Below are 72,089 nucleotides of genomic sequence, written 5' to 3'. Positions count from 1 at the left end.
GAGTTTCTACTCATGGGGTGCATCAGGGGGCTTGAAATGGGACATGGTGTCAAAAAAACTGTCCAGCAAAATCTGGCTTCCAAAAACCATACGGCGCACCTTTCACTCTACGCCCCGCTGTGTGCCCGTACAGTAGTTTACAGCCACATATAGGGTGTTTCTGTAAACGGCAGAGTCAGGGCAATAAAGATACAGTCTTGTTTGACTGTTAACCCTTGCTTTGTTAGTGGAAAAAATGGGTTAAAATGGAAAATTAGGCAAAAAAATGAAATTCTCAAATTTCATCCCCATTTGCCAATAACTCTTGTGCAACACCTAAAGGGTTAACGAAGTTTGTAAAATCAGTTTTGAATACCTTGAGGGGTGTAGTTTATAGAATGGGGTCATTTTTGGGTGGTTTCAATTATGTAAGCCTCACAAAGTGACTTCAGAGCTGTAGTGGTCCCTAAAAATTGGGTTTTGGAAATTTTCAGAAAAATGCTTCTAAACTTCTAAGCCTTGTAACGTCCCCAAAAAATGAAATGTAATTCCCAAAATGATCCAAACATGAAGTAGACATATGGGGAATGTAAAGTCATCACATTTTTTAGGGGTATTACTATGTATTACAGGAGTAGAGAAACTGAAACTTTGAAATTTGCTAATTTTTCCAAATTTTGGGTAAATTTGGTATTCTTTTGTGCAAAAAAAAATATTTTTTTGACTTCATTTTACCAGTGTCATGAAGTACAATATGGGACGAAAAAACTATCTCAGAACGGCCTGGATAAGTAAAAGTGTTTTAAAGTTATTCACACATAAACTGACACTGGTCAGATTTGCAAAAAATAGCCTGGTCTTTAAGGTAAAAAATGGCTTGGTCCTGAAAGGGTTAATGTCACAGATATTTAGGATGTGCAAATGTAAAACAACACATGTAGCAGAGGTTTTCTCACTGTCAGCAGCAGCCAAGCAATTGCAGGCAATTTAGTGCAGGTTGCGCTAATAATATATATTGCAGCCAGATAAAACAATAGTCCTTAAAATGGCTTTTGGGTCTCTAACACCTTTCAAGACAAAACTCTGCCCAAAAAATTAAAAATAAACAATTCCTGTCCCTACACTATCTGTATTCTGTCCCTTCTGCTGCAGCTCCCCCTAAGACTGAGCCGAACCACGTGTCATCGGGTGTTATATAGCACCCGATGGCGCGTTCCTGCAAGAAAATCACTGTAATGCCAGTAAACAACATGGCTACGGCATTACAGTGAGTACCAGTACTTCCCGGGAAATTTATTTTCTGCGTAGCAGCCAACAAATGTATGGGGAGGAGACTTGAGCATCGTGCTCGAGCACACACAGTGTTCGGCATCGCGATGCTAGAGTCAAAATGGTGTACGGCCGAGCATACTTGCCCAACACTATTGGTATGGTATGGTATTGTTGTGATCAGTCCAAGATATTTTATCCTATTGCCAGTTCCATAGACTTTTAAGACTAGATTAAGTACTGTAGCTTAGCTGGTGAAAAGGTCATTTTAGATGCCCATACACATCAAATACACAGAAACAGAACCTAGTGATCTGGGAAGGTAGGGTAAATTGGCTGACCAACTAATGTGTCTATTGGTGTTCCTATTCTCCCCGGAAGATAGATGTGGAAAAGAAGGATCAGGCATGTTGAATTTCCTTTATTCCCACAGGAGAACACATGCACAGCGGGGGATTGCTGTCAAGACAAATAGCTGTAATCTGAATGAGTGGTAAGCTGTCAGCCACCTTTACTCTTACTTCAAGCCTGGCAATTCTCACTGTGGTTGAAATTAAGGCAGTGCCTAGCCTGGGAAGCATATTACACCATAGAAGGAATAATAGAATGTTTTTTTTTTTTTTTTTTCTACTTACGTTTCACAGTTTGCATTTGCACTCCAAAAGCATATTGATAAGTTATTTGGCTTTTTTACCATTAACAAATAACATACAAATAATATACACACACGTTCAGCACCTCACGTGCATTGCCTTTTGATTATATCCAATATATCTTAGTATATCTTGTTCTCGTTATCACACATTCCAATGCTGTGACGTCACTCACCCGAGTAGCTACACAGCCCCCTTCTTCTCCCTCTGTTCTCGATCTCAGTAAACAGAGTTCCTGCGGGAACTGACACAGTAATTCTTGCATTTACATTTAACCCATACACCTTACACTCCCTGAAGTTAGAGGACACATTCACCATGCAACAGAAACACAGTACCTCCCATAGTACGGGTCACACAGACATACAGACAGACAAGACACAATGCTTTACATGCTTACTTCCACACACTCCATTCTCCATGTAAATCACATTCTGTAATATTTATAACATACACACAATGTGTCTTTCTGAGTCTTTCCCAGACTAGCTTCCTTCCTAAATCAAGGATGACAACGTACTAGTAGGGTTAAGATTCCCATACTTCATCCCTGCAACTTTTTCAACCCTGTGTCCCATGGATTTATTCACTTACAACCAAGACAGAAGTAGGCCCCTCCTCATTCATACTCCCAAGCAGAGATCACCCCTGATAAAGATGCCCCTAATCAGGGCCGATCACATTTGCTCTACTGCTCCAAATTAGTAGTAACCTAAGGGTTTTATGTGCGTGTAAGAAAATAACTATGACACACTCATTGGAGTTAAAGCAAAATCTAATTTCTTATTCTCATAAGAAAAGAGATAACACTTAGCATCTGCCCATTGTGCATTGTTTTACTAAATGTGGTATGTCAACTATGTAAATATCTAGTTCTAGGCGCCATCTTGTAACGAAGTTCTCTAACAGCAGAAAATACATATATGACATAGCAAGGAGGGGTGTTCTTTTGGGTAGGATGGAATCTTTGTACTCTGGAGAAGATAAGGTGTTGTCTGAGAGCTAAAGTATGTTGGAGCTTTCTTAGCTGAATGAAAGAATGTAGTCCACATCTCCATCAAAGTTATGTAGTATATACACTCTGGCTCCCACGTCTGGTCTGTCAGCCGGGACTAATCCACCTGTCGTCTCCTAAAGGTAGATCACTTAAGATGCCCCAGTCCAGGTCTTGCAGATCTGCCGCCTCCTAAGGGGAGATCTCGCAAGATGCCCCAGTCCAGATCCTGCAGAAATGTACCCTAGTCCTCCCGGGCTACTCCCTCTGCCACCTCTTGCAGACAATCTTTTGCTCTGCTTAACCATTAACTGTGAAGGTGCCTTACACAAATCACACAGACAAAACACAAAACACAACCACAGAAGAGCAAACCCAAACAAGAGGCAGATGAGATGACCAGAATTTTCTCACCTTGTCTCTGAGGCTGCAGTCCTCTGTGTTGTCCACCGTGCTCTGGAAACTTCAGCTAGCAACTTTACTTCTCCTGAGCCCCACATATCGGGCGCCAACTGTTAAAGTGCCATTAATCAGGGCTGATCGCGTTTGCTCTACTGCTCCAAATTAATGCATGGAAGAAAATAACTGTGACACACACACTGGGGTTATAGCAAATTCTTGTTTATTACAGGAAGTAAAGCAGTTTATATAGACATCAGAGAGGCATTTCCCCTGAGGCTCGTGGCATTGTTACATTGGCTATGAAAATAAGAAAAGAGATAACATTTGGCATCTGCACAGCGTGCATTGTTTTACTAACTCTGGTATGTGAACTATGTAAATATCTAACTATAGGGGCCATCTTGTAATGGAGTCTTCACTAACAGCAGAAAAACATATATGACGTAGTAAGGAGGCGTGTCATCTTCGGTAGGATGAAACCTTTGTGCTTTGGAGTGTATAAGGCTTTATCTGAGAGCTGGAGTATATGGGAGCTTTCATAGCTGATTCAAAAAATAGTGGCCACTAGTATGGGTATGTGTCATGACCCTTGGTCATGGTCGTGACTCCTTGGGTGCCGCATGCTGTTGCCCGCGGTTTGGGAGTTCGTCAACCGCAGCTGGGGCACTTAGTTGTTTGCCTCAGGTGCGGTTGCCGCGGACAACAAGTGTGCGTGCGGTTGCCCTTGGCAACGGGTTTTGTGTGAATGCCCGTTTGTGTGTCTGTGTGCACTTTGTGTTGTTCGTTGTGCACGAGGTGATGTTTTATGTGCACCTGGACTCCTCCCTTCACCTGCGGTTGTCCGCGGCAACGTCTGGTGATGTTTGCATGCTGTGGAGGTGTCTCGGCCTGTTGGCTGTTCTGGAGGACACGGTTGCCACGCATGCCGTTGCCGTCGGAGACAGGTGAGTGAGGTTGTGTGCTTTCCCCTTTATGTGAGTTTCCCTTCTGTGTTGCTGGAGGGGTTAACTCCCTTCCCAGTGTGTGTGACTTCACTGGGTGTGTGCTGATCGTTGGGTGGGGCCTCTTGGCCTATAAAGCCTCAGTCCCTGGCTGGGCTCAGTAGGTTGCTCTCAGCCATGCTGGCTGGAGCAGCCTCCTGTCTCCTCCATCTGCCTGGTGGGGACCATCCTTCTGGTCATAAACTATTGAGTTAATACTATGTTTCACGGTGTTATCTAGGTGTGTGTGGGGTTATCTTGTTAGTGCAGCTTATGGTTTCCTGGTTTCCCGTGTAGTGTCTGGTGTGTGCTGTGTCCTTTATGTTGCTGTGGACATCAGCACTTGTTCATGGGTTCCAGGTTTGTGTGTCTGTGGCAGGTAAGTGCAGGACTAGTCTCACTTACCTGTCATTTCCATATGTCTGTGGATGTTCCCCCTGTGTTGCTTGGCCGTTGAGACCCCGGCTCCTCCGTGCCTAGGAGGAGTAGGGCGTCTGACTCTGTCCCCTAGTACAGGGCCGACTTGAGGGCTCGTAGGGACTGTAAAGTTCCGGCGTATGAGTCCTCCTACCATCAAGGTCGGCTCATACTGATAGGAGACAGGGTCAGCGTTAGGGACGCAATAGGAGGTGACCTGCTCCCTAACTCTGTGGTCCCGGCCAAGGGGTAACCCTATCATCTCCTGGCACCGCACGGCTGGGGGTTTCCCCCACCGCCAGCCGTGACAGTATGACCAGAACTGGCACCTCACCTGGTCTCCTTCGTAAGAGGGTGAAGCATGCATCCATTGACCGTTGGGGTGCATGCGCGTTCTCCGGAGGGAGAGCGTTACGGGGTTCACCGTTAACGGCGCAGTTGGTGGCTTTTCCCCGCCACCTTGCTAACCGTGTCCGTGTTGGTGACCCCTCGTCCCTCTCAGGGTTCCTATCTCTGGTCGTCTGCTGGCAGCATTCCTTCGGTGTTCCGGCAGGTGTGCTGGTTGGGGAGTGTCTGCTGGCAGCGACCTGGAGTAGGAACGTCCTCCTGAGTTGGACGCAGTGTCCTGTTTTCCTCCTCCAGACTGCTTTGTTGGCTGGCAACCTGGGGACTGTTGTGTACGGTCCAGGTCTGTTGGCGGCAGTTCTGGGGGGAGATACGGGCATCGGTCTGGTGTCCTGTGTTCCTCCTCCGGACTGCTTTGTTGGCTGGCGACCTGGGGACTGTTGTGTACGGTCCAGGTCTGTTGGCGGCAGTTCCGGGGGGAGATACGGGCATCTATCTGGCAGTGCCTCCAGTGTTCTCTCTTCCAGTCTGCTCTGTTGGCTGGCGACCTGGGACTGTTGTGTATGGTCCAGGTCCGTTGGCGGCAGCTCTGGAGGGAGACACTGGTGGTTATCAGGCATTGCCCCTCCCCCCCTCCCTGTTGTTTGGTCCCACCAGCCTCCCTTTTCGGTTGGGGGGGGCTTTGAGGGGAGGGAGTGTCACGACCCTTGGTCATGGTCGTGACTCCTTGGGTGCCGCATGCTGTTGCCCGCGGTTTGGGAGTTCGTCAACCGCAGCTGGGGCACTTAGTTGTTTGCCTCAGGTGCGGTTGCCGCGGACAACAAGTGTGCGTGCGGTTGCCCTTGGCAACGGGTTTTGTGTGAATGCCCGTTTGTGTGGGTATGTGTGCACTTTGTGTTGTTCGTTGTGCACGAGGTGATGTTTTATGTGCACCTGGACTCCTCCCTTCACCTGCGGTTGTCCGCGGCAACGTCTGGTGATGTTTGCATGCTGTGGAGGTGTCTCGGCCTGTTGGCTGTTCTGGAGGACACGGTTGCCACGCATGCCGTTGCCGTCGGAGACAGGTGAGTGAGGTTGTGTGCTTTCCCCTTTATGTGAGTTTCCCTTCTGTGTTGCTGGAGGGGTTAACTCCCTTCCCAGTGTGTGTGACTTCACTGGGTGTGTGCTGATCGTTGGGTGGGGCCTCTTGGCCTATAAAGCCTCAGTCCCTGGCTGGGCTCAGTAGGTTGCTCTCAGCCATGCTGGCTGGAGCAGCCTCCTGTCTCCTCCATCTGCCTGGTGGGGACCATCCTTCTGGTCATAAACTATTGAGTTAATACTATGTTTCACGGTGTTATCTAGGTGTGTGTGGGGTTATCTTGTTAGTGCAGCTTATGGTTTCCTGGTTTCCCGTGTAGTGTCTGGTGTGTGCTGTGTCCTTTATGTTGCTGTGGACATCAGCACTTGTTCATGGGTTCCAGGTTTGTGTGTCTGTGGCAGGTAAGTGCAGGACTAGTCTCACTTACCTGTCATTTCCATATGTCTGTTGATGTTCCCCCTGTGTTGCTTGGCCGTTGAGACCCCGGCTCCTCCGTGCCTAGGAGGAGTAGGGCGTCTGACTCTGTCCCCTAGTACAGGGCCGACTTGAGGGCTCGTAGGGACTGTAAGGTTCCGGCGTATGAGTCCTCCTACCATCAAGGTCGGCTCATACTGATAGGAGACAGGGTCAGCGTTAGGGACGCAATAGGAGGTGACCTGCTCCCTAACTCTGTGGTCCCGGCCAAGGGGTAACCCTATCATCTCCTGGCACCGCACGGCTGGGGGTTTCCCCCACCGCCAGCCGTGACAGTATGTGTGGCTAATAAGAAAATAAAAAAGTGATTTCAATCTGTATTTAGCGCTGCATCATATGTTCACATTACAGAATATAATTCAATAGTACAAATATTCAGTGGATATAAAAAGTCTACACACCCCAGTTAAAATACCAGGTTTCTGGGGGGCGGAGCTAGCTGCATCAGGACATGGCTGCTTGATCTGAGTGCTCCCGATCACAGCGCTTGATAAAGCTTGAATTTGTGTTCCCAGACAGCCCAATTATGGGGAAACCTACCAAGGATATACCCAGGGAGACTCAGGGAACTCCCAGACACAACAGAGGGCAGTCGGACATAGATAAATATCTAAAAAAGAAGATGTCTTCTCCGGCATGCAGATCCAAGATGGCGCAGGATGCCGCCACTGCACAGATCTATACAGACTCTGATGACGAAGGCTCCAGTGCTTTGCACCAAACACACAGTGACCGTGACTCGATGCCTATCACTAGGGCTTTTCTCAAATAGTCACTGGCTCTTGCCTTTGAGACAGTTATGAATGAATTGTCTGCAATAAAAATGGACATTAAGCAAACAGGACACCGAGTTTCAGCTCTAGAAGAAGTGGAAGTCATGATAACTAAGCACAGCGGAGCCCTGTAAACCAATATCGAAGAGATGCAAGAGCAGTTAAACACAGCTTTCTTACATCTCGAGGACCAAGAGAATAGGAGTCGGAGAAAGAATATTTACATCAGAGGGGTCCCTGAGAACATTCAGAAGGAGGTGATACTCACCACGGTCAGTCATATTTTATCCTCTATCCTGGGTCGGGAGAGAGCCTCCAAAGTGGTTATTGAGAGGGACCACAAAGCTCTAAGGCCCAAGCCTACCCCAAAGGCCCCACCACGTGATATTATATGTGGGCTGCTCAGTTACAGTCATGTGAAAAAATTAGGACACCCTTTGAAAGCATGTGGTTTTTTGTAACATTTTTAATAAAAGGTTATTTCATCTCCGTTTCAACAATACAGAGAGATTAAAGTAATCCAACTAAACAAAGAAAACTGAAGAAAAGTCTTTTCAAGATCTTCTGTAAATGTCATTCTACAAAAATGCCTATTCTAACTGAGAAAAAAGATAGGACACCCTCACATGTATTCCCTCTTAAATTGGCTCAGATCTCACACAGGTATATCACACCAGGTGCACATAATTAGTAGATCGTTACTCTGCATGTTGAATGAGGCTTGCCCTATTTAAACCTCAGACATTTAGTTTGGTGTGCTCCTGACTGTTGAAGTGAGAGTGAGCACCATGGTGAGAGCAAAAGAGCTGTCAGAGGACTTCAGAAAAAAGATTGTAGCAGCCTATGAGTCTGGGAAGGGATTTAAAAAGATCTCAAAAGATTTTGAAATCAGCCATTCCACTGTCCGGAAGATAGTCTACAAGTGGAGGGCTTTCAAAACAACTGCCAACATGCCCAAGACTGGTCGCCCCAGCAAGTTCACCCCAAGAGCAGACCGCAAGATGCTAAAAGAGGTCTCCAAAAACCCTAAAGTGTCATCTCGAGAACTACAGCAGGCTCTGGCTACTGTTGATGTAGAAGTACATGCCTCTACAATCAGAAAGAGACTGTACAAGTTTAACTTGCATGGGAGGTGTGCAAGGAGGAAACCTTTGCTTTCCAAGAGAAACATCGAGGCCAGACTGACATTTGCCAGAGATAAAGTTGACAAAGACCAGGACTTCTGGAATAATGTTCTTTGGACAGATGAGTCCAAAATTGAATTATTTGGACACAACAGCAGAGGACATGTTTGGCGTAAACCAAACACAGCATTCCAAGAAAAGAACCTCATACCAACTGTGAAGCATGGAGGTGGAAGTGTCATGGTTTGGGGCTGCTTTGCTGCAGCAGGACCTGGTCAGCTCACCATCATAGAATCCACGATGAATTCTACTGTGTATCAGAAGGTGCTTGAAGAACATGTGAGACCATCAGTTAGAAAATTAAAGCTGAAGCGGAACTGGACCATGCAACATGACAATGACCCAAAACATACTAGTAAATCAACCAAAGATTGGCTGAAAAAGAAGAAATGGAGAGTCCTGGAATGGCCAAGTCAAAGTCCAGATTTGAATCCCATTGAGATGCTGTGGGGTGACTTGAAAAGGGCTGTACGTGCAAGAAACCCCTCAAACATCTCACAGCTGAAAAAGTTCTGCATTGAGGAGTGGGGTAAAATTTCCTCAGACCGATGTCGAAGACTGGTAGATGGCTACAAGAACCGTCTCACTGCAGTTATTTCAGCCAAAGGAGGTAACACTCGCTATTAGGGGCAAGGGTGTCCTATCTTTTTCCTCAGTTAGAATAGGCATTTTTGTAGAATGACATTTACAGAAGATCTTGAAAAGACTTTTCTTCAGTTTTCTTTGTTTAGTTGGATTACTTTAATCTCTCTGTATTGTTGAAACGGAGATGAAATAACCTTTTATTAAAAATGTTACAAAAAACCACATGCTTTCAAAGGGTGTCCTAATTTTTTCACATGACTGTATATTGATACAGCTGCTATACTGATTTCCACCAGAGATAAAGGGGACATACTTCTAGACAATAGTAAAATACAGATCTTCCAGTACTTAGCGGCAAGCACACTAGCCAAGCGCAGAGAACTGAAACCGCTAACAGACCTATTCAGAGCGAAAAAGCACTCTCTGCGCTGGCTTTATCCATTCGGACTGTGCACAACTATAAACGGCAAGCAAGTCATAATTCAGCATCCGTCTAATCTTACCATGGTGTGGAACATCTTGCAAATAGAGCCTCTGGATATACCCTCTTGCCTACCTTTAGCTGGCGGTCCAAAAATACCGCCAATACCCACAATCGAGGATTGGCAAGTTGTCAGAAAATTCAAGTCGCCTCAAGCGAAAAAGCGCCAAGCTGAGTTAAAAGACACCTGAATATGAAGATACACCTTGAGTGGACTTTCTGCTGTCACCTTCGAAGAAAGGAGCCTGGTAATATCACATCTGTTTTGAGCTTGATTGTGTCCTACCACATGCCACATGAATGTTCTTTCAGGCATACCCAGATACTCATGCTGGTCTTTTGTTCTGTTTAGTTATACTACAGTATGAGCTGTTGCTAAAATTCATGATCCACTGTTTTTAAACCACATCCCTAGCTAAATTTATACAGCCTTTTTGGGCTCTTTTTAGAGCTTATTAAGGAGTTGGGACGTGTTGCTAGCACTTTATGGCAAGCGAACATCAAGTTACGTCTCGGGCTACACACCTTAATACCCAGAAATAAGAGACGCACACATTGTCTTTAACCCTACCACCACTGTGTACGCAAATGTTTGATTTTCATGTTGTGCTGTCCCGTGGCCCACAATCCTTCTCCCGCTGTAACCTTAGGCAGCTATACTCATGAGTTAAGTTGTCACCTTTAAGGGAACCAACCGGGAGGTGCTGTCTGATTCCTCGCTCTCCCCACCCAGCATGTTCACATTCAAAAAGCGCTGTGTGAATGCACATAGGCTTTGTATACCACACAGTTTCTCCTCCCTCCCCGCCTTTTTCCTCCATGCCTCTTATACACCTCTCTCACCTCTTATCTACATTTGTCTCCCCCTCTTCTATATCCTATACGCTTCATTCCTGATTAAACCATTATTTTAACATAAGCTTTTCACGAGGTGATTCTATTAAGTGCCAATGTCTGTTCATGTTACCATAAGTTTGATTCTCTGGTTGTTTATATTGTATAACAGTTCTTTATTTGGATCATATACATGGTTCTAATCGGTGGTACGAGGTATGGTTCATCCAATTCCCATTCATTCCATTATCCACAATAGGCTGTCTAAAGTTTCATTTAATGTCAATGGACTTAATGTCCCCCCAAAAAAGAAGCCACTTGCTCAAAAAAGAGAAAGCAGATTTGCTATTTCTACAAGAAACCCACTTTAGGCATAATCATGTTAAGTTATTCCCTAAACAATATAATAAATGGTTCCATAGCACGCACTCCTCAGCGTCTAGAGGAGTTTCTATAGGAGTAGGAGCCAATGTCAGCTTTCAAGTGCAAGCTCAATTCATAGACCCTGAGGGAAGATAACTATTTATGAAGGGAAACCTATTTGACAACAAAGTAACCCTCGCCAATGTATATGCCTCAAATACCAAACAAATATCTTGGAGTTGCTACAGTCTTTGCAAGACTTCAGAGAGGGAATATTACTGCTGGGGGGTGACCTAAACTTGGTGTTAGACCACCCTATGAATTCCACGTCTATTACCCCTAAATACACTGTCAAACAGATTCACAAATTTAGGAGGGCACTCTCTATCCATCAAATCTCGGATGTATGGAGGTTGATACACCCAAGTGATAGGGACTTCACCTTCTATTCAGCTGTACGCGGAACCTACCAATGCCTAGACTACTTGTTCATCTCCAATCATATTCTTGAGAGAGTCAAGTCCTCCACTATAGGCCAAATCATGGTCTCTGACCATGCTCTTGTCTCTTTGGTAATTCAGCTGAAAGGCATACCCCCCCCCCCCCCCCAAAGAATGGTCCTGGAGGCTGAATAAAACCCTGTTAGAGAATGAACAAGATAGAAGTAGACTAGAGGATAAATTAACAATCTTCTTTGAACTTAATGACACCCCCACATAGATAACACTATCATATGGGAATCCCACAAAGCTTATATAAGAGGAGAACTTATTGCCTTGGGGGCTTAGGTACTAAACAAAGAACAGTGAAAATAGAATCCATAATTGTCCAAAGTGTGCTTTTATGTATCCCCAAAACCTAACTAACGAACCTGGTAGAAATGGACATTAAACTCACATGCAGAATATATATATAAAAAAAATAAAAAAAAATCTTTACAAGCCCCCTCCCAGATCCAACTTGGTTGGAAAACTACACCCTACTCCCATTTCCCCCACCCAAGATTCTCTCCCACTTATATTCTCAAGTAGTGCTTGACCTTTCCAGGTCCTTAAGGTATGGGAAAGGGAACTACAGAAAAACTTGACGGAGGAGGAAGCTAACTTTATACTTAAACATTCACATGGTTTCTCTAGGTGTGTTTGCCTCCAGGAAAACTCTTTTAAAACCATTTCACGATGGTATAGAACCCCTAGCTTTTTACATTTCATACACTTATCTCCCTCAGATAAATGCTGGAGGTGCCTAGAAGAGACAGGTACCATATCCTACATCTGGTGGTCCTGTACTAAAGTAGCCCCCTTCTGGAAGGAGGTTGAACAAATTATTAACAAACTCTGTAAAGGTTCTGTGACGCTCAAGCCAGAACTCATTCTGTTGTGGATGCCCCAAAAAGAATTCAAACCAAACGCTAACAACCTAAATACACACCTGATCACAGCAGCAAAGTACATTATCCTGACTAAATGGCGAAATACAGAACCACCGACTATTAAAGAATGGTTGGACAAAGTCCAACAAATTTGCCTTATGGAAGAGATGGTGGGATGGGACAGAGGGAGAAGGGGTGCTTTTCTAAAAATCTGGCAACCTTGGTTGGACTTCCGCAGGGCAGCCATTCAGATTTAATGTAAGGTTTCGAAGTGAGAGGAAAGTGAATCTTCCCCCGCCCTCCTCTTATGCCTTTTGCATATTTCCATTCCCTATAATACCTAGACACAAAGTCATTGACATTGCGTTATTTGGGCATTATGTGGCATCTATATCTACATCGCCCATGTAAACCATTGAGAGGAACTCATACACCAAATCAACGCAAATGGTCTTTGCTATTTGTTAACAACACCTAGTAGTGGCATCCTAGAGGGTGTCCCAAAGAGCCTAGTAAAGACCCTTGTTTTTTATTTTTCTGTTACTTACTTGTTCTATTATTTACATGTTCTTTTACATTATTCATGTTCATGTTTACATGTTCTTTTATTATTATTTACATGTTCTGTTACTTACTTGTTCTATTATTTACATGTTCTTTTACGTACATGTTGTCTATTCTTGTCTCTCGACATACACTATTTACAACTCTTAATACCTTCTGAGGTACTCATCATTTGCTCACAACTGTCTAGATACCTAGCAACTAATACATATCATTTGTATTTCTACAAACAGATTTCACACAAATTACAAATATGTAATTGTTTCCTGCTTGAAAAAGCTCTCATTTGTATGGAAAATGTATTTTCATTGTCCATTAATCAAACAGTCTGTAAACAGTCTTATATGTGATTCAGTACATGTACCTGCTTGTGTATTCTTGTGTTGAGAAATTCTTTTAAAATGAAGAAAAAAAAATTGCAAAAAAAGTCAGGTTTCTGTCATGTAAAAAAATGAGACAAAGATAAATCATTTCAGAACTTTTTCCACCTTTAATGTGACCTATAAACTGTGTAACTCAATTGAAAAACAAACTAAAATCTTTTAGGTAGAGGAGAGAAATAATATAAAAATAAAATAATATGGTTGCATAAGTGTGCACACTTAAACTAATACTTTGTTGAAGCACCTTTTGATTTTATTATAGAAATCAGTCTTTTTGGGTATGAGTCTATCAGGATGGCACATTCTGAAAAACACTCCAAATCTGTCAGATTGCAAGGGCATCTCCTGTGCACAGCCCTCTTCAGATCACCCCACAGATTATCAATCTGATTCAGGTCTGGGCCATTTAAAAACTTTAATCTTCTTCTGGTGAAGCCATTCCTTTGTTGATTTGGATGTATGCTTTGGGTCGTTGTCATGCTGAAAGATGAAGTTCCTCTTCATGTTCAGCTTTCTAGCAGAGGCCTGAAGGTTTTGTGACAAAATTGACTGGTATTTGAAACTGTTCATAATTCCCTTTAGCTTAACTAAGGCCCCAGTTCCATCTGAAGAAAAACAGCCCCAAAGCATGATGCTGCCACCACCATGCTTCACTGTGGGCATGGTGTTCTTTTCGTGTTGTGCAGTGTTGTTTTTGCGCCAAACATATCTTTTGGAATTTTGGCCAAAACGTTCAACCTTGGTTTCGTCAGACCATAGCATCTTTTCCAACATGCTTTTGGGAGACTTCTGATTTTTTCTTCCTAAGAAAATGCTTTTGTCTTGCCACTCTACCCCATAGCCCAGACATATAAAGAATAAGGGAGATTGTTGTCACATCTACCACACAGCCAGTACTTGCCAGATATTCCTACAACTCATTTAATGTTGCTATAGGCCTCCCAGACCAGTTTTCTTTCTCCTCTTTTATCAATTTTGGAGGGACATCCAGTTCTTGGTAATGTCACTGTTGAGCCATATTTTCTCCATTTGATAACTGTCTTCATTGTGTTCCATGGTATATCTAATGCCTTGGGAATTCTTTTATACCCTTCTTCTGACTGATACCTTTTAACAATGAGATCCCTCTGATGTTTTAGAAGCTCTCTGTGGACCATGGCTTTTGCTGTGGGAAGCGACTAAGAAAATTTCAGGAAAGACCAACTGGAGCAGCTGAACCTTATTTGGGGTTAATCAGAGGCACTTTAAATGATGGCAGGTGTATGCTGTCTCCTATTTAACATGATTTTGAATGTGATTGCTTAATTCCGAACACAGCTACATCCCCAGTTATAAAATCACATTATTTTTAATTATTTTTTCTTCCCTCCACCTAAAAGATTTCAGTTTGTTTTTCAATTGAGTGGTACCATTTATAGGTCACATTAAAGGTGGAAAAAGTTGGAAAATTATTTATCTTTGTCTCATTTTTTTCACATCACAGAAACCTGACATTAACAGGAGTGTTTAGACTATTAATATCCACTGTAGATTTCTTGTGTGATAAAAAATAAATAAAAAATAAATTAAAGAATGGATTAAATCATAACTGTGCCAACTGAATTTTGTAAAAATAGACTTTATAAAGCTAATTCTAGTGAAGTATCTTGCCTGTGCTCAGGCATCCTTGTGAGAAGTCAGTGGGTACAGCCAGTGGGTATGGACTTTTCATATAAAGCTCTGGCCATTCAGCAGCAGGGCATACTTTTACCTCATCCTGTGTGTCATGAACTGTGCTGTTAGTGCTGTTACTCACCTCTCCTCCACCAGCAGGCTGCCATTTAACTCATGTGGCTTATTCAAGTCTGTTCCTATCTTGCTCTACAAATTTAGCTCTGCTGTTTGGCTGCAGTCCAGTTCTGCAATGTTTAGGTAGTTCTGGTTTTGTTGCTCTAAGATATACCAGCAAAGTAATTGTAGAACTCTTCTGTTTCTGCTGCAATGCTGTTCCCATTGTGTTAATAAAGATCTGCTATGAGCTGGGTTTATTTCTCTCTTTCGGGTTTGCAGTTGTTTGAAGCCAAAAAAAAAAGGAGCTTATAAAAAAAAAGGAAAAAAAAAAGAGGTGAGATGTTATTTCTCAGTTAAACTTTATCAACCACATGTTGGTTTGGCTTAAAAAATTTGATCAGGAAACCTGAATGTAGAATACACCTGGTTCCCTTAACCAGGTAGCTTGAGGATCTATATACATTTCACAAGTGCATTTTAAAATGGCTGTCCCGTTGCTCTATTTCTTCCTATATATTATTGGTACTACTGGCATCTATCTCGCTTGTCCTTTGGCTAGCTTGTTTAGTTCCTGAACTGCTCTCCTTGTCATGACTCTACATTACAGACCATGTCCTGCTGCTGACTATTTCTATTTCCTGTGTCTGAGCGCCAGTGGCTGTGCTTCAGTTTTTCAGTTCTTGCATCTCTGATTTAATTTTAAATGTATGCCTCTGTGATTCACATCTGTTATTATGAACTTTACTTTTGAATTCTACTACTCCACAGTCACTAACTCAGTTCTGCTAGCAATTATGATTTGGCTCTTCTAGCCCTTCCCTCTTGGTTTTTGAATTGGCTAGTTACTTCACTGATTGTTTCTGTTCCCTAATTTCCCATTTTACTTTTGTTAACAATCCACACCCTTTATCTTGTAACAATACTTTGCTAAATCCTGAACTCTTGCCTTATGTATGCCCTGTCTGTAATAAAGTAACATTTAACTGTAACACCGCAAAAGGAAATAGAAGTTTTGTTCTGGAGCTGAAGAATTCATATTACATTTCAGGGGATTATTATCTCTCCTAAGGGAAAGAGAAACTTAAATAGCTAATTTGCATTCCTTTAGTCACATTTCGGGAATTCTCTCCCTTCACCCTTTTCCCTATTGTCTGTGCGTGAGAATGAATGCTCATCCCCCTCCCACCTCTTTTGAGACGTAGATAAATATCCAAGGACCAGTAATTAAATATGCACCATAAACCCCCCAAACAAAAAATTATATATAAAGATCATACCTTCAAAATAATAAAGCACCCTTTACCCCAAAAAAGGAATGCAGGGTTCCCTTAATATAGACCTTGTATTAGCCCTTAGTACAGGCCAAGCTTACAGCTCACCCCTCCTATTTGTACGCCACTTGTTAGGCACCGCCACAATGTCCTGACAGAGTGACTGCAGGAAGAAGTAGAAGTGTAATTTTAGAAGAAATATGGTGCAGCTGGGAAATTTGCCTGGTCTTTCTGGAGTTTGAGAGTTAGCAATTGTGGTCACAGCCCAACTACACTCCCTCCTTATTTTTCTTAGTTCTACTCTACCTAAACTCTCAGTCTGACCACACTGCATGTACGCCAATTACCTGGAGTCAGAGGTGTTAGTTAAAGTTTCTGTGTCCCAGTGGGGCAGAGAGCCCTCCATCTACTAGGTGCAATTTATAAGTATCTTCTTATGTGGCAGAAATGTCTTTAGACACTAAGAACGGAATGCAAATACTAAAGTTTTGCTCCTGCCTGGAGGATTCTGAAAATATTATATATATATATTACTTACTAGACTACTAATGAGAATCTCTATTCAAGTATATTGTATCTGTATATTGAATTTAACTACAGAAACCTTGAATTGCTGCTTGTATTTTAATTAAAATACATTTTCTTGCTTTTCTATATTTTTATTTTTTAAACGCAAGAAGTCATATTTCTGATTTTCTTTCATCCCTAAACTGTGCTGCTAAAATTCTGTCCAATTAAGAAAAACAGATGCCGAAAAACTATAACATAACTTGTTAAGAATCAGGACGAAAGAAAGCCAAACTATTAGGAGCCTACAGTGTACCCTATGCTGCCACAAGCACATGAAGAGCTGTTCATTTATTTTGCTCCACTTGATGCCTCCTGTTCTTATCACAATTAGCTGATATATAAAGACTAACAAGTCTTTGCAGAAGCCCCATATGCTCTGGAAGGCAGAAGGAGGAAACTGGAATACCAATCTGAGTACACATTTTCAACTTCACATTTTCTGACATAATAATGTTTTATATTGAACTTTAAAACTACTATCCCCTTAACAACTGACAATACATTTTTAATGGCTTTAGGGCCCTTCAGGGATACTAGTCTATGGATTTTTATGGCGCTGTAGAATAAGCTCTGCACCTGTCCCGTGCAACCCAAAAACAGATAATGACAGCCAAGCTCCTGCTCTAAAATCTGGGATTAAAGGAACCTCCACTTAATCTTTTGTTAACCACAATCAACACTGCACATGCATGATAAAAGGGCACTAAGCATACTAAGTGTTTTACTCTGTACCATTTAAAAATAATGCAGAAACTGAAGGGTTAAATAGAATAAGCTATATGATCTGCATGGAGGACAGGATGCTGGGTGACATCATACTAGAGGGAGAATATGTTTACATTAGCCTTATATCCATATAGAGAATGGATTCTGCCCAGCAACAAGTGAATATGTGAATCATATCTGTTTTCAATATGTGTGGATGAATGTCTATAAAGATGCTGGATTGAACGCATTGCACCCGCACTGAATCCGGACCCATTCATTTCTATGGGGCCGTGCACATGAGCATTAGTTTTCATGCATCACTTCTGCGTTGGGTGTAAATCGCAGCGTGCTCTATACAGGGAGTGCAGGATTATTAGGCAAGTTGTATTTTTGAGGATTAATTTTATTATTGAACAACAACCATGTTCTCAATGAACCCAAAAAACTCATTAATATCAAAGCTGAATATTTTTGGAAGTAGTTTTTAGTTTGTTTTTAGTTTTAGCTATTTTAGGGGGATATCTGTGTGTGCAGGTGACTATTACTGTACATAATTATTAGGCAACTTAACAAAAAACAAATATATACCCATTTCAATTATTTATTTTTACCAGTGAAACCAATATAACATCTCAACATTCACAAATATACATTTCTGACATTCAAAAACAAAACAAAAACAAATCAGTGACCAATATAGCCACCTTTCTTTGCAAGGACACTCAAAAGCCTGCCATCCATGGATTCTGTCAGTGTTTTGATCTGTTCACCATCAACATTGCGTGCAGCAGCAACCACAGCCTCCCAGACACTGTTCAGAGAGGTGTACTGTTTTCCCTCCTTGTAAATCTCACATTTGATGATGGACCACAGGTTCTCAATGGGGTTCAGATCAGGTAAACAAGGAGGTCATGTCATTAGATTTTCTTCTTTTATACCCTTTCTTACCAGCCACGTTGTGGAGTACTTGGACGCGTGTGATTGAGCATTGTCCTGCATGAAAATCATGTTTTTCTTACCTTGCAGACTTCTTCCTGTACCACTGCTTGAAGAAGGTGTCTTCCAGAAACTGGCAGTAGGACTGGGAGTTGAGCTTGACTCCATCCTCAACCCAAAAAGGCCCCACAAGCTCATCTTTGATGATACCAGCCCAAACCAGTACTCCACCTCCACCTTGCTGGCGTCTGAGTCGGACTGGAGCTCTCTGCCCTTTACCAATCCAGCCATCTGGCCCATCAAGACTCACTCTCATTTCATCAGTCCATAAAACCTTAGAAAAATCAGTCTTGAGATATTTCTTGGCCCAGTCTTGACTTTTTAGCTTGTGTGTCTTGTTCAGTGGTGGTCATCTTTCAGCCTTTCTTACCTTGGCCATGTCTCTGAGTATTGCACACCTTGTGCTTTTGGGCACTCCAGTGATGTTGCAGCTCTGAAATATGGCCAAACTGGTGGCAAGTGGCATCTTGGCAGCTGCACGCTTGACTTTTCTCAGTTCATGGGCAGTTATTTTGCGCCTTGGTTTTTCCACACGCTTCTTGCGACCCTGTTGACTATTTTGAATGAAACACTTGATTGTTCGATGATCACGCTTCAGAAGCTTTGCAATTTTAAGAGTGCTGCATCCCTCTGCAAGATATCTCACTATTTTTGACTTTTCTGAGCCTGTCAAGTCCTTCTTTTGACCCATTTTGCCAAAGGAAAGGAAGTTGCCTAATAATTATGCACACCTGATATAGGGTGTTGATGTCATTAGACCACACCCCTTCTCATTACAGAGATGCACATCACCTAATATGCTTAATTGGTAGTAGGCTTTCGAGCCTATACAGCTTGGAGTAAGACAACATGCATAAAGAGGATGATGTGGTCAAAATACTCATTTGCCTAATAATTCTGCACGTAGTGTATTGTGCGATTTCAACGCAGGCCCCATTGAAGTGAATGGGGCTGCGTGAAAATCGCAAGCATCCGCAAGCAAGTGCGGATGCGGTGCAATTTTCACACACTGTTGCTAGGAGACGATCGGGATGGGGATGCACAGTACAATAGTGCTGGTACAATAGTGCATGGTAAAAGATCATGTGATGGATCATGTGATGACCGGACTGACTTCACCACAGGTCCTTTTCCTGCAATCAGCAAAAAAAAAGACAGAAGAGATGCGTGAGCAAGTGGATTAAGGTGAGTTAAATAAGATTTAATTTTTTAACCCCTCCAGCACTATTGTACTATGCATTCTGTATTCAGAATGCTATTATTTTCCCTTATAACCATATTATAAGGGAAAATAATACAATCTACACAACCCCGATCCCAAACCCGATCTTCTGTGAAGAAGTTCAGGTTTGGGTACCAAACATGCCGATTTTTCTCATGCGCGTGCAAAACGCATTACAATGTTTTGCACTTGCGCTGAAAAATCGTGCATTTTCTCGCCTCTTATCCGGGCCAAAAGTATGACGCCCGTGTGAAAGAGGCCTTAGGATTAAAGCAGAACTGTTTCAGAAACACGTCTGTGTGTATCTTATTGAGATAGTTCTCTAGGTACCTGTCTGTGGAGACAAAGGAAGAACCAGGGTGCATTAAGAAGCAGATTTATTTCAGCTGGGAGCTCTGTCCGGGATAGAACAATACAGCATCTCGGTAAGTACAGAACATTCCTGTCTTTAAAGACTGGGCACATTCATCCGATGCTTTCCGAAAAAAAACATACTGTTGTTTCTATTTTGAATCCACTTCAGACACACTGAAAGGAATAGGCAAGATAGATTATAAATAGACTACTGGCCACGTCTAACAGATTAATTCTTTAGGGAAGGATTTAAAAGAGGAATTATTTTTGGAAGAATTCAACTATTGTCTGCACCTTTTTTTTTTCTTGTCAGCCAATTTCTATTGCTTCTTATCTGTCGCTTTCTTTATGCTCTCTTGTATGTTATGATGTTATAAAGCATTAAGTAATTTTTATGCTGAAGGTAAGCAGCAAATGATACTGTGAAAACTGTACTAACTTTGTGTGTATCATAAATTACTGTAAGACCCCCACTTTTCTGGCGAGGGGAGACCCGCTAACCCAGAAACTAGTGAAAGCAAGTGATGGTTAGAAGAGATAATACTAACAGTCCGTTGAGAAGGAAGTTGAGCATAGACATAAGTCCTCTGACCCAGTTGACAGGAATTGTCGGAGCCTTTACGGTTCAGTACAGCCAGTCCTGGGGAGAGTTCAGATCTGCTTCTGTCTCAATTAAATTATAAGAAATGGGTGCATAGCAAGGAAAGTTCTCTCCACCCCCACCCCCCCCCTCCCCCCCTATGTAGGAGAAACATGTAAGGATTATGTAGCCTGGGTCTGTGGTACTGATTATTGTTTAGTTACTCCCTGGATGGATGATATGGCAGCATGGACAGAGGGGATGAAGAGTATAAATTTGTTTCCTCAGGAAGGGGCTAATGACACTTTCTTTATGGTAAAAGGGTTATGTTTGGGTGACACTGAAGCTTACCCATATTATGGTCCAGACCCCCAGTGGGACATGCAGTATATGAAGTTGGTATGGGGAAATTGGCTTACTTATGCACCATATTGGTATGATAGACCAAATAAAAAGGTTAAGAAACAGAAGGGAGAGAACCAGGAGGGATATAAAAAGAACAGTGAGTTAGAAAAAGAATTGACAAAGGATTCACCGCAGAAGCCCCCTCCTCTCTATTTAGGAAATATCCCACAGATATATCTATCCCTTTCAAAAGATGACTTAGATTTACTGGCTGGATATACTGCTACCAATATCCAACCACCTACAGCTCCCCAGCTCCCGCAGCCACCTCCGCAGTTGCCACAACCTATGCCTTATCAGAGTGGTCAGGATCCAGCGGCTGGTGCTGTTGGTGCTGGGGATGTCATAGCTCCCATGTGCCTTAGATCACAAAATAATTTTCCCAAACTTGAATATATACCTTATCTTGATGAGGACAATGACCCTGAGGAACAGTTCCCTTTTATGACTGTAGGGGACACCTTGTTAAAGAAACCTATTGAAGTAGATGATATTAATAAGATTGTTAAACACTGCCCTAAACCCTCCTCATCTTCATCTGGGACAGTCCATTATTTGAAAAGAGCTTGTAAAGGAAGAGGTCTGACTCAGGAGGATATGTGCCTTATAATAGATGGGATAGTCATAGACACAATGTGGGAAGAAATTAAGTGTGAAATGGAGAGGTTTTTTCAGACTAGGTCCTCGTTGCCAACTGCTGTAGCCTGTAAACAGAAATCAGGAGAGTCTGTTATAGACTTTTGGAAGAGGTTTAAAGAAGTTTGGACTCTGGAAGCAGGAATGAGTATTCAGGATAATATGCATTCTATGCGCATTAAGACTTTCCTTACCAACCTACAGCCACATCTCCAGCTTACTGTTAAACAAATGATCTCCAAATGGCCTGGTCTTAATAAAGATCAATTCCAAAAAAAGTTCATGGAGAAAGATGCGGCGGGTTGTTTTGAAATGGTAGGACCTAAAGAGGCCAATTACCAAACTCAGGATAGGAATTGTCCCTCAAATCAGCTCAATAGGGGAAGTGGCAGAAGAAGGGGTAGAGGGCCATGCTCTGGGAGAGGGGGGAATAATAGAAATCGTTCTGCAGGTTGCTTTAATTGCGGTAAGACTGACCATTGGATCAGTCAATTCCCTTACCCACTCAGGCAACCTGCCCTAAATGATACCCAAGTTCAAGGCACCCAACCATATCCACAAGCTCAGATCCAAGATCTTCCCCCACCACTGCCACAGCCCCAGAATAATACCCCTTGTTTTCCCGTAGCCTGGGGGCAGCAGACATTACAATGAGGAGGCCTGGGGGACATTATCCCAGCATTTACTCTCATCACAAACCACTATAAGGAATCACCACTAATTTTGTTAACCATACGGGGACGTCCTCTCCCTTTTCTTGTGGATTCTGGTGCTACTAGTAGTACTATATGTAAGGACTATTATAGTGGTCCAAGAGAGAATGCTGAGCCCTCTGTGGGAATTAATGGGATACTGACCAAATCTTATAAAACTTCTCCCCTCTCGATCCAGCATCCATAAAAGCACCAGTCACAGTTTTAGGGTCATTCCAAATTGTCTGGTGAATTAATTAGGAGAGATTTGTTTGTTCTGTTGAAGTTGCAGTTGAGGATTAGCATTCTCAGATATGCCCATTGTAACGGATCTCCTAGCACCCCGACCGGGTACCTCCGTCGATAGATGCTCCTAGTGCTTTCCGAGGACTGCAAGCACTCCACTTGACACCGTACGCACTGCAGACCCCACGAACTGCCAAAGCTTGGTTCAGGTCTCACCATATCCTACCCACCCTGGACCTACGACAAGGCTCCAGGCTCCAGTGGGTGAGCCTCTCCTAAAACCAGAGAGCAGGAACAGCTATTACAAGAGCTAGTACTTATGCCAGGGGAGTATAGCAAATCTTCAGCGTATAGCAATCCCCCAGTGTCGATCAGTTACCCAAACACCAGCCTCAACATGCTAAAGGATAAAAACAGGAACTCTTTAATGGGTTATTTTTCAGCCTTTGATGCAGGTCTCCTAGCAAGGGACACTCCCCCTGGGGGCCTTTTAAAAGACTGTGACAGTTTATATTTTAGCCAATCACATGCATTTACAGTATTGAAACCTTACCAGCAATTGTACACAAAATCCCCTTCCCTCTGTCTGTAACGCAATCAACAAAATACAATGAGCATTGTATGTGACGCAATTAACTAACACACTGCCATTGTTTGAGACGCAATTAACTAACACACTGGCATTGTCTGAGATGCAATCAACAAAATACAATGACCAAACGTAATGGGCTAACTTAATCACTCAGACAGAAAACACAAATTTCTCCCCAAAACACAGAAAACACCCCAAAACCCAACATATACCCATCATGTATACATTCATGGATAGCTCTGATCTGGGTGAGCAACATATCCAAAAATCACCCAGATCCGAGCAGGGGTTCTCGAATTCCATGGAAGTCACATTTGGCGGGCCGCAAGCATGGTTTTCCTGCCCAAAACAGTTCCACAGATTTAAGCTGTGCGGCCGGTCTGTCTTCTCCTTCAAAGTTAGTATGGGCCATAATCCTGGGGCAAGAGGCTGGCAACCATGCCCCTCCAAAACCCAGTGGCGAGGTTGGTTTCACCACACCCATTCATGTACCAAATGATAATAGTTTTTTATATTTGGAATGCCAACCTCAGGATCTGCTACTTGATCCAGTACCCCCTGAGGTTTGGGCAAATACTGACCAAGATGTTGGCCTTATCTATTACACACTATATAAGGCAATGCTTAAGTACGGCGCTGCACCTGTTTACATAAAACTATACCCCCTTTCACCAGAAAAAAGAAAAGGGGATTGAGTCTAGGTTGATGGAATTCCTAGAGGCAGGGGTTAGTGAGGAAATCATCTCCCCCTATAATACACCTATCAACCTAGTGAGAAAGGCAGATAATACCTTTAGGTTTGTCCAGGATCTTAGAGCGGTAAATGCACAGATCATACCCATAGCCCCTGTGGTTCCAGACGTACCATCTCTGCTATCAGCTATTCCTGCCCATGCAGAGTTTTTCTCTGTTATTGATTTAAAAAATGCATTTTTTTCTGTCCCAGTTGACAAGGAGACACGACCACTTTTTGCTTTTACATTTAAATTTTTCCAGTATACCTGGTGTAGAATGCCTCAGGGTTATGTAGACTCCCCAGTAATCTACTCCATTGTCCTCAAAGTTACACTGGGCCCTTGGACTGCCCCTCATAGTCCTTCTACAACATATGGACGATCTCCTCATATGTAGTTCTACTCAGGAGGCCTGCCAGGCAGACTGTATTAGTTTATTACTGTGGTTATGTGAAAGTGGTCACAAAGTTTCTAGGTAGAAATTATAATGGTGTATGGAAAGTGTTGAGTATTTGGGCTTTGTTCTCAGTAAAGGCGAGAGGAAAATCAGCCATGCCAGAATTACCTCCGTACTGGGTCTGCCCCGCTCCCAAACCAAGAAAGACATGTTGACCTTTCTTGGCATGATTGGTTACTGCCGCCAATGGATTGCCGATTGTTCCTACTATGATAATAGTCTGAGACAAGCCACTAATACTGAGATGCCTGACTTCATTAAATGGTCTGATGAAATGTAACAAGCTTTTAGTCATTTGAAATGTGCTATGGTTTCAAGTCCTGGTTTGGGAATACCCGACTATGGCATGATGTTTCGCTTATTTGCCAGGGACAATTGCAAAACCATGGCAGAAGTCCTGGCGCAAGATCATGAAGGCAAATTCATTTTGCCTTCAGAACTGCCTTAATTCTATGTGGCATTGATTCAACAAGGTGCTGATAGCATTCTTTGGAAATATTGGCGCATATTGATAGGATAGCATCTTGCAGTTGATGGAGATTTGAGGGATGCACATCCAGGGCACGAAGCTCCCGTTCCACCACATCCCAAAGATGCTCTATTGGGTTGAGATCTGGTGACTGGGGGGGCCATTTTAGTACAGTGAACTCATTGTCATGTTCAAGAAACCAATTTGAAATGATTCGAGCTTTGTGACATGGTGCATTATCCTGCTGGAAGTAGCCATCAGAGGATGGGTACATGGTGGTCATGAAGGGATGGACATGGTCAGAAACAATGCTCAGGTAGCCTGTGGCATTTAAACGATGGCCAATTGGCACTAAGGGGCCTAAAATGTGCCCAGAAAACATCCCCCACACCATTACACCACCACCACCAGCCTGCACAGTGGTAACAAGGCATGATGGATACATGTTCTCATTCTGTTTATGCCAAATTCAGACTCTACCATTTGAATGTCTCAACAGAAATCAAGACTCATCAGACCAGGCAACATTTTTCCAGTCTTCAACAGTCCAATTTTGGTGAGCTTGTGCAAATTGTAGCCTCTTTTTCCTATTTGTAGTGGAGATGAGTGGTACCCACCTGTTGTAGCCCACCTTTCTTTCCCATTCTGACATTCAGTTTGGAGTTCAGGAGATTGTCTTGACCAGGACCACAACCCTACATGCATTGAAGCAACTGCCATGTGATTGGTTGACTAGATAATCACATTAATGAGAAATAGAACAGGTGTTCCTAATAATTCTTTAGGTGAGTGTATGTCAGCACAAAGACTGAGTGGATATGAAGTTTTGTTGCTATCTAATCCTCAAATACTCAGCACCCACATTCGGTCCAATGGCTATACTAAATGCCCTACTTGGCTACAAGGGAGAGCAGGATGATTTTCCTCCTCCCCATGCATGTACTGAACTTATACAGTACATGAACATACCTCACCTAGGTCTGACTTACAGTCTACACCCATTGAAGGAGCACCTGATATTTTTGTGGCTGGATCCTGTTCCTGCAATAATGACAACATATCCTGCAGGATACGCTGTGGTTCAACTCCCTGATGTTATACTGGAATCGAATCCTATACCTTTTCAGTCAGCCCAGGCAGCTGAACTGATTGCCCTCTCTAGAGCTTGTTGTCTTTTTGAGGGGAGAGATGTAAATGTTTACACCAATTCCAAGTATGCATTTGGGGTTGTACATGATCATGGGTAATCTGGAAGAGGAGAGGCTTCATAGCTGCAGATGGGAGACAAATTTCACATACCACCCTAGTACATGATCTCCTGGCCGCCATCCAATTACCAAGCAAAGTTGCTATTATCCGTTGTAAGGCACATACTGGTCTCCAAACACACATAGCTAAAGGGAATGCCCTAGCTGATAAGGCAGCAAAAGAGGCTGCTATTAGGACGGCAGCAACAATTCAAATGCCCTCCCTAATTCCAGACATTATCCTTACTGGCAATCTATTGCTCAGCATCCAGGATTTCTCTACCAGTAGTGACAAAATAGAATGGCAGTTAGTAGGTGCAGTACAAGACCCTAATACGGGTATTATGTGCAAAGAGGGGAAACCATGCATTCCAGTTGCAAGCGCCCCAATTTTAATTGCACAATATCATGGTCTTGGCCATAGGGGGGCACAGGCAACCACTGACCTCATTCAGAGAGATTTTTTTATACCAGGTCTTAGATCAAAGGTACAATCGTATGTTTCACGGTGTATTATATGTCTCAGAAACAACCCAAATAATTCAAAGAAGGCCCAACACCAGCATCTGAATTACCCAACTTTGCCATTTACTCACTTACAAATTGACTTCACCCATATACAAAAGACAGGAAGAAAGCAGGAGTATGCCCTTGTAATTGTGGATATGTTCTCTAGATGGCCAGAGGTCTTTCCTACCACCAATGAAACCACACAAATTGTGGTAAAAATTTTGTTATAAGAGATCATCCCCAGATGGGGGTGTCCTGTTCAAATTGACTCAGATAATGGCCTAGCTTTTGCATCCAGGGTATGTAAGGAGCTTTTCAAAGCCCTTATGATTGACTGGAAGTTTCATCTTCCTTATCACCCGCAGAGTTCAGGTGTAGTAGAAAGAATGAATAGAACAATTAAAGAAAAAATAAGTAAAATTACTGGAGGCACATTCACTAATTGGAAAAAGTTCTTGCCTATAGCCCTAGCAGAAATTAGGATGCAGCCTAATAAGAATACTGGTTACTCACCATTTGAGGTCCTAATGGGAGACCCTTCCCCGTCCCTTGGGGTCCAAAGGCCCCTGTGATATAAAAAGGGGATCTAGAAGTAGTACAGGCAGAATATGTGAGGAAACTTGTAGAAACTTTAGATCAAATTGACGAGATGTTGCTCGTGCCTCTCATTTCTCTCCACAGGAACCTACTCATCCTTTCCAACCAGGAGATGGGGTGATAGTCCAGTGCCTGGCAAAAGGACGAAAACAGACTGAGTTCCCGTTTGGACCACCCACCCGAGTGGTAGCAGTCAACAGAACAGAGATTCTCACAGAAGAGGCTCCAATCTTGATTCAATCTAGCAGAGTGAAAAAGGTCCCTGAGGTATCTTCTCCAGTGACAGACAAAGACAAAGAGGGTGAAGCAGGTGTGAATTCCATGAACAAAGAGGGGAGCTCAGAAGAAGTTTCCCTGAAAAGTGCCTTGCCATAGGCTGAAGATGATGACCCCAGAATATTCTGGGAGATTTGTTTGTCTGCTGTTAATTATTAATCTTCGTGTTTTCTTGCAAGTCTGGCTTATTACTACATGTATTTATCACCCAGAGGAGATGAGTTTCTTTTGTGGTGCACCGAATAATCAGTCAGTAAATAAATGAGCTCGTGAGCAAGATCCCTTTGCTCCTGTCCCCTTTTATTCTGAACAGAATAGTATAGTCAGGATGGCAAATGCCCTAAATGTTAGTTCATTGTGCCTTAAAGACTTACAGAGCCCACGGGATCTTATACAAACATGTGTCTTTGTTGTGCCTACACCCGATGAATTCCCTCCTTGAAGTCTGGTCGATGGCTAACAATACACAATCTTTTATTCCCTTGTATGACTTCTGTGGGGAGTGTCATAAATTAGCAAATAGCAGGGATAATATTAGAATAAATACTATTAATGTGACTGCAGCAGAGACCTTTTCCCAGGATATGACTTTATATTGTGATGGTAGAGAAATAAAAAGTGGACTACCTGAGAAAAGTGTATATGATTATATTGATGACACCTGTAAAAAGAATAGTAGACTTGCTAGCCCCCTGCATAATTCAATGAGTTGTAATAAGACCATTGTGACTCCCAGTTTTTTCTATAATATAATGCTCCCTAAGGGATGTTTTTTTTTTTCTTGTGGTAACAGCACTTTTAATTGCATTCTTGCTAATGTTATTGGAGGTCCCTGTGTGTTATCCAGGTTGACTTTGGCCCTTCCCAGTCAACCCCCTATCAGGAAAGCTTACAGGTCGGTTACCAAGACTTTATCAGAAGACTGTGACTCTACTTTACCCCTTCTCAGCCGTACAGAATATACAAGATTGGGCGCCTCTATATTAGGAGTGCCTGGACTGGCTATTTATAATACTCGTACTATAAATTCTATTGCATGTGACTTAGCTAAATCTTTGAATCATACTTATCAGATATGCTTTTAGATATACAAGTCGTAAGAGGAGCAGTGCTAGAAACTAGATTCTCTGTGGATTATTTGTTACTTAAACATAATAAAGGATGTCAAGATTTTAAAGGAATGTGTTGCTTTAATTTATCTGACCATTCCAGATCAATCCAGTCCCATATTCAAGCGTTACATGAAATTGCTGTTGATTCATCCTCTTGGTAGGACTGGTTATTGAGCTGGCTACCGGATTTCAGTTGGTTGAAAACATGAATTTCTCAGTATTATAATTATAATTGCTTCCTTGATTGTTATATGTTGTTGTATCCAATGTATCCCTTACCTCATACAGATGTTTTGTGTAATGTGTCCAAAACCCACAGACTCTGGACAATCATATGCTACTTACCTCTCTATGAGAGAAAGAAGATAAGTCATATTCATTACTTAAGAGGGGTTTGAAGGGTTAAATAGAATAAGCTATATGATCTGTATGCAGGACAGGATGCTGGGTGACATCATACTAGAGGGAGAATATGTTTACATTAGCCTAATGTCCATAAAGGGAATGGATTATGCCCAGCAACAAGTGAATATGTGAATCAAATCTGTTTTCAATATGTGTGGATGAATGTTTAGAATGTAAAGATGCTGGATTCTTAGAATTAAAGCAGAAATGTTTCTGAAACACGTCTGTGTGTATCTTATTGAGATAGTTCTCCAGATACCTGTGGAGACAAAGGAAGAACCAGGGTGCATTAAGAAGCAGATTTCTTTCAGTAACCTTATTCTGTGTGTGTAAAAACACTTAGGAAATATCAAATACAGTTTTATTTTTCATATTTGATTATATTTTCAATTATTTTAATAGATTTTTTTATTGAAAAAATGTGTTTCTTCTTTATTTCTTCTTAATTTCCTGTCCTTTAAAAAAAATTATTTAACTTTTTTTTTTTGCCCACTAAGGTACTTTTCCTTTAGTTTGATTTATTCAAATATAAGGTATTAGAATACTTATGTTTATGGGTTATAGAGAGTGCTCTGTCAGATCCATTGTATGATTAAATCACCTGATGTCTTGTAATGGGGTTTGTCAAGTTCTGCCAAGTTCTCTGTCATTTTGATAGAAAAAGAAGTTCTGCGCGCATTGCTATTTTTCCATCCAACAGAATCTGGCATGGTGGCTCCAAATAGATCCCAAAACACAGATGTGAACAAAGCCTGAAAAATGAGTTATGCACTTTGAGAATTTTTGTCATGTGACTTTGGTTAAGTGAACCCGAACTGTAAAGTTTAAGTTTGTACCAAACTTTAGGATTTTTGGACCCCGAACCCGAACTTTTCAGTAAAAGTTTGAGTTTGAGTTCAGTAATCGGCGATTTAATGGCACTTTTTGAAAGGCTGAAGATCAGACAATCAACAAGCGTTTAACTCTTGTGCCCTTTGAAGCCATCACAGCCATGCCTACTAATGGCATGGCTGTGATTGGCCAGTGCAGCATGTGACCCAGCCTCTATATAAGCTGGAGTTACGTAGCTCTGCACGCCATTCTGCTTTTACTAGTGTAGGGATAGGATGCTGCTGCTGCGAGGGAGAGAATAGGAAAGAATCTTCATATCTATTATCAGAACTTGTTAACTCTGCGATCTACAGTAATTTTGTTTTGTAGGTGCAGTGCAAGATTTTTTTATCCTGCCCTGAGCCCAGTGATACAGAAATATAACTTTTATCCGTATGTTAGTTAGGTGGGTGTTGGCGGCCATTTTGTGCAAGTGGACAGGGACAATAATTTAACCCTATTATTTTAGTTCAGTGGGCAACATATACCCATTTTTTAAGTGCACCTGCACTGCATATGTGCCAGGGGAATGCAAAATAATATAGGGAATCGTTCTGTGAGTTCAGGGACCTAGGGGGTGACATACGGTATTCACATTTTTTTTCTGTAAAGTACAATCAAAGTAAATCCATCTGTTAGATTCTGTGGGGACAATTTTATTTTATTTTTTGCTAAAAAGTACATTTGCGCCCTGCACTGCATTTGTGACAGTTCAATACAAGCCTTAAATACCGCTGTTATTTTCTGGTTTACAAAAAAAATGCCCATTTTGTGCAAGACACTGCATTTGCGGCCTTTGCTGCATTTCTGACTGTCCAATACAAGCTTTAAATACTGCAGTTATAGTCTGGGTTTAAAAGAACACCAGTTTTGTGCAAGATCCTACATTTGGGGCCTTTGCTGCATTTGTGACAGTCAAATAAAAGCTTTAAATACTGCAGTTATATTCTGGTTTTTAAAAAAAAATCCATTTTGTGCAAGACCCTATTTTGGGGGCCTTTGCTGTATTTGTGACAGTCAAATACAAGCTTTAATTACTGCAGTTATATTTTGGGTTAAGAAAAACACACTTTTTGCGCAAGACCCTACATTTGGGGCCATTGCTGCACTTGTGGCAGTCAAATACAAACTTTAAATACTGCAGTTATATTGTGGGATTGAAAAAACACCCATTTTGTGCAAGACCCTACATTTGTGACCTTTGCTGCATTTGTGACAGTCAAATACAAACTTTAAATTCTGCAGTTATATTCTGGGTTTAAAAAAAACACCCATTTTGTGCAAGGGACTACATTTGGGGCCTTTGCTGCATTTGTGACAGTCAAATACAAGCTTTAAATACTACAGTTGTATTCTGTTTTTTTTTTTTTTTAAAACAACCATGTTTTGCAAGACACTACATTTGGGGCCTTTGCTGCATTTCTGACAGTCCAATACAAGTGCTAGATACTGCTGTTATATTCTGGGTTAATAAAAAAAAACCACACATTTTGTGCAAGACACTACATTTGCAGACTTTGCAGCATTTCTGACAGCCCAATTAGTGGACAAGGAAATACATTTCACTAATTTGTCTGTTACATTGTTGGGTGAATTTTCCAAATTTTGGGCTGTGATATACATTTGCTCTACATAGTGGACAGGGAAATGCATTTGACTAATTTGTCTGTTACATTGTCATGTGAAATTCACAAATTTTAGGCTGTGATATACGCCTGCACTACTCAGTTAACAGAGAAATACATATCAGTAATTTATCTGTTACATTGTCGGGTAAAATTCACAAATTTCTGGTTGTGATATACCCCTGCTGTAACTAGTGGACAGGAAAATACATTTCACAAATTTGTCTTTTACATTGTCTGGTGAAATTAACCAATGTTTGGCTATGATTTACCCCTGCTCTACATAGTGGACAGGGAAATACATTTCACTAATTTGTCTGTTACATTGTTGGGTAAAATTTAGAGTTGAGCGAACACCTGGATGTTCGGGTTCGAGAAGTTCGGCCGAACATCCCGGAAATGTTCGGGTTCGGGATCCGAACCCGATCCGAACTTCGTCCCGAACCCGAACCCCATTGAAGTCAATGGGGACCCGAACTTTTCGGCACTAAAAAGGCTGTAAAACAGCCCAGGAAAGAGCTAGAGGGCTGCAAAAGGCAGCAACATGTAGGTAAATCCCCTGCAAACAAATGTGGATAGGGAAATGAATTAAAATAAAAATTAAATAAATAAAAATTAACCAAAATCAATTGGAGAGAGGTTCCATAGCAGAGAATCTGGCTTCCCGTCACCCACCACTGGAACAGTCCATTCTCAGATATTTAGGCCCCGGCACCCAGGCAGAGGAGAGAGGTCCCGTAACAGAGAATCTGTCTTCATGTCAGCAGAGAATTAGTCTGCATGTCATAGCAGAGAATGAGGCTTCACGTCAGCCACCACTGCAACAGTCCATTGGCATATATTTAGGCCCAGCACACACACAGGCAGAGGAGAGAGGTCCCGTAACAGAGAATCTGGCTTCATGTCAGCAGAGAATCAGTCTGCATGTCATAGCAGAGAATCAGGCTTCACGTCAGCCACCACTGCAACAGTCCATTGTCATAAATTTAGGCCCAGCACCCAGGCAGAGGAGAGAGGTCCCGTAACAGAGAATCTGGCTTCATGTCAGCAGAGAATCAGTCTTCATATCATAGCAGAGAATCAGGCTTCACGTCACCCACCACTGTAAGAGTCAATTTTCATAAATTTAGGCCCAGAACCCAGGCAGAGGAGAAAGGTCCCGTAACAGACAATCTGGCTTCATGTCAGCAGAGAATCAGTCTTCATATCATAGCAGAGAATCAGGCTTCACGTCACCCACCACTGTAAGAGTCAATTTTCATAAATTTAGGCCCAGAACCCAGGCAGAGGAGAAAGGTCCCGTAACAGACAATCTGGCTTCATGTCAGCAGAGAATCAGTCTTCATATCATAGCAGAGAATCAGGCTTCACGTCACCCACCACTGTAAGAGTCAATTTTCATAAATTTAGGCCCAGAACCCAGGCAGAGGAGAAAGGTCCCGTAACAGACAATCTGGCTTCATGTCAGCAGAGAATCAGTCTTCATATCATAGCAGAGAATCAGGCTTCACGTCACCCACCACTGTAAGAGTCAATTTTCATAAATTTAGGCCCAGAACCCAGGCAGAGGAGAAAGGTCCCGTAACAGACAATCTGGCTTCATGTCAGCAGAGAATCAGTCTTCATATCATAGCAGAGAATCAGGCTTCACGTCACCCACCACTGTAAGAGTCAATTTTCATAAATTTAGGCCCAGAACCCAGGCAGAGGAGAAAGGTCCCGTAACAGACAATCTGGCTTCATGTCAGCAGAGAATCAGTCTTCATATCATAGCAGAGAATCAGGCTTCACGTCACCCACCACTGTAAGAGTCAATTTTCATAAATTTAGGCCCAGAACCCAGGTAGAGGAGAAAGGTCCCGTAACAGACAATCTGGCTTCATGACAGCAGAGAATCAGTCTGCATGTCATAGCAGAGAATCAGGCTTCACGTCAGCCACCACTGCAACAGTCCATTGTCATAAATTTAGGCCCAGCACCCAGGCAGAGGAGAGAGGTCCCGTAACAGAGGATCTGGCTTCATGTCAGCAGAGAATCAGTCTGCATGTCATAGCAGAGAATGAGGCTTCACGTCAGCCACCACTGCAACAGTCCATTGGCATATATTTAGGCCCAGCACACACACAGGCAGAGGAGAGAGGTCCCGTAACAGACAATCTGGCTTCATGTCAGCAGAGAATTAGTCTGCATGTCATAGCAGAGAATGAGGCTTCACGTCACCCACCACTGCAACAGTCCATTGGCATATATTCAGGCCCAGCACCCAGGCAGAGGAGAGAGGTCCCGTAACAGAGGATCTGGCTTCATGTCAGCAGAGAATCAGTCTGCATGTCATAGCAGAGAATGAGGCTTCACGTCAGCCACCACTGCAACAGTCCATTGTCATAAATTTAGGCCCAGCACCCAGGCAGAGGAGAGAGGTCCCGTAAAAGAGGATCTGGCTTCATGTCAGCAGAGAATCAGTCTGCATGTCATAGCAGAGAATCAGGCTTCACGTCAGCCACCACTGCAACAGTCCATTGTCATAAATTTAGGCCCAGCACCCAGGCAGAGGAGAGAGGTCCCGTAAAAGAGGATCTGGCTTCATGTCAGCAGAGAATCAGTCTGCATGTCATAGCAGAGAATCAGGCTTCACGTCAGCCACCACTGCAACAGTCCATTGTCATAAATTTAGGCCCAGCACCCAGGCAGAGGAGAGAGGTCCCGTAACAGAGGATCTGGCTTCATGTCAGCAGAGAATCAGTCTGCATGTCATAGCAGAGAATCAGGCTTCACGTCAGCCACCACTGCAACAGTCCATTGTCATAAATTTAGGCCCAGCACCCAGGCAGAGGAGAGAGGTCCCGTAACAGACAATCTGGCTTCATGTCAGCAGAGAATTAGTCTGCATGTCATAGCAGAGAATCAGGCTTCATGTCAGCCACCACTGCAACAGTCCATTGGCATATATTTAGGCCTAGCACACAGGCAGAGGAGAGGTTCATTCAACTTTGGGTAGCATCGCAATATAATGGTAAAATGAAAATAAAAATAGGATTGAATGAGGAAGTGCCCTGGAGTCCAATAATATATGGTTATGGGGAGGTAGTTAATGTCTAATCTGGACAAGGGACGGACAGGTCCTGTGGGATCCATGCCTGGTTCATTTTTATGAACGTCAGCTTGTCCACATTGGCTGTAGACAGGCGGCTGCGTTTGTCTGTAATGACGCCCCCTGCCGTGCTGAATACACGTTCAGACAAAACGCTGGCTGCCGGGCAGGCCAGCACCTCCAAGGCATAAAAGGCTAGCTCTGGCCACGTGGACAATTTAGAGACCCAGAAGTTGAATGGGGCCGAACCATCAGTCAGTACGTGGAGGGGTGTGCACACGTACTGTTCCACCATGTTAGTGAAATGTTGCCTCCTGCTAACACGTTGCGTATCAGGTGGTGGTGCAGTTAGCTGTGGCGTGTTGACAAAAGTTTTCCACATCTCTGCCATGCTAACCCTGCCCTCAGAGGAGCTGGCCGTGACACAGCTGCCTTGGCGACCTCTTGCTCCTCCTCTGCCTTGGCCTTGGGCTTCCACTTGTTCCCCTGTGACATTTGGGAATGCTCTCAGTAGCGCGTCTACCAACGTGCGCTTATACTCGCGCATCTTCCTATCACGCTCCAGTGCAGGAAGTAAGGTGGGCACATTGTCTTTGTAGCGTGGATCCAGCAGGGTGGCAACCCAGTAGTCCGCACAGGTTAAAATGTGGGCAACTCTGCTGTCGTTGCGCAGGCACTGCAGCATGTAGTCGCTCATGTGTGCCAGGCTGCCCAGGGGTAAGGACAAGCTGTCCTCTGTGGGAGGCGTATCGTCATCGTCCTGCCTTTCCCCCCAGCCACGCACCAGTGATGGACCCGAGCTGCGTTGGGTGCCACCCCGCTGTGACCATGCTTCATCCTCATCCTCCTCCACCTCCTCCTCATCCTCGTCCTCCTCGTCCTCCAGTAGTGGGCCCTGGCTGGCCACATTTGTACCTGGCCTCTGCTGTTGCAAAAAACCTCCCTCTGAGTCACTTCGAAGAGACTGGCCTGAAAGTGCTAAAAATGACCCCTCTTCCTCATCCTCCTCCTCCTCCTCCTGGGCCACCTCCTGTTCCATCATCGCCCTAAGTGTTTTCTCAAGGAGACATAGAAGTGGTATTGTAACGCTGATAACGGTGTCATCGCCACTGGCCATGTTGGTGGAGTACTCGAAACAGCGCAACAGGGCACACAGGTCTCGCATGGAGGCCCAGTCATTGGTGGTGAAGTGGTGCTGTTCTGTAGTGCGACTGACCCGTGCGTGCTGCAGCTGAAACTCCACTATGGCCTGCTGCTGCTCGCACAGTCTGTCCAGCATGTGCAAGGTGGAGTTCCACCTGGTGGGCACGTCGCATATGAGGCGGTGAGCGGGAAGGCCGAAGTTACGCTGTAGCGCAGACAGGCGAGCAGCGGCAGGATGTGAACGCCGGAAGCGCGAACAGACGGCCCGCACTTTATGCAGCAGCTCTGACATGTCGGGGTAGTTGTGAATGAACTTCTGCACCACCAAATTCAGCACATGCGCCAAGCAAGGGATGTGCGTCAAATTGGCCTAGTCCCAGAGCTGCAACGAGATTTCGCCCATTATCACACACCACCAGGCCGGGCTTGAGGCTCACCGGCAGCAACCACTCGTCGGTCTGTTGTTCAATACCCCGCCACAACTCCTGTGCGGTGTGGGGCCTGTCCCCCAAACATATGAGTTTCAGAATGGCCTGCTGACGTTTACCCCGGGCTGTGCTGAAGTTGGTGGTGAAGGTGTGTGGCTGACTGGATGAGCAGGTGGAAGAAGAGGAGGAGGAAGCCGAGAAGGAGGAGGTGGCAACAGGAGGCAAAGAATGTTGCCCTGCGATCCTTGGCGGCGGCAGGACGTGCGCCAAACAGCTCTCCGCCTGGGGCCCAGCTGCCACTACATTTACCCAGTGTGCAGTTAGGGAGATATAGCGTCCCTGGCCGTGCTTACTGGTCCACGTATCTGTGGTTAGGTGGACCTTGCTACAGATGGCGTTGCGCAGTGCACACTTGATTTTATCGGATACTTGGTTGTGCAGGGAAGGCACGGCTCTCTTGGAGAAGTAGTGCCGGCTGGGAACAACATACTGTGGGACAGCAAGCGACATGAGCTGTTTGAAGCTGTCTGTGTCCACCAGCCTAAATGACAGCATTTCATAGGCCAGTAGTTTAGAAATGCTGGCATTCAGGGCCAGGGATCGAGGGTGGCTAGGTGGGAATTTACGCTTTCTATCAAATGTTTGTGAGATGGAGAGCTGAACGCTGGCGTGTGACATGGTTGAGACGCTTGGTGACGGAGGTGGTGGTGGTGGTGTTGGTGGTACATCCCCTGTTTGCTGGGCGGCAGGTGCCAACGTTCCTCCAGAGGCGGAGGAAGAGGCCGAGGCGGCAGCAGCAGAATAGGCCGAGGCGGCAGCAGCAGAAGAGGTAGCAGGGGGAGCCTGAGTGACTTCCTTGGTTTTAAGGTGTTTACTCCACTGCAGTTCATGCTTTGCATGCAGGTGCCTGGTCATGCAGGTTGTGCTCAGGTTCAGAACGTTAATGCCTCGCTTCAGGCTCTGATGGCACAGCGTGCAAACCACTCGGGTCTTGTCGTCAGCACATTGTTTGAAGAAGTGCCATGCCAGGGAACTCCTTGAAGCTGCCTTTGGGGTGCTCGGTCCCAGATGGCGGCGGTCAGTAGCAGGCGGAGTCTCTTGGCGGCGGGTGTTCTGCTTTTGCCCACTGCTCCCTCTTTTGCTACGCTGTTGGCTCGGTCTCACCACTGCCTCTTCCTCCGAACTGTGAAAGTCAGTGGCACGACCTTCATTCCATGTGGGGTCTAGGACCTCATCGTCCCCTGCATCGTCTTCCACCCAGTCTTGATCCCTGACCTCCTGTTCAGTCTGCACACTGCAGAAAGACGCAGCAGTTGGCACCTGTGTTTCGTCATCATCAGAGACATACTGAGGTGGTATTCCCATGTCCTCATCATCAGGAAACATAAGTGGTTGTGCGTCAGTGCATTCTATGTCTTTCACCGCTGGGGAAGGGCTAGGTGGATGCCCTTGGGAAACCCTGCCAGCGGAGTCTTCAAACAGCATAAGAGACTGCTGCATAACTTGAGGCTGAGACAGTTTCCCTGGTATGCATGGGGGTGATGTGACAGACTGATGGGGTTGGTTTTCAGGCGCCATCTGTGCGCTTTCTGCAGAAGACTGGGTGGGAGATAATGTGAACGTGCTGGATCCACTGTCGGCCACCCAATTGACTAATGCCTGTACCTGCTCAGGCCTTACCATCCTTAGAACGGCATTGGGCCCCACCATATATCGCTGTAAATTCTGGCGGCTACTGGGACCTGAGGTAGTTGGTACACTAGGACGTGTGGATGTGGCAGAACGGCCACGTCCTCTCCCAGCACCAGAGGGTCCACTAACACCACCACGACCATGTCCACGTCCGCGTCCCTTACTAGATGTTTTTCTCATTGTTATGGTTCACCACAACAACAAATATATTATTTGGCCCAATGTATTGTATTCAAATTCAGCGGGATATAAATTTGAGGCCTAGTATTTAGGCGCTGGGTGACCGGTATGGATTTAGTGACAGAATTAGACTTGGAAATGCACAGAAGCGTGTGTGTGAAGTTATTCTGAATGACCCAATGTGCACCTTCAATATTATATACCCTTTTTGGGAATAGATTTCAAATAGCTCTGATATAGCAGGAACCACTAAATTATGAAATTGCTAAATTGGGAATTGTACTTCAACCCAGAACAAAAAATGTGCTTTGACGGGCACTAAATAACTTTCCCAGCTACAACAGGACAGCGGTAACGAGAGATTTAGAGGGATTTAAATTTGAGGCCTAGTATTTAGGCGCTGGGTGACAGGTATGGGTTTAGTGACAGAATTAGACTTGGAAATACACAGTAGCGGGTGTGTGTGAAGTTATTCTGAATGACCCAATGTGCACCTTCAATATTATATACCCTTTTTGGGATAGATTTCAAATAGCTCTGATATAGCAGGAACCACTAAATTATGAAATTGCTAAATTGGGAATTGTACTTCAACCCAGAACAAAAAATGTGCTTTGACGGACACTAAATATCTTGCCCAGCAACAACAGTACAGCGGTAACGAGAGATTTAGCGGGATATAAATTTGAGGCCTAGTATTTAGGCGCTGGGTCACCGGTATGGATTTAGTGACAGAATTAGACTTGGAAATGCACAGAAGCGTGTGTGTGAAGTTATTCTGAATGACCCTATGTGCACCTTCAATATTATATACCCTTTTAGGGATAGATTTCAAATAGCTCTGATATAGCAGAAACCACTAAATTATGAAATTGCTAAATTGGGAATTGTACTTCAACCCAGAACAAAAAATGTGCTTTGACGGACACTAAATATCTTGCCCAGCAACAACAGTACAGCGGTGGGTAACGAGAGATTTAGAGGGATTTAAATTTGAGGCCTAGTATTTAGGCGCTGGGTCACCGGTATGGATTTAGTGACAGAATTAGACTTGGAAATGCACAGAAGCGTGTGTGTGAAGTTATTCTGAATGACCCAATGTGCACCTTCAATATTATATACCCTTTTAGGGATAGATTTCAAATAGCTCTGATATAGCAGAAACCACTAAATTATGAAATTGCTAAATTGGGAATTGTACTTCAACCCAGAACAAAAAATGTGCTTTGACGGACACTAAATATCTTGCCCAGCAACAACAGTACAGCGGTAACGAGAGATTTAGAGGGATTTAAATTTGAGGCCTAGTATTTAGGCGCTGGGTGACAGGTATGGGTTTAGTGACAGAATTAGACTTGGAAATACACAGTAGCGGGTGTGTGTGAAGTTATTCTGAATGACCCTATGTGCACCTTCAATATTATATACCCTATTAGGGATAGATTTCAAATAGCTCTGATATAGCAGAAACCACTAAATTATGAAATTGCTAAATTGGGAATTGTACTTCAACCCAGAACAAAAAATGTGCTTTGACGGACACTAAATATCTTGCCCAGCAACAACAGTACAGCGGTGGGTAACGAGAGATTTAGAGGGATTTAAATTTGAGGCCTAGTATTTAGGCGCTGGGTCACCGGTATGGATTTAGTGACAGAATTAGACTTGGAAATGCACAGAAGCGTGTGTGTGAAGTTATTCTGAATGACCCAATGTGCACCTTCAATATTATATACCCTTTTAGGGATAGATTTCAAATAGCTCTGATATAGCAGAAACCACTAAATTATGAAATTGCTAAATTGGGAATTGTACTTCAACCCAGAACAAAAAATGTGCTTTGACGGACACTAAATATCTTGCCCAGCAACAACAGTACAGCGGTAACGAGAGATTTAGAGGGATTTAAATTTGAGGCCTAGTATTTAGGCGCTGGGTGACAGGTATGGGTTTAGTGACAGAATTAGACTTGGAAATACACAGTAGCGGGTGTGTGTGAAGTTATTCTGAATGACCCAATGTGCACCTTCAATATTATATACCCTTTTTGGGATAGATTTCAAATAGCTCTGATATAGCAGGAACCACTAAATTATGAAATTGCTAAATTGGGAATTGTATTTCAACCCAGAACAAGAAATGTGCTTGAACGGACACTAAATAACTCGCCCAGCTACAGCACTAGGGACAGATTTAGCTGGATATAAATTTGAGGCCTAGTATTTAGGCGCTGGGTGACCGGTATGGATTTAGTGACAGAATTAGACTGGGATATGGCCAAAAAATAAACAGACTATTGCTGGTTAAATGCACTTGGTGTGACAGCTTCACCCTGATGTAGGCTTTAGCCAAAAAACAACCACACCATTGAGGGTTAAATGCACTTGGTGACAGGCGCAGCTTGCCCCTGATTTTGTATATGGCCAAAAAATGAACAGACTATTGCTGGTTAAATGCACTTGGTGTGACAGCTTCACCCTGATGTAGGCTTTAGCCAAAAAACAACCACACCATTGAGGGTTAAATGCACTTGGTGACAGGCGCAGCTTGCCCCTGATTTTGTATATGGCCAAAAAATGAACAGACTATTGCTGGTTAAATGCACTTGGTGTCACAGCTTCACCCTGATGTAGGCTTTAGCCAAAAAACAACCACACCATTGAGGGTTAAATGCACTTGGTGACAGGCGCAGCTTGCCCCTGATTTTGTATATGGCCAAAAAATGAACAGACTATTGCTGGTTAAATGCACTTGGTGTGACAGCTTCACCCTGATGTAGGCTTTAGCCAAAAAACAACCACACCATTGAGGGTTAAATGCACTTGGTCGCAGCTTGTGCTGGCGCACCACAAGACACAAAATGGCCGCCGATCACCCCAGAAAAATGAGACTGACAAACGGTCTGTGCAGCCTAAAAACAGTGAGCAATTGAGGATCAGCAGCTCAATGATCCACAGCTGCAGATCGATCAGTTAATCAAGTCCTTTGGAGGAGTTAATCTGCCTAATCTCGCCCTACTGTCGCAGCCGCAACCTCTCCCTACGCTAATCAGAGCAGAGTGACGGGCGGCGCTATGTGACTCCAGCTTAAATAGAGGCTGGGTCACATGGTGCTCTGGCCAATCACAGCCATGCCAATAGTAGGCATGGCTGTGATGGCCTCTTGGGGCAAGTAGTATGACGCTTGTTGATTGGCTGCTTTGCAGCCTTTCAAAAAGCGCCAAGAAAGCGTCACAAAAGCGCCAAGAAAGCGACGAACACCGAACCCGAACCCGGACTTTTACGAAAATGTCCGGGTTCGGGTCCGTGTCACGGACACCCCAAAATTCGGTACGAACCCGAACTATACAGTTCGAGTTCGCTCATCCCTAGTAAAATTCCAAAATTCTTATCTGTGATATACCCCTGCTCTACTTAGTTAACAGTGAAATACATTTCACTAATTCATCATTGCATTTTCAGTTAAATTTGCCAATTTCTAGCTTTGATATAGCCCTGCTCTACATAGTCGACAGGGAAATAAATTTCACTAATTTGTCTGTTACATTGTCGGGTGAAATTCAAACATTTTTGGCTGTGATATACCCCTGCTCTACATAGTGGAAAGTGAAATACATTTCACTAATTTGTCTGTTACATTGTCGGGTGAAATTCCCAAATTGTTAGCTGTGATATACACATGCTCTACACAGTGGACAAGGAAATACATTTCACTAATCTGTCTGTTACATTCTTGAATGAATTTCAATTTTTTTTGGCTGTGATATACACCTGTTCTACATAGTGGACAGGGAAATACATTTCACTAATCTGTCTGTTACATTCTTGAATGAATTTCTAAATTTTTGGGCTGTGATATACACCTGCTCTACATAGTGGACAGGGAAATACATTTCACAAATTTGTCTGTTATATTGTCAGGTGAAATTCACAAATTTTTGGCTGTGATATACACCTGCTCTACATATTGCATAGGGAAATAAATTTCACTAATTTGTCTGTTAAATTGTCAGGTGAAATTCACCAGTTTTTGGCTGTGATATACCCCTGCTCTATATAGCCGACAGGGAAATACATTTAACTAATTTGTCTGTTACATTGTCAGGTGAAATTTCCAAATTTTTGGGCTGTGATATACACCCGGTTTACATAGTGGAGAGGGAAATACATTTCAATAATTTGGCTGTTATATTGTCAGGGGAAATTCAACAAATGTTTCCTGATTTATACCCCTGTTCTACATAGTGGACAGGGTAATACATTTAATTTATTTGTCTGTTACATTGTTGGGTGACATACACCAATTGTTGGCTATTATATACCCCTGCTCTACCTAGTGAACAAGGAAATACATTTCACTAATTCATCTGTTACATTAACAGGTGAAATTCACCAATTTTTGACATAAAGTAGCTATATCCATAAGTAACTGCCAAGATTTAATGAAAACAGCAAAAACACAGGTGGAAATGCCATAGAGGGTCCACAGTTGGTACAGATCCTGTTGTTGCCCTAGTAGTGTCTCCTACGTACAGATACTACGCGGGGCAGGGTTAATGGTGTGTCAGTGAATTATATTGTCTGAAAACGATACAGGAGATGTATATCAAGTGGGCATTTCTGATAAAGGAAAGCCCTAAAATTTTGATGCTGACACTTTGCGTGTCGATAGCGAATTCTATCACGTGAGGAAGAAGTTTGGATTCGGGGTTACCCCCATAGACAATAGAACCCGGTATTCTACAGGAAGCATGAAAACATCAGTTGTTCATTCAGGCCTCCCGGTGATTGCGACCGGAACTGGAAGATCCACTCGGTCTCTTTCTGGAGGATCCTGCGGTCCCAGTCGCCCCTCCTAGGGGCCCAATGGTTTACGATCGAGCCACGTTCCTTTCAAAACAGGTCTTAAATAGTGGCTGTGAACTAGCCAGTCACGGAGACATCTACCCCGTCTAAACGAAATACTGGGACGGGGGGTAGTATGTCCGACACATCGGGGTCCATCAGAAGGATGGGCTAATATTTATTAATGATGTCCCTAATTTCCTGGCTCCTGGTGTCAAAGGTTGAGATGATTCTGATGCTATCAAAATCCTTCCCCTTTGGTTCTCTTGGTACCAGAAGGGAGTTACGCTCACACGTGGCTGCATTTTGAAAAGCCTCCCTAAGGACATATTGTGGGTAGCCCCTCGTTCTGAATCTCTTCTGTAATTTCCTTGATTCGTGATGGAAACCTTCTCGGTCTGGACAGTTTCTCCTCATACGTAAATAGTGTCCCCGGGGTATGCCCTTTTTCAGGTTAGTTGGGTGGTGGCTATCCCAATGTAGCAGACTGTTTGTGGCAGTGGTCTTCCTAAAGGTGGAGGTGACAAGACTATCTCCGATTTTTGTGACCCTGATATCTAAGAACGTTAAGGACTCTGAATGGAATTCGGAGGTAAAGGAGAGCCCCAGTTCATAAACGTTTAGAGCCCTAACAAATGATTTAAACTCGTCTATATCCCCATTCCAGATGATAAAGACGTCATCTATATACCGAGTCCAGAATACAATCTTGTCACCCACCAGGTGTATGTGTCAGGAAAGACCACTTTATCCTCCCACCAGCCCAGGAGGAGATTTGCATAGGTCGGAGCACAAGGGCTCCCCATTGCGGTCCCCCTGAGCTGGTGGAAGAATTGCCACATCAAAGAGAAAAAAAATTAAGCGTGAGTACGAACTCAAGGAGGGTCACCACGAAAGCATTGTGCAGCTTGTGACAGACTGCCCTAGTTTTAAGGAATTCCGCTGTTGCCATCAGACCTTTTTCGTGGGGGGATTGAGCTATAGAGTGATTTGACATCTATTCTTGCGAGTGAGCACGACGATTCGATATTTATAGCCTCAATTTTGCGTAAAAAATCCATTGGTGTCTCTTGTATGAGATGGAAGAGAAGATACAAAACTCTTTAGCACACTGTCTATGTAGATGCCACTATTCTGTGTGATCGAGCCCACCCCAGACACAATGGGGCAGCCCTTAAGGGGGGACACGCCCTTATGGATCTTAGGTAGCCCATAAAAGGTTGCTGTCTGGGGTGTGCTCGGCAACAGAAAGCGGTACTCCACGTCGCTAATCACTTTTTTCGAAAGTCCATCATTTAATATAGATATAAGATGTCCCATAAAGATCTCTGTAGGGTCAAAGGGCAACACACAATAACAATGTCTATCATTTAACAATCGCTCACACATTTGTTTGTATTGAAGGTGTCTCATAATTACGAGATTCCCTCCCTTATCTGCCGGTTTAACTATTATTGAGGTATCCTTCTCGAGATTACGAAGGGCCTCAGTTTCGCTGCCGGACAGATTGTGGAAGTACAGTTTTGTGGGGGACAATTTTTCTATATCTTCAGTGACCATCCGAAGAAATATCTCTATATGGTCGTAGTTCATGGGCGGGGGTGCTTTCTTACTTCTCGGGCGAAGGTCCGAAAAAGGACCCTGGCCAGGTACGTGGGAACACTCTTTATGCAAATCGCATAATACTCTGAAATCCACAAACTCACTCTCCTGCAAGCCCAATTGCTCACAAGTGCTCCGGTTATTATTCTTCATGAATTTATGCCATTTTAACTTCCTAGAGAAGAGGTGGAGATCCTTGGTCCACACAAACAGATCAAATCTGGTGGTAGGGACAAAGGATAACCCTCTCTTAAGTAGAGTTTCCTCTGCTGCACTAAAAGTCCGTGAAGATAAATTAATGATATGTAGCTGATCATTCTCCTCCATTAAATTCTTTAGGTGCTGTCCCTGAGTTTGTACAGCCCACGCCTTGCTAAAAAATCCCCCTGATTGGGGGGTACAGAATTGGGAAGAGATGAGGAGGAAGAGGACGGGGAGGGTGAGGGGTAATAGCCACCTCTCCCTCTTTGGCCATTCGATCTTGGCCATCTCCTGTTATAATGTCCTCTGCCACCTCTTCTCTGGCCACGTCTATTACTGTTCCTCCCCCTGCTGTTTTTCACCTCGGAGTCTGAGAATTCTTGTTCAGAAGATGAAATGTCTGTATCTAAAGGGGGCTGGGGCTTGTCAAATTGAGATGCCCTATTCTCCCTGAATTCTCTTAAATCCTTTTTAAATTGTCTGTGTTTCCTCTTTTTTGTTTGCCCCTGGAATCTTTCCACTGCCGTTTGCAGAGAAGACTCCCTCCTGTTCAATTTGAGGTCGGTCTTAACCACTTCAGCCCCGCTAGGTGAAACCCCCTTCATGACCAGAGCACTTTTTACACTTCGGCACTACACTACTTTCATCGTTTATCGCTCGGTCATGCAACTTACCACCCAAATGAATTTTACCTCCTTTTCTTCTCACTAATGGAGCTTTCATTTGGTGGTATTTTATTGCTGCTGACATTTTTACTTTTTTTGTTATTAATCAAAATGTAACGATTTTTTTGCAAAAAAATGACATTTTTCACTTTCAGCTGTAAAATTTTGCAAAAAAACGACATCCATATATACATTTTTTGCCCAATTTATTGTTCTAAATGTCTTTGATAAAAAAAAATGTTTGGGCAAAAAAAAAAAAATGGTTTGGGTAAAAGTTATAGCGTTTACAAACTATGGTACAAAAATGTGAATTTCCGCTTTTTGAAACAGCTCTGATTTTCTGAGCACCTGTCATGATTCCTGAGGTTCTGCAATGCCCAAACAGTAGAAAAACCCCACAAATGACCCCATTTCGGAAAGTAGACACCCTAAGGTATTCGCTGATGGGCATAGTGAGTTCATAGAACTTTTTATTTTTTGTCACAAGTTAGCGGAAAATGATGATGATTTTATTTTTTATTTTTTTTCTTACAAAGTCTCATATTCCACTAACTTGTGACAAAAAATAAAAAATTCTAGGAACTCACCATGCCCCTCACAGAATACCTTGGGGTGTCTTCTTTCCAAAATAGGGTCACTTGTGGCGTAGTTATACTGCCCTGGCAATTTAGGGGCCCATATGTGTGAGAAGTACTTTGCAATCAAAATGTGTAAAAAATGACCGGTGAAATCCGAAAGGTGCACTTTGGAATATGTGCCCCTTTGCCCACCTTGGCAGCAAAAAAGTGTCACACATCTGGTATCGCCGTACTCAGGAGAAGTTGGGGAATGTGTTTTGGGGTGTCATTTTACATATACCCATGCTGGGTGAGAGAAATATCTTGGCAAAAGACAACTTTTCCCATTTTTTTATACAAAGTTGGCATTTGACCATGATATTTTTCTCACCCAGCATGGGTATATGTAAAATGACACCCCAAAACACATTCCCCAACTTCTCCTGAGTACGGCGATACCACATGTGTGACACTTTATTGCAGCCAAGGTGGGCAAAGGGGCACATATTCCAAAGTGCACCTTTCGGATTTTGCAGGCCATTTTTTACACATTTTGATTGCAAGGTAGTTCTCACACATTTGGGCCCCTAAATTGCCAGGGCAGTATAACTACGCCACAAGTGACCCCATTTTGGAAAGAAGACACCCCAAGGTATTCCGTGAGGGGCACTGAGAGTTCCTAGAATTTTATTTTTTTTGTCACAAGTTAGTGGAAAATGATGATTTTTTATTTTTTTCTCTTTTTTCCTTACAAAGTCTCATATTCCACTAACTTGCGACAAAAAATAAAAAATTCTAGGAACTCGCCATGCCCCTCACGGAATACCTTGGGGTGTCTTCTTTCCAAAATGGGGTCACTTGTGGCGTAGTTATACTGCCCTGGCAATTTAGGGGCCCATATGTGTGAGAAGTACTTTGCAATCAAAATCTGTAAAAAATGACCGGTGAAATCCGAAAGGTGCACTTTGGAATATGTGCCCCTTTGCCCACCTTGGCATCAAAAAAGTGTCACACATCTGGTATCGCCGTACTCAGGAGAAGTTGGGGAATGTGTTTTGCGTGTCATTTTACATATACCCATGCTGGGTGAGAGAAATATCTTGGCAAAAGACAACTTTTCCCATTTTTTTATACAAAGTTGGCATTTGACCAAGATATTTTTCTCACCCAGCATGGGTATATGTAAAATGACACCCCAAAACACATTGCCCAACTTCTCCTGAGTACGGCGATACCACATGTGTGACACTTTATTGCAGCCAAGGTGGGCAAAGGGGCACATATTCCAAAGTGCACCTTTCGGATTTTGCAGGCCATTTTTTACACATTTTGATTGCAAGGTACTTCTCACACATTTGGGCCCCTAAATTGCCAGGGCAGTATAACTACGCCACAAGTGACCCCATTTTGGAAAGAAGACACCCCAAGGTATTCCGTGAGGGGCACTGCGAGTTCCTAGAATTTTTTATTTTTTGTCGCAAGTTAGCGGAAAATGATGATTTTTTTTTTCTCTTTTTTCCTTACAAAGTCTCATATTCCACTAACTTGCGACAAAAAATAAAAAATTCTAGGAACTCGCCATGCCCCTCACAGAATACCTTGGGGTGTCTTCTTTCCAAAATGGGGTCACTTGTGGCGTAGTTATACTGCCCTGGCAATTTAGGGGCCCTTATGTGTGAGAAGTACTTTGCAATCAAAATGTGTAAAAAATGGCCTGCAAAATCTGAAAGGTGCACTTTGGAATATGTGCCCCTTTGCCCACCTTGGCATCAAAAAAGTGTGACACATCTGGTATCACCGTACTCAGGAGAAGTTGGGGAATGTGTTTTGGGGTGCCATTTTACATATACCCATGCTGGCTGAGAGAAATATCTTGGCAAAAGACAACTTTTCCCATTTTTTTATGCAAAGTTGGCATTTGACCAAGATATTTTTCTCACCCAGCATGGGTATATGTAAAATGACACCCCAAAACACATTGCCCAACTTCTCCTGAGTACGGCGATACCACATGTGTGACACTTTATTGCAGCCAAGGTGGGCAAAGGGGCACATATTCCAAAGTGCACCTTTCGGATTTTGCAGGCCATTTTTTACACATTTTGATTGCAAGGTACTTCTCACACATTTGGGCCCCTAAATTGCCAGGGCAGTATAACTACGCTACAAGTGACCCCATTTTGGAAAGAAGACACCCCAAGTTATTCCGTGAGGGGCACTGCGAGTTCCTAGAATTTTTTATTTTTTGTCGCAAGTTAGCGGAAAATGATGATTTTTTTTTTTCTCTTTTTTCCTTACAAAGTCTCATATTCCACTAACTTGCGACAAAAAATAAAAAATTCTAGGAACTCGCCATGCCCCTCACGGAATACCTTGGGGTGTCTTCTTTCCAAAATGGGGTCACTTGTGGCGTAGTTATACTGCCCTGGCAATTTAGGGGCCCTTATGTGTGAGAAGTACTTTGCAATCAAAATGTGTAAAAAATGGCCTGCAAAATCCGAAAGGTGCACTTTGGAATATGTGCCCCTTTGCCCACCTTGGCATCAAAAAAGTGTCACACATCTGGTATCACCGTACTCAGGAGAAGTTGGGGAATGTGTTTTGGGGTGCCATTTTACATATACCCATGCTGGGTGAGAGAAATATCTTGGCAAAAGACAACTTTTCCCATTTTTTTATACAAAGTTGGCATTTGACCAAGATATTTATCTCACCCAGCATGGGTATATGTAAAATGACACCCCAAAACACATTCCCCAACTTCTCCTGAGTACGGCGATACCAGATGTGTCACACTTTTTTGCAGCCTAGATGCGCAAAGGGGCCCAAATTCCTTTTAGGAGGGCATTTTTAGACATTTGGATCCCAGACTTCTTCTCACGCTTTAGGGCCCCTAAAAAGCCAGGGCAGTATAAATACCCCACATGTGACCCCACTTTGGAAAGAAGACACCCCAAGGTATCCAATGAGGGGCCTGGCAAGTTCATAGAAATTTATTTTTTTTCGCAAAAGTTAGCGGAAATTGATATTTTTTTTTTTTTCTCACAAAGTCTCACCTTCCGCTAAATTAAGACAAAAATTTAAATCTTTCATGGACTCAATATGCCCCTCAGCAAATACCTTGGGGTGTCTTCTTTCCAAAATGGGGTCAGTTGTGGGGTGTTTGTACTGCCCTGGCATTTGAGGGTCTCCGCAATCATTACTTGTATGGCCAGCATTAGGAGTTTCTGCTATTCTCCTTATATTGAGCATACAGCTAATGAGATTTTTTTTTTCCGTTCAGCCTCTGGGCTGAAAGAAAAAAATGAACGGCACAGATTTCTTCATTCGCATCGATCAATGTGGATGAAAAAATCTCTGCCAAAAAAAAAAAATGGAGGGGAAAGGCGTCTGCCAGGACATAGGAGCTCCGCCCTACATCCATACCCACTTAGCTCGTATGCCCTGGCAAACCAGATTTCTCCATTCGCATCAATCGATGTGGATGAATAAATCATTGCCGGGATTTTTTATTTTTTTTTATATATATATATACAAAGTGTTTGCCAAAGCATAGGAACGCCGCCTCCTCCTCAGCTCGTATGCCTTGGCAAACGTATCTGCCACTGCAGAGGAGAAAATCCCGTCTTGCAGCGCCGCATACACCGACTTGCGTGTAATCTGACAGCAGCGCAATGCTTCTGTCAGAATGCACATCGGTGCTGCAGCTAGTAGATCGGTTGGTCCACCTGGAAGGTAAAAAGACAAAAAAAAAAAAAAAAAAAGAAAAAAACAGGCCACAACGCAATAATTTGATTAACTTTGGAACAGAACATGTAACTTTAAATTTTTGAACTAAACATTAACATGTTTGCTTACTGGTGTTTTTTTTTGTTTTTTTACCTTTATAGAACAAACCTCTCCTTCCCCATGGGTCAATGTTCAAAACGCAAATCGCCCAAAGATGTGGCGAAGTGCTTTATGCACTTTGTCCCATGTGAAAGGAGACGTTTGCAGCAGCTGTGAGTGAATGGGCCCTAATAGCCCTGTGTGCCTATCCTGGTGAGATGATCCCTATGCTAGGTGTACCTGTGTGTGCTACTTTTGGAAACACTCCCCTAAGCATAGGGCAGGGTGGTCAGGACAGTCAGGACAGAAATAGCGGGTGTCACGCCTTATTCCACTCCTGCTACAGACACGACATCTTTTTCAGGGTGACGGGTGGGTTGAGGTACCAGCAATGACATTGGGGAAATGTCGCTCGTGTAGACGGCTAACTACACTGGTGGATGGGGCCACGGAACCTCCTGGATACAGGAGGTTCTCGATGATCTCTTCCTGAAATTTGAGGAAGGATCCAGTTCTCCCAGCCTTACTGTAGAGAACAAAACTATTGTACAGAGCCAATTGAATTAAATATACAGACACCTTCTTATACCAGCGTCTGGTTCTGCGGGAAACTAAATACGGAGACAACATCTGGTCATTGAAGTCCACCCCTCTCATGTGAAGGTTATAGTCGTGGACTGAGAGGGGCTTTTCAATGACACGGGTTGCTCGCTCAATTTGTATTGTCGTGTCTGCGTGAATGGAGGAGAGCATGTAAACGTCACGCTTGTCTCTCCATTTCACCGCGAGCAGTTCTTCGTTACACAGTGTGGCCCTCTGCCCCCTTGCAAGACGGGTGCTAACGAGCCGTTGGGGGAAGCCCGCGCGACTAGTTCGCGCGGTACCACAGGCGCCAATCCATTCTAGAAACAAATGCCTAAAGAGGGCCACACTTGTGTAAAAATTGTCCACATAAAGATGGTACCCCTTGCCGAATAAGGGTGACACCAAGTCCCAGACTATCTTCCCACTGCTCCCCAGGTAGTCAGGGCAACCGACCGGCTCCAGGGTCTGATCTTTTCCCTCATAGACACGAAATTTGTGTGTATAGCCTGTGGCCCTTTCACAGAGCTTATACAATTTGACCCCATACCGGGCGCGCTTGCTTGGGATGTATTGTTTGAAGCTAAGGCGCCCGGTAAAATGTATAAGGGACACTTGGACTGGTTTCCACCGGAAAGGCTGGGCATAAAAGCTTCCCGGGTTAGCGGTTATAAATTGTGTGGCATACCGGTTTGTCTCTGCCACAACTAAGTCTAAAAGCTCCGCAGTCAAGAACAGCTCAAAAAATCCCAGGGCCGAACCGATCTGAGCTGTCTCAACCCGAACTCCAGACTGGGCGGTGAAAGGGGGAACTACAGGTGCGGCTAAAGTTGGGGACTGCCAATCAGGGTTTGCCAGCACCTCTGGGATTCTAGGGGCTCTACGGGCACGTCTTTGCGGTGGCTGCGACGGGGTCACTACTGCACGTGCCACCGTACCAGCTTCAACTGCCCTTCTGGTGCTCGCTACTTCACCATGTTCTACGGCAGTGCTGGTACTAGGTCCAGGAAGGGCTCGGCTGCTGGTGTATGCCTCACCACGTAATCCGACAGCACCAGCCCCACTCTGCTGCTCTTGAAGCGGATCCTGCGCAACCTGCGGTCTAGCGACATGGGGCCGGGTACGCCTGCTGCTATCAGGGACCTCAACCTCCTCGTCCGAACTTTGGGTCAGAGAGCCACTGCTTTCTACAGGTTCGTATTCTGACCCGCTGGATTCATCAGATGAGGGTTCCCACTCCTCATCCGACTGGGTCAGAAGCCTGTAGGCCTCTTCAGAAGAATACCCCCTGTTAGACATGTGGGCAACTAAATTTCGGGGTATTCCCTGAGACTACCCAAGAAAAAAAAAGCAAGCCTGTCTTACAAATGGGAGGCTAGCGAAGTACCGGAGGCCGCTGCGGTTGATAAAAAATATCAAAACTGATTTTTTTATCGCCGCAGTGCGTGTAAAGTGAATGTGCAGCGATCAAAAAAAAATTTTTTTTGTCACTGCGGTGGGGCGGGCGTGGGCGAACGCACGTGTGGGCGACCGATCAGGCCTGATCGGGCAAACACTGCGTTTTGGGTGGAGGGAGAACTAAAGTGACACTAGTACTATTATAGATCTGACCGTGATCAGTTTTGATCACTTCCAGATACTATAAAAGTACAAATGCTGAATAGCGATACGCTAATCAGCGAATAACGGACTGCGGTGCGGTGGGCTGGGCGCTAACCGATCCCTAAACTACCTAACCAATGGGCCTAAACTATACTGAAACCTAACGGTCAATACCAGTGAAAAAAAAAAGTGACAGTTTACACTGATCACTTTTTTCCTTTCACTAGTGATTGACAGGGGCGATCAAGGGGGTGATCAAAGGGATAATTGGGGTGATCTGGGGCTAGTATGTGGTGTAGTGGGTACTCACAGTTATGTGTGCTCCTCTGCTCCTCTGCTGGAACCAACTGACCAAAAGAAGGAGCAGAGGAGCACAGCAGCCATATAACCCCATCATATTTACTAATATGTGGGGTTAAATGGCTGCTGATTGGTTTTTTTGAAAATCAGCAACCTGCCAGCCAACGATCGTGGCCGGCAGGCTGCTGACGAAATACTCTGCAGTGAAAAGCCGGCCCGCGATGCGCATGCGTCTCGCGAGATGACGCACTGATGCGTCCAGGAGGAATAAATCAACCACCTCCCGGACGCATCCGTGCGTTATGCGGTCGGGAGGTGGTTAAAGGATACAGCCAGCTTCACAAGGGTTTTGAGTTTATGTGATGATTTTTCGTTCTTCGGACAGGAGTATATTCATAAGTTTAAGTGAGCTATTGGTTAGTTCCTGTTCCCATTGGGACAGGAATCCCGGTGAGCGTATCCGCTCAGCGGGGGTGATCCCAATCTGAAGACCATGAGGAATGATCTTATGTTCTAGATAACTCTCCAAGGACTTAATTTCCCACCAAGATTTAATATTATTTTTATACTCTTCATATAGGTCAGTGAACGTGAGCTTGCAGGTGAGTGAGTTTGAGAGACCCAGCAATTCTTTGTCTGAAAAGATATCCTTAGCTTCTTTAATAAGATCCTCTGTAAACAGTGTACCTGACAAAAAACTAGCCATGGAAACAATTTTTATCATCCGACTAAATACTTGATTGGTAGTTGTAAGAAAAAACGCTTTCACTGAAACCAACTACCTAAAACATAACTTTTAATATTTAAATAATAAAATTAAATCTGGGTCCCTCACGTGGGGACTAATATAAATACAGACAAACAGAAGACAAGGAGCTACTAAGGACTATGTGGGGGATAGATATTAACGGTGGTGGACACATTTTTGGCATTGATATACTCCTGCTCTACATAGTGGTGTCACTACCAGATCTTTGAGACATTCTCACAGCTCTGTTTCTCCACCCCTGTGATGATGTCACTACTAGAGCTTGGAGGAGTTCCCTCTGCCCTGTTTCTCCGCCCCTGTGATGAGGTCTTTACTTTCTGTTTCCTTCCTCCCAGCTGTCTCTCCTGTGTTTGATTTCGCTGCCTTTAAATCACCCCTCCTCCTTTGTAGAGGTGCGGATTATACTTTTCATTTAAGCTGTAGCTCTCGCTTGAGTATCTTTACCTGTGTGATATCTTTTCACTGGATATGTGTTCTGCTGAAGCAAGTACTTCGGATATTGTCTGCTGACTTTGGATCTGTTTTCACTGCAGCCGCAACTCCTTCAGATAAGTGTTCAGACATTGTGTGTTTCTGTTTCTTTGCTGACTGGATCCAAGGTGACCCCGGTTCTGTCCATATACTGAGCAGGGCACCGGTGGCCGTGCCCCTTCCACTATTGTAGGGGTTTCAGTGGTCATCATCCTGAGGTACGCGGGAATGTCTCGATCCACCATATGGATCCGGACATGTGCATAGCAGCTTAGGGAGAGCTTTTAGGGTCTGACAGGGGTCAGCCTTTATCCTCCCTAGTTTGGGTCTGGTCAGTTGCTATTTACTGTGTGTTGCTCACTTACAGCCGTGACAAGTGGACAATGAAATACATTTCACAAATTTGTCTGTAACATTGTTGGGTGAAATTCCAAATGTTTTATCTGTGATATACCCCTGCTCTACTTAGTTAACAGGGAAATACATTTCACTAGTTCATCAGTTACATTGTCAGGCAAAATTAGCTATATTTGGCTTTGATATAGCAGTAAAATACATATCACTCATTCGTCTGTTACATTGCGGGTGAAATTTACCAATTTTTGGCTATGATATACCCCTGCTTTACATAGTGGACAGGGAAATATATTTCACAAATTTGTCTGTTACAATGTCTGGTGTAATTCACCTTTTTTTGTCTCTGATATACCCCTGCTCTACATTGTGGACAGGGAAATACATTTCACTAATTTGTCTGTAAAATTGTGGGGGGAAATTTATAACATTTTCGGCTGTGATATACTCCTGCTCTACATAGTGACAGGAAAATAAATTTCACTCATTTGTCTGTTACATTGACGGGTGAATTTTACCAATTTTTGGCTGTGATATACCCCTGCTCTACATAGTGGACAGAGAAATACATTTCACTAATTCGTCTGTTACATTTTTGCGTGAAATTTGCCAATTTTTTGCTGTGATATAACCCTGCTGTACATAGTGAACAGGGAAATACATTTCACTAATCTTCGGTTACGTTGTCAGGTGAAATTCACAAATTTTTGGCTGTGATATAACCTGTCTCTACATAGTAGACAGGGAAATACATTTCACTAATTCATCTGTTGCATTTTCAGGTAAAATTCAGCGACTGTAATATACCCCTGCTCTGTCTAGTAAATAAGGAAATACATTTCCCTAATTTGTCTGTTATATTGTTGGTTGACATTTACCAATTTTTGGCTTTGATATACCCCAGCTCTACCTAGTAAATAAAGAAATAAATTTCACAAATTTATCTGTTACATTGTTGGGTGAAATTTTTGGCTGTGACACACCCCTGCTCTACATAGTGGACAGGTAAATACATTTTACTAATTTGTCTGTCACATTGTTGGGTGAAATTCCAAAATTTTTATCTGTGATATACCCCTGCTCTACTTAGTTAACAGGGAAATACATTTCACTAAATAATCAGTTACATTGTCAAATACAATTTTCCAATTTTTGGGTTTGATATAGCCCTACTCTATATAGTGGACATGAAATACATTTCACTCATTTGTCTGTTGCATTGTCAGGTTGAAATTCCCCAATTTTTGGCTGTGATATACCCCTGCTCTACATAGTGGACAAGAAAATACATTTCACTAATTTGTCTGTTACATTGTCGGGTGAATTTCCCAAATTTTTGGCTGTGATATTCACCTGCTCTACATAGTGGACAGGAAAATACATTTCACAAATTTGTTTGTGGTCAAGGCTCCGGGGGGAGCGCTGGATGAAGGTGAGAGAAACTGGACACGGTTGAACCTAACTTGGCTAGTGGTGTGCCTTTAGCCATGTACGCGGGTAAGCCAGAAAAGGGGGCAAACCCAAGAAGTCTGAGCTTGAAGCGAGACTGGAAATGAGGGAGGGTAGGGTGGGGCACCACGCGATGCCGACAGCCTAGATAGGCTGTGTGGCAGGATAAATACCCTATGCCCCTCCCACAAATGCAGGCTGGAAATCCAGCCTGCTGTACTTGTGGTCAAGGCTCCGGGGGGAGCGCTGGATGAAGGTGAGAGAAACTGGACACGGTTGAACCTAACTTGGCTAGTGGTGTGCCTTTAGCCATGTACGCAGGTAAGCCAGAAAAGGGGGCAAAACATGAATTTAGGCAGTTTATTGATTGAGACGTTTACAGAACCAAATTAGAAAAAGCGTTGGCGATCTCGACCCGTGGATGTGGGATGTAATGGGAAAAACATGAAGATTGCTACCGTCCCATCTTCCGTATGATGTGAGCTGGGACGCCATGTTTGGAAGCTGCGGACGCGGCCCCGATTCGGAAGGAATGCCCGGATATGGAGGCAGCGTGAAACCCTAGACCCGAGGCTAGAGTGCGAATGTGTCTGATGAACTGCGCAGAAGTCAGTGAGAGCACGGGAAATGGCAGCAAGGGACTGTCGGGATTTCTGTCACGGAGAGTGGAGAGCAGTTGGTTGAACACTGCCACTGGGCACCAAGGATTGAAGGAATTGAAGTACTCGATCTGAACCGGTGGACCGACTTGGGAGGTTTTAGAGGAAGGTAGGAGGAAAATGAAATGGTCGAGACTACGGTGGAGCTGACTAATTGCTGGCCCTAAGTTTTGGGCTGAGGTGCAGCAGAACTCCCCTGGCCTGAGGAACCCATAGAAGCTGAAGTAGAGGGCAGCTTTGAGGATCAAACTTTTGAATGGGCCAAAAGGATTACCATCTAGGGTGGCAGAATTTTTTTTAAATAAAATCCCCTGTGGCCGGTTGTCTGGTGGGATTGGACGGAGAGGAGAGCTTCTGGATGCCTCTCAAGACTGCCTTGACCGCCTGGGAAGAAAATAAGGAGATATGACTGGGATGATTGATCATGTGGTGATGCTGGATGCCCACTAGGTAAAGTCTGATGGTGTTGTGGGATAACTGGAGCTCCTTATGGCAGTACACCAAGAAGGCCAGGACGAAGGAGACCTTATCCTTATCCCCCCTAGGATGGAGGCGTGAAAACCGTCTGAAGGTGTTCCACCCCGTTCTGGGCAGAATTAGCCGAGAGTGACTTGCGGATGAGACCGTGGGCTGCGGAAATGTACTTATCTAGTCCATGATCAGGGCTTCAAACCCTGGAGGGTTGATTCCGATTCTCCGAGCTCCTGGCATGACCTGAAAGAATAAATTGAAGTTTAATCGGGACAGGGCATCGGCTGCGGTGTTCTTTTTGCCCTCTATGTGCCTACAGATGACGTGGAAGTTTTGTTGCAAAGATAGCCAGGTGAGTTTGCGAACTAGACGCATGACCTTGGGGGAGCTGGACCTACCCCTAGCAAGGATGTCGACAACCGCTTGGTTGTCTGTCATGAAGCATACTGGCCTGTTTCTCCATGACTGCCCCCAGACAAGAGCTGCTGCTACGATGGGGTATACTTCGAGCAGGGGAGAGGACTTGGCGGCCTCCTGGTCTGAAGGACCCGCAAACCACTGGTCCCCGCAGATGTCTCCAAAACCGAGGGATGCGGCAGCATCGGAAAACACCAGGGGGAGGCATTGTTCCACTGGGGAACAAAGAGGGAGATGCCGTTCCAGCTGGACAAGAAAACTGACCACATGGCCGGATCCGCCAACGCATCGGTGGATGAGGGCATGCTGATCTGAGGCTGTTGGGAGGAGTCTGAGTAGGCCGGAGGTGAATGATCTGCCCTGGGGCATGATCCTGGCAGCAAAGTTGAAAGACCCCAACAACGATTGGAGTTCCAACTTTGACACCGTGCGGGTACCCACGAGCCTGGCCACTGAGCCCTTTAGCCTAATTAACTTGTCCAGGGGAAGGCTGGCCTCCATTTTGACGTGTCCAGGGTGATACCTAAAAAGGTGATTACCCTGGAGGGGCCCTCTACCTTTGATGGGGCCACTGGGACGTTCAGGTGACTGAACAGGCTGAGGAGGCTGTCCAGCCTGTCCGGGACATGTTCGGCCTGCTCGATGAGCAAGAAGTCGTCCAAGTAATGGATCACCCTCGGACAATGGGCATGGTTGACCAGAATCCAGTGAAGTGCTTGGGCAAACTGATTAAAGAGCCAGGGGCTGCTCTTTGACCAGAACGTCAAGCGGATGGCAAAATAATACTTTGCTCTCCATTTGATGCCATAGAATTTCCACAGGTGAGGCAGAATTGGCAGCAGCTTGAAGGCATCTGAAATGTCAGCCTTCGACAACCAAGCTCCTGCTCCGACCTGTAAGATGAGTTCTATGGCCTCGTCCAGAGAAGAATACTGCATTGAGAATTCGTCTGACGGGACCAGAGAATTAAGGCTGGGGGTGCTGGATGCATGAGGAGCAGGCAGGTGGTAGATTAATCTTTTTTTATTTGAGGATTTCTTTACACCTAAGCCTATGGGGCTGACCCAGTACACAAGGAAAGGGGATTCGGCAAATGGGCCAATCATGAAGCCCTTCTGCAATTCAGCCTCCAACAATTCGTCCACCGCCACAGGGTCCGCCAAAGATGAGAGAAGGTTGGGGCATTCATGAGTGACCTGCGGAAGGGTGACTAACCCTGTATGGAAACAGGAAGGAGAAAAGGAGAAAACCATAACGGATCAGGCAATAGGACACAAGGAAACCTGAAAAGGGGTGGAGAAGTGTTTTTTTTTTTTTTTTCCGGCCGTGCAAGTGCTGCTTGATGAGATGCAGCATAGTAAACGGGAGGGTTCTCCAGCGGCCGGACCCGCTGATCCATTGGACTGGACCGGGGGGGGGCCCTCGGCATGGAAAAGGGGAACCCAGGCGTTTGCGGATGCTGTGACTCATGGGCAGAATGTAACCTCTGAAAGTGACCCTGAAGGGCGGACCCAAATGCAGGGGTATTAAGAAAACTGGGAGCATGAAAATGGCGGGGGGGGGGGGGTTGCTGATGAGTGAATGACATGCCTGCGCCGTGCAGCAGGCCAGGAGTCAGGATGGGCCCTGACCTGCTTCGCTGATCTGTCTTAGACGAGCTCCCCCCACCACAGCTCTGGCACAGGATCGGTTAAATGATCGGAATGTACCGAGACTTGGGGGAGCTGCGGCGGTGCGAACCTGCCCTGGACCAACAGCAGGGGCCGCTATACACGTGGGCCATGTGAGGCGTGCGGAGGGAGCCCAGTGAGCGGAGGTGAAGGCGTGCGGAATATGCAGTCAGGTGGCAGGGTGAACGGGGCCGATGTGCTTACCAAATCACCGCGCAGGCGGGTAGTACCGCTGCCACCGCCGCCGCTGCCTGTCGATACAGGGAAGGCCGGAACTGGAAGTCGCGGCCGGATGACGTCACCGCAATACGAGATGCACCATGCGATGCCGGCAGCCTGGAGAGGCTGTGCGGCAGGATAAATACCCTATGCCCCTCCCACAAATGCAGGCTGGAAATCCAGCCTGCTGTACTTGTTATATTCTCGGGTGAAACTCACCAATTTGTGGCTGTGATATACCCCTGCTCTACACAGTTAAATGGGAAATACATATCAGAAATGTATCTGTTACACTGTTGAGTGAAATTCATAAATTTTTGGTTGTGATATACCCCTGCTCTAACTAGTGGACAGGGAAATACATTTCACAAATTAGTTTTTTACATTGTTGGGTGAAGTTAACCAAGTTTTGGCTGTGATATACCATTGCTATACATAGTGGACAGGGAAATACATTTCACTAATTTGTCTGCTACATTGTTGGCTGAAATTCACCCATTTTTGGCTGTGATATACCCCTGTTCTACATAGTGGACAAGGAAATACATTTCACTAATATGTCTGTTACATAGTGGACCGGGAAATACATATCACTAATATTTCTGTTACATTGTCAGTTCAAATTCACCCATTTTTGGCTGTGATATACCCCTGCTCTACATAGTGGACAGGGAAATACATTTCACTAATTTGTCTGTTACATTGTCAGGTGAAATTCCCAAATTCTTGGCTGTGATATTCCCCTGCTCTACATAGTGGACAGGGAAATACATTCCACTAATTTGTCTGTTATATTGTCAAGTGAAATTCACAAATTTTTGGCTGTGATATAACCTTCCTCTACATAGTGGACAGGGAAATACATTTCACTAATTCATCTATTGCATTTTCAGGAAAAATTCATGAGTTTTTGGCTGTGATATACCCCTGCTCTACCTAGTAAACAAGGAAATATATTTCACCAATTTGTCTGTTACATTGTTGGGTGACATTCGCCAATTTTTGACTTTGATATACCCCAGCTCTACCTATTAAATAAGGAAATACATTTCACTAATTTATCTGCTACATTGTTGGGTGAAATTTACCAGTTTTTGGCTGTGATATACCACTGCTCTTCGTAGTGGACAGGGAAATACATTTCACTATTTTGTCTGTTATATTGTCAGTTGGATTTCGCCAATTTTGGGCTGTGATATACCCCTGCTCTACTTAGTGGACAGTGAAATACAGTTCACTAATTTGTTTGTTATATTGTCAAGTGAAATTGACCAATTTTTGGCTATGATATACCCTTGCTCTACATAGTGGACAAGATAATACATTTCACTAATTTGTCTGTTACAATGTCTGGTGTAATTCACCAATTTTTGTCTGTGATATACCCCTGCTCTACATAGTGACAGGAAAATACATTTCACTAATTTGTCTGTTACATTGTTGGGTGACATTTACCAATTTTTGGCTGCGATATACCAATGCTCTACATAGTGGACAGGGAAATACACTTCAATAATTTGTATGTTAAAATTTTGCGTAAAATTAACAAATTTTTTGCTGTGATATACCCCTGCTCTACATAGTGGACAGGGAAATACATTTCACTAATTCGTCTGTTATATTGTCAAGTGAAATTCACAAATTTTTGCTGTGATATAACCTTCCTCTACATAGTGGACAGGGAAATACATTTCACTAATTCATCTGTTGCATTTTCAGGTAAAATTCACCAGTTTTTATCTGTGATATACCCCTGCTCTACCTAATAAACAAGGAAATACATTTCACAAATTCTTCTGTTACATTGTCGGGTGAAATTCACAAATTTGTTGGCTGTAATATACTTCTGCTCTACATAGTGGACAGGAAAATAAATTTCACTAATTTGTCCGTTACATTGTTGGGTGAAATTAACCAATATTTGTCTGTGATATACCACTGCTTTACATTGTGGACAGGGAAATAAATTTTACTAATTTATCTGTTACATTGTCGGGTGAAATTCACCAATTTATGGCTGTGATATACACCTACTCTACATAGTTAATAGGGAAATACATTTCACTAATTCATTAGTTACATTTTCGTATTGAAATTTGCCAATTTTCGGCTGTGATCTACCCCTGCTCTACATTGTGGACATTGAAATACATTTCACTAATACATCTGTTACATTGTCAGATAAAATTCACAAATTTTTGGCTGTGATATAATTCTGCCCTACCTAGTGGACAGGGAAATACATTTCTCTAATTCGTCTGTTATTGTCAGGTGAATTTTTTTTTTTTTTTGCTGTGATATACCCCTGCTCTACATAGTAGACAGGGAAATAAATTTCAGTAATTTGTCTGTTATATTGTTGGGTGACATTCACCGATTTTTGGCTATGATATACCTTTGCTCTAAATAGTGGACATTGAAATACATTTTACTAATTCGTCTTTTACACTGTTAGGTCAAATTCACCAATTTTTTGCTGTGATAAACCCCTGCTGTACATTGTGGACAGTGAAATACATTTCACAAATTCTTCTGTTACATTGTCGGGTGAAATTCACATATTTTGGCTGTAATATACTTCTGCTCTACATAGTGGACAGGAAAATAAATTTCACTAATTTGTGTGTTACATTGTTGGGTGGCATTCACAATTTTTTGGCTATGATGTACCCTTGCTCTACCTAGTGAACAAGTAAATACATTTCACAATTTTATTTGTTTCATTGTCGGGTGAAATTCCCCAATTATTGGCTTTGATATACCCCTGCTCAACCTAGTAAACAAGGAAATACATTTCACCAATTTGTCTGTTACATTGTTGGGTGACATTCACCAATGTTTGGCTTTGATTTACCCCAGCTCTACCTAGTAAATAAGGAAATACATTTTACTAATTTATCTGTTACATTGTTGGGTGGAATTTACCAGGTTTTGGCTCTGATATACCCCTGCTCTACATAGTGGCAGGAAAATACATTTCACTAATTTGTCTGTTACATTGGCAGGTGAAATTTGCCAATTTTGGGCTGTGAGATACCCCTGCTCTACATAGTGGACAATTAAATACATGTCAGTAATTTATCTGTTACATTGTTGGGTGACATTCACCAATATTTGGCTATGATATACCAATGCTCTACATAGTGGACAGGGAAATACACTGCACTAATTCATCTGTTACATTTTTGCATAATATTTACAATTTTTTTGCTGTGATATAACTCTGCTGTACATAGTGGACCGGGAAATACATATCACTAATATTTCTGTTACTTTGTCAGGTCAAATTCACCAATTTTTGGCTGTGATATACCCCTTCTCTACATAGTGGACAGGGAAATACATTTCACGAATTTGTCTGTTGCATTGTCGGGTGAAATTCCCAAATGTTTGGCTGTGATATACCCCTGCTCTAAATAGTGGACAGAAAAATATATTTCAATAATTTGATTGTTACATTGTCAGGTGAAATTCACCAATTTTTGGCTGTGATATACCCCTGCTCTACATATTTAACAGGGAAATACATTTCACTAATTTATCTGTTACATTGTCAGGTGAAATTCCCCACTTTTTGGCTGTGATATACCCCTATTCTACATAGTTAATAGGGAAATACATTTCACTAATTCATTAGTTACATTTTCATATTGAAATTTGCAAATTGTTGGGTGAAATTAACTAATAATTGTCTGTGATATACCCCTGCTCTACATTGTGGACATTGAAATACATTTCACTAATACATCTGTTACATTATCAAATAAAATTCACACATTTTTGGCTGTGATATAGTTCTGCTCTACATAGTGGACAGGGAAATACATTTCACTAATTCGTCTGGTACATTGTCAGGTGAAATTTACATTTTTTTGGCTGTGATATATCCCTGCTCTACATAGTAGACAGGGAAATAAATTTCAGTAATTTGTCTGTTATATTGTTGGGTGACATTCACCGATTTTTGGCTATGATATACCTTTGCTCTAAATAGTGGACATTGAAATACATTTTACTAATTCGTATTTTACATTGTTGGGTCAAATTCACCAATTTTTTGCTGTGATAAACCCCTGCTGTACATTGCGGACAGTGAAATACATTTCACTAATTCTTCTGTTACATTGTTGTGTGAAATTCACAAATTTTTGTCTGTAATATACTTCTCCTCTACATAGTGGACAGGAAAATAAATTTCGCTAATTTGTCTGTTACATTGTTGGGTGACATTCACCATATTTTGGCTATGATGTACCCTTGCTCTACCTATTGAACAAGTAAATACATTTCACTATTTCGTTTGTTACATTGTCGGGTGAAATTCTCCAATTTTTGGCTTTGATATACCCCTGCTCTACATAGTGGACAAGGAAATACATTACACTAATACGTCTGTTACATTGTCTGGTAATATTTAAACATTTTTGGCTTTGATATACTCCAGCCCTACATAGTGGACAAGGAAATACATTTCACTATTTTGTCTGTTATATTATTGGCTGAAATTCACCAATTTTGGGCTGTGATATACCCCTGCTCTACATAGTGGACAGGGAAATACATTTCACAAATTTTTCTGTTTTATTGTCAGGTGAAATTAACCAATTTTTGGCTGTGATATACCCCTTCTTTACATAGTGGACAGAGAAATACATTTCTCTAATTCTTCTGTTACATTGTCTGGTGAAAATCACCAATTTTTGTCTGTGATATACCTCTGCTCTACATAGTGGACTGGGTAATATATTTCACAAATTTTTCTGTTTTATTGTCAGGTAAAATTAGCCAATTTTTGGCTGTGACATACCCCTGCTCTACAAAGTGGACAGAAAAATACATTTCACTAATTCGACTGCTACATTGCCGGGTGAAATTCACAAATTTGGGGCTCTGATATTCCCATTCTCTACATTGTGGACTGGAAAATACATTTTACTAATTTGTCATTTACATTATTGGGTGAAATATACAATTTTTGGGCTGTGATATACCCTGTGCTCTACATAGTGGATAGGGAAATACATTTCACTAATTTGTCTGTTACATTGTTGCTAGACATTCACCAAATTTTGGCTTTCTTATACCCCTGCTCTACCTAGTGAGCAAGTAAATACATTTCACTATTTTGTATGTTACATTGTTGAGTGACAAATGCTCTTACTTTGCACTATAATGTACATTTGCGTCCTACACTGCTTTTAGGACAGTACACATGGTGAAGCCAGAACAAGTACAGACGATAGTGCCTACATTTCCTTTGAATTGTCTCCCACCCAATCCACTGCTGAAAGATTAGATTTTTCTACAATAGCCCATGGACATTTGTCGTTCAACTCACCCCTTTGCAAATAAGGCAAGCAGTCTGAGCCCCAAATCATGAAGTAGTCTCTTATGCTTTTTGATGTCTCTGCTGGCAGGGTTTCCGTGGGCCATCCACATAGCCCTGCATCAGAAGTGGAAGAGATTGAGTGCACTGATGCCCAACCACTTATGTTTCAGGATGAGGACATTGGAAGACAACCACATCATGTCTCTGATGATGACAAAAACCAGGTGCCAACTCCTGCAGCTTTCTGCAGTCTGCAGACCGTCAAGGACAGCAGGGGTAAAAAGTGGGTGGAACTTGATGTGGAGGATGATGAGGTACTAGACCCCACATGGAATCAAGGTCATGCGAGTGACCTGTCTAGTTCGGAGAGGCGGTGGTCGCACAGAAGCATTAGCACAGCAGAAGAGGGATCAGGGTGCAAAAGCGTCTGTTACATTCTTGGGTGACATTTTAACATTTTTGCCATGACAAAAACCCTGCTCTGCATAGTTGACAGAGACCGAAATTTTAAAAACTTGTCTGTTTCATTGGTGGGTGACATTAAGACATTTTTGCTGATGAAAAACCCCTGCTCTGCATAGGTGACAGGGACTTACATTTCTAAAATTCGCCCCCTCCTTTCATTTGAATCTTTTGCTTTATTATCTTGTCCCACATTTCCGCTCAATCACATTTCAGCCATTGACCTCCCTTGAGGTATGTTGTGGAGTGCTATACTGCTGTACTGTATACTGTGGGGTGCTGTATACTGTATATTGTGGGGTGCTGTATATTGTGGGGTGCTATACTGCTCTACTGTATACTGGGAGGTGCTGTATACTGTAGGTTGCTGTATACTGTGGGTTTCTATACTGCTCTACTATATACTGTGGGGTGCTGTATACTGTATACTGTGGGGTGCTGTATACTGTATAGTGTGGGGTTCTATATGCATACTGTGGGGTGCTGTATACTATTCGGTGCTATACTGCATACTCTGGAGGACTGTATACTGTATATTATTGGGTGCTTTATACTGTATACTCTGGGGTGCTTTATATTTTTGGTTGCTGTATACTGTGTGGTGCTATACTGCTCTACTGTATACAGTGGGGTACTGTATACTGTGGAGTGCTGTATTCTGTATAGCTTGGGGTGCTTTATTCTTTATACCGTGAGGTGCTGTATATTGTGCAGTGCTATACTGCTCTACTGTGTACTGTGGGGTGCAGTATATTGTCGGGTGCTATACTGCTCTACAGTATACTGTGGGGTGTGGTATTCTGTATAGTTTGGGGTGCTGTATACTGTATATCTTGAGGTGCTGTATACCGTGCGGTGTTGTATACTGTGGGTGTTGTATATTGTGGAGTGCTATACTGCTGTACAACACTGCTGGTGTTGTATACTGTGGGGTTCTGTATACTGTATATTCTGGGGTGCTGTTTATTGTGGGGTGCTATATTGCTCTACTATATACTGTGAGGTGCCGTATACTGTAGGTTGCTGTATACTGTTGGGTGCTATACTGCTCTACTATATACTGTGGGGTGCTGTATACTGTATACTGTGGGTGATGTATACTTTGGGGTGCTGTATACTGTATAGTGTGGGGTGCTATACTGCATACTGTGGGGTGCTCTATACTATAGGGTGCTATACTGCATACTGTGGGGTGCTGTATACTATAGGGTGCTGTACTCCATACTGTGGGGTTCTGGGGTGCACCGTAACGCTAGGGTGAGCCGAGCCCCGGTCTCCTTCCTGCAGAGAGGTGTCCACTTCCAGCCTGAGCCCAGCTGCCTAAAGCACTGATTCTGAGCCGCTGGAGTCTTCAGAACTGGAAGTATTTACTGTACTCTACCAGGTGTGTGGATTTTTTGTGTATGTGTTGTGGTGGAGGCCGTGATTACATGCTAGGGTGTGGGAATGCGGGATCCAGAGGGCACAAGTAAATTTTTGCCCAGGGTCCAATCAATTTTAAAGCCGGTGCTGGGCATTACAGGCCTTTTCTGCTATTAGAAATGTTTTGCGTCTGCTCCCATTCTGATGCAAGCTGTTGTTTCTCAACCATTCATGGTGGAGGTTGATGCATCAGAAGTGCTAGTCAGAGAAGTTCTGTCGCAGGGTCCATTCCATAGCAAATGGCGTCAGTGTGCTTTTTTCTCCAAGAAACTCTCGGCCGCTCAAATCAATTATGATATAGGAGATAGAGAGTTGCTGGCCATTAAATTGGCCTTTGAAGAATGGTGTCATTGGCTGGAGGGGGCTACTCATCCTATTACGGTATATACTGACCACAAGAATTTGGCTTGCTTGCAGTCTACTAAGCGCCTGAATCCTAAACAGGCTAGATGGTCACTGTTTTTTACTAGGTTCAATTTTGTGGTCACCTTTCGCCCTGGAGTTAAAAACATCAAGGCAGAAGCGTTGTCACATAGTTTTCCTGAGGGGAGTGATTCAGAGCATCCTGCTCCGATTTTGGCTGATGGAGTGGTGGTTTCCGCTCTGTACCCCGAGTTGGAGATGGAGGTGTTGGAGGCCCAGGAGAAGGCTCCTGATTCTTGTCCTCCAGACAAGTTGTTTGTTCCTGCTGAACTGCGATAGACAGGATCCCTTCTTCCTTTGTCCATCCCGTCTTGTCCTTGGACGCATTTGTCCATGGACTTTATTGCCAATTTACCAAGTTCCTCTGGGAAAACTGATTTTGGTGGTAGTGGAACGCTTCAGTAAGATGGCCCACTTTGCACCGTTGCCTAGCTTGCCCAATGCCAAAACTCTCGCTCAGGTTTTTATCGATAACATTGTGAAACTACATCGCATTCCCTCTGATGTGGTGTCTGATAGGGGGACGCAATTTGTTTCCAGGTTTTGGAGGGCTTTCTGCTCTCGTCTAGGAATTCAACTGTCTTTTTCTTCGGCTTTTCATCCCTAGTCAAATGGTCAGACAGCACACTAACCAAAACCTGAAGACCTATTTGACCTAGTTTTGTTGCCGAGAACCAGGATGACTGGTCCTCCTTCTTGTCTTAAGCTGAATTTGCCTTGAATAACTGTAGATAGGAGTCCACTGATAAGTCGCCATTTTTTGGCACATATGGTTTTCACACACAGTTTTGTACTTTTTCTGGGACTGGATCTTCTGGGATGCCAGAAGAGGAGAGATTCTCTTCTGCCTTGTCATCTATCTGGTGGAAGATCCAAGTTAATTTGGAAAAGATGGGTGAAAGATATAAACGAATGGCTGACAGGAGATTTATGACTGGTCAGGACCTGTGTGTGGGTGATTCGGTGTAGTTGTCCACTAGAAACATTAAGCTGAAGGTACCATCTTGAAAATTGGGTCCAAGATTTATTGGCCCTTACAAAATCTCTGTGATTGTCAACCCGGTGGCATTTTGTCTGGATCTTCCGCAGACCTGGAAGATCCATAATGTGTTTCACAGGTCTTTATTAAAGAAATATGTGGAACCTGTGGAACTATCTCCATTGCCACCTCCCCTTGTCCTGGTGGATGGTCTTTGGAGTTTAAAATCTCTAATATTCTCGACTCATATCTTCTTCGGGGTTCCCTCCAGTACCTGGTGCACTGGAAGGGATACGGTCCCGAGGAAAGAATGTGGGTTCCAGCTGCTGATGTCAGTGCTAGCCGCCTGGTGAGGGCCTTTCACAGGGCACACCCGGATAAAGTTGGTCACCCATAGAAGGGGGGTACTGTCACGCCTTGCCCTGTGAATGTGCGGAGATCTGTCAGACTGGCTGCACGTCTGACTTCCTTGTTTTAATTTGGGTCTGAGCTGGATCCGCCTTCCCTCAGGTGTATTGGGTTTCATTGTTTGGGAGGCTATTTATCCCTCCTTCCCCTAGTGGCCTGTGGGGGTTTTAGTTCTTTCCTATGAGCTCTGGATGTGTAGTGGATCGTCTGCTCCAGCTCTGCTCAAGATTAGTCCTCTCCATTTCCCTTTGTGTGTTTTATCTAGGCCTCTAGGGAGACGTTTGTTTCCTCCTGGTTTGAAGAAGCAGGTTGCCTCTTACCTTTTCCCTGCTGCTTAGGGTTTGCCCAGGGTGTTTAGGTTTAGGCACAAGGGAATGTGCATATACACTCAGCAGTTTAAGGAAAGCTTTTAGGGATCGCTAGGAGGTGACCCTTTTCTCATTAGCTTTTAGGCCTAGTCATTTGTTCTGTTTGTTTTCCCATGTTGGATTATTTCCCCGCTTACCTACCTATCGTGACAGCCCCCTTCAACTTCTGGGTCTCCTAATTGGGCACATGGTCTGATATTGACTTTTACGCCTTGGAGGTGCTGGCCTGCCCTGCAGCCAATGTATTGTCTGAACATTTGTTTATCACAATGTGGACAAGCTCGCGTTTGAACCAGGCAGGGATCCCACAGGACTTGTCCGTACCTTGTGCAGAATAGACATGTATACCGGCCTCACCCAGCCATTGTTTTACTCCAGCACACTTTCTCTTTGTTTTATTTTTTATATTTCCCAATGTTTTGGGGTCTACAAAAATGTGAAAATTAAAATAAAATAAAAAACTAAACAAAAAAACAGTGTTGGCTACCTCCTCCTTCCTCACCGCCGCTTCTACCTACACTGCCACATCCACGCCTCCTCAACCTCCTACTCCATATAGACCTCCTCCTCCTAGATCAAGAATATTAGTTATTATTTTTACGTATTTTATGTTATTTGAAGTCATTTCTCTATCCACATTTGTTTGCAGAGCACTTGCCATGCTCTTAACCACATTTTAGTACCAGCCCTCTAGCCCTTTATATGACTTTTTTAGAACCATTTTAGTGCTCCAAAGTTTGTCCATTGACTTTAATGGGGTTCAGATTTGGGGTCAAGTTCGGGTCCCGCACTCAAACTTTTTTGTGACGTTCGGCCGAACCCGAGCATTCAGGTGTCCGTTCAACTCTACTTGTAACTCAAACTATTATTCCCACACTACAATGAGATACCTTGATGGGGTGCGCGGGCTCCAATATGTGCTTGACAGGAATATATTGGCTAACATCTAATTTTAACACCAGCATGAGGGTTTAGCTACATATTACCATTTGCATTTTGTTTTAGTACACCTTTTGCAGTGATTTATCTATTCTTATAGTCTCATCCACACATGTATCATTTTTTTGTGTAGGATGTTGTAGTGGCACATGTGGTCCATTGCCATCATCCTCCATTGTATGCATTTTTGCTGGGGAATGCCGTTAGCAACGGACCACATTTGGATTATTTGCTCCCCCGGTGATAAATACACTACAGTATTTCGGGTTCTGAGCACTTCCTCCCATTTAGGCCACTTTATTCAGTGATTTGGTTTTGTTATGGTTATGCATCTCAGATCACCAGTGGTGAGACACATGGGGGAAAAAGTAGAAGAGTAAGTAGATCTTTCCATCTGAACCCCCATTAGATGACACTGATCAAAGATAAAGAGTATTGTATAAAAATAATAAAGGAGTTTTGGATAAGAAATAAAGGCTCTGTATATATTTATTTTGTATGGGAGGCCTTAAAAAGTTTAGTTAAGAGGAATTTTCATTCAGAAAATACTTGAAAAATGAATTGTATTTGCTAAAACAGAAAATCTAATCAGGGATAAAGTGGCACAATTTGAAAGGCAGTAAAGTTCAATATAGTAATCCAAGGTGATCACAGCACTCTATCTATTCTGGCTGATGTGGGTGGAACTCAATTTGTATTAAACAATTCAGACAGCACACCAATATTTTGGTATGCTTGATTAGCCTTTATTTAGCAGGATATTGTGGTACACTGTATAATGTTTCGGGCAAATTGAATGCCCTTCATCAGGCTGATATACAAGAGATAAGGTATGTGTGAAAGGTATGTGTAAATACAAAAGGTTACAAAAATTGTCATAGCGACATGATTCTAGCTTAAAAGGTGTTGGCATGATTAGTAATTTCTCAAACTGTGATTTCATCATATAATTTCATACAGAGTATTTATCCATAAAATCTCATTACATTTCATCATTGTACTTGATATTACATTAGTACATCCGGATAATGACAGCCAGGGGGCTATTGTAACACTCAAAGTGATAGGAGACAAAAAGTGGAGAAGCAAATGAATGCTAGGACATAAGTGCTGGGTACATAAGAAGCTGAGAGGGCTATTGTAACACAAAGTGACAATATTTGAATTTAAAGAATATTATTCTGAATTATATAAATCTAATATTAAAGATATGGGTGAAGACATAGATATCTTTCTCAAACAGATAAAGTTAACATTAACAAAAGAAAAACAGAAAGCAGAAACATTATATAATATTAATGGAAATTTTACTCCAGGCTTAGATGGGCTTCCTTTCGAGGTATATAGAAAAACGAAGACACGTTACTGCCTCTGCTATTTTAAAGTATTAATGAATCGTGTAAACATGGCTCCTTGCCACTATCACAATCAGAAGCATTAATAACCCTATTGTTAAAAACAGGAAAGATTGTTCAGAAGTAGAATATTACTGGCCCATTTCACTACTAAATACAGACTGCAAGGTTTTCGCAAAACTGCTTGCAAATAGATTAAACATGGTTATTAGTAAATTGATTTATCTGGATCAATGCAGATTGATTCCCAAAAAGGGAACTAAGATAAATATGTGCAGCACATTATTGAATCTTTCAAAAGGGGAAAGGTTGACAGGGTAGAGTGGTCCTTCCACTGTAAGGTAATGGATAAAATGAAATTGAAAGAAAGCTTTATAAATTGGGACAAACTGATATATCATGAACCTAAGGCAAAAATAAAACTATATAGGGAACAGTTAGCTTTATTATAGGTCGAGTTCCTAGACAAGGATGCCCACTAAAATGCCCACTAGAACCTATTGCCTGTAAAATTGGAGATGGTTAGGAAATATGTGAAGAAGGAGAGAAGGAACAGATTAAATTATGTGTGGACATCTTAATATTTTTAATATACCCAACAGACACTTTCTAAGCCATTTAATGTAATCGAAGATTTCAGTTCCCTTTCAGGATTCGAGATCAATCGGAGTAAATCAACATTATTCCCATTGGATAATGATATAACAACATCAATGTACATAGACATTAAAATACTGGCTAAAATTAAAGAATATCCAACACAAAATATCTCTCCAATCCTCAGTAAGACAAAAAGTACAAAAAGTAAGACGAGTGTATGGCAGAAACTACCTCTTAGTAGAACGGACAGAGTTGGATTATGTGGTGATAGCAGGATCCAGACATTAAAATTATTGTTTGGAGTAGGCAACCGCTCCCTTTACATTCCTGTAGGGGGTTATCACCTCTTCTATGTCCTGTCCAGAGACAGGTCAGGAAATTGTACAATAAAAAACAGTAAGATGGAACAACTTAACATAGAAACCAGAGACCCATATCATAAAATGTCACAATGTCATTTTCCAGCGTTATACAGATCAGAACCGTTAAAGGGTTCATGAAAAGGCTAGTGTCCTTTACACTGGGGTCACACATGAAACCCTTATCTTGAAATATACATCAAAGAAATACGTGGACAAATCCATATTTGAGCCACGTGCTTCCTTCTGAGAACTCAGGCCATGTATATGCTTCCATGGTAGCAAAATCAAACAGATCATAGCTCAGTAACAGGGAACAATTAGATAACTCCAGCTATCCTGCCATTACCTCCACCATGTTTAGTACGCTTGTGTGTGGGACATTCGAACAGAGTGGATGGAGGTAATAATAAATTGTTAGGGTGAATGCTTAAAAACATATTTCAATACAAAGAGTTTGAGGCAGCAATCAATCAACCATCAGCAATCAATCACCGAAGCGATTGTCAAGAGACAACAGTATGCATGCGCTCATCCAGTGGCGCAGAAGCTGAATGTTCTCCTGGCCAAGTTGGTGGTGCTGCAGTCCCTCCCTTTCTAAGTGGTGCACTCTACACCTTTCAGAGAACTGATGGCATGTGCCGAGCCGAGGTGGCGAGTCGTCATTTCTTTGTCAAAAAGGCAGTACCAGCCTTGCACAAACATGTAACACAGAAGGTGGGCCAGTCCTTGTCGGTGTCTGCTAAAGTGCACGGCAGCGTCGACATGTGGAGCTGT

Source organism: Bufo gargarizans, chromosome 2 (genome assembly GCF_014858855.1).
Source record: "Bufo gargarizans isolate SCDJY-AF-19 chromosome 2, ASM1485885v1, whole genome shotgun sequence".
NCBI classification, from domain to species: domain Eukaryota; kingdom Metazoa; phylum Chordata; class Amphibia; order Anura; family Bufonidae; genus Bufo; species Bufo gargarizans.
Note: the sequence above shows the minus strand (reverse complement) of the source record.